Genomic DNA, 72,089 nt, shown 5'->3' on the forward strand with positions numbered 1-72,089 from the left:
ACTCTTAACCCTTATTTATTAACATGTACACATACTAAGGTTAAAAAGGGGTCAGTCCATCTGGCCTTCATGGACCTTAGCTCTGCTTTTGACAGAGTGAATTGCTCCAAGCTTTGGTCCATGATGAAACAGATGGATGTGGACCCAGCTTTAACCCTTTCCGTGCGTGAGCCGGCCAACGGCCATCCAGAGCACTACCTGGCTAGTGCTGCACACGTCCGTTGGCCGACACAGCGCCGCCCACTCATTAGAACTCCCGCACCACTGCGGAATTTGCTCCGTGGTTAAGGAGTTAATAAGAATCTGTCGTGATTTACACACTCACCTTTCAGCCAGGGTCCGGTTTGGCCGGAGTGGAGAGTGCACTGAGCACTTTAAACTTCAGCGCGGTTTGCAACAGGGTTGTATTTTAGCCCCTTTCCTATTTATTCTTTATATCAATCACATTGAGAAAACCTTATCTGCACCAGGTGTTGACGTTCCTAAAGCAAGAGGCTTTCACATACCTGCCTTGCTCTATGCAGATGATACAGTTTTAATCCCCAGTACAGCTAAAAGCTTACAAAAACTTCTTATCCTTTTTATCAATTTCATGAGTAGCCTCGACCTGTCAACGAATTTCTCCAAGTCACACCTTATGAAACTGGACCACCCTAATGCTTAAACAATGAAACATGTTGTTGAAGACCAACACATTAGCCAGGTAGAAAACTAAAAATATTTGGGGGTTTAATTAGATTCAGAGCTGAAGTGGCACTCACTCATATCCCAGAATGTTTAGTCCTTTAACAGAGTGACATTCAGTATTAAAGATTTTTCCCGTCGACTTGGACGCACTCACCCTCAATTTGTCCTGTGAATTTACAGGGCCAAATGCATCCCTTTAATAAGCTACGGTAGTGAAATATGGGAAAATGGATAGGCTGCTCCTCTCCAAGTAGTACATTTTTAAGCGGTCTATTAGAGGTTCCCCAATGTGTTCCCTCTGAAATTATCCATGAGGAGCTAGGCTTAGACTTTCTCATTGACCAACGACTCCTTAGTCCCTTAAAGCTCTGGAATTTGTTCTGGTTAAAGGAGGAACGTGGTTTTAACAGATTAATTCTGCATGATTGTTTAATACTGGAAAAATCCTCTCTGCTACCTTGGCTGGCATATGTGACACATAACCTGGGGGCCCTAAGGTTGTCCGATCTGTATGACAATCCCTCTGTCTTAACTCGCTCTGTGGGCAAAAAGGTCGAAACAGCTTTTAGGGAAAGTTGGCAGCAGAGCGTGAGGACCTTGCACTAACAAAACACTCTATGCAACATGCAATTTTAGTGCAAACTGTCAGCCATATTGAACCATATTTAACATGGAATATGACACGTCATCAATGTCGTTTGTTGACCCAACTCAGGCTGAATCTATTTCCCCACCTTGTCCCCTCCAATCATGGTTGTTTTTCGTACTCGGACCTGCCCCTTTTCGATTGTGCCAGCACATCGATTAGCGATATCTTGCATGTCACTATTCTTAGCCCAAAATATAATAATCAGCGGCACAAGTTTCTGTTTCCGATTTTAAGGCCAATGAATTTTACCCAAGTTAGGCCTGCTCTATTGTTTTGACTGTTTGCTTTTTCTTTGTTCTCTTTTTGATGGGGGTTTAAAATATGAATGAGTTTGACTATGATAACCTGTATGTTAATTTCATTGATATCTTATGTCTTTTATGGTTTTATCTGTAAAATCTAATAAAGAATTTTTGTTTTGTTTGACTTGTAACCACCCGCAATTTTCTGGTTATGCTGACTCTGCCCTTTGGAAGATCCTGTCTCCAAAATGAGACGTGATGCGCCTTAGCACCTGGAGTGTCAATTTTGAAAATCTAGGTTGCTCAGCCAAAACCACGTACACAGTTACTTATTATGAAGTCCATGTAGAAACTCCATCATGAGCTCATTTATGTAGCTGCTTCATTTCAATCTTTATTCGATGATTTAAAAAATAATTATAAAAGAACATTGATAAACTGAATAAAAAAAATTACAGAAAATTTTAAATAAATAAAAATTGTTTATGAATGAGCTAAAAATTAATTGTATAATGCCAGGGCAGTGCATCCTTTAAAAAGGTCTCCTTGAGTAGCATACAGCAGGGTCGTACAATATACGCAGAAAATTAAACTCTGGTCTATATTGTCGAAATGAAACTCACAACATGTATGCCTGGTCATAAAGTGAACACAATGTGGCAAAAATAATTTATCTAAATAGTGTCCTGTTACTAATTCGTTTATGTGTGATAGAGCTGCCATAAAAGAAATCCTTTTAGGACAAGAACTCTCACCCGCAGGTGACATGCTTCATCATGGGGAGTTGAAGCCCACACCATGGACCTTGCAGTCCGGGTGTGAGGAGGGAACCCCATGATGAAGCATTAGTAACAGGACACTATTTGGATACATGATTTTTGCCACATTGTGCTCACTTTATGACCAGGTGTACATGTTGTGAGTTTCATGATGACTATCAATCAATCAATCAATCAATCAATCAATCAATCAATCAATCATATCATTTGTAAAGTGCACTACTTACCCGTGAGGGTCTCAAGGCGCTGGAGTGGGGAATGTTGCTACTGCTTGAAAAGCCTGGTCTTGAGGAGTTTTCTGAAGGTCAGCAGGTCCTGGGTCTGCCGTAGGTGGATGGGGAGGGTGTTCCAGGTCTTGACGGCGAGGTGGGAGAACGATCTGCCGCCGGAGGTTGCTCTTCAGAAGCAGGGGACTGTGGCGAGGGCGAGGTCGGCGGAGAGGAGTTGGGGGTGGGGCTGTAGAAGCTGAGTCGTCTGTTGAGGTACGTTGGTCCGGTGTTGTGGAGTGCCTTGTGTACGTGGGTGAAGAGCTTGAAGGTTATCCTCTTGTTGACTGGGAGCCAGTGCAGGTCTCTCAGGTTGGGTGTGATGTGGCTGCAGCAAGGGATGTCGAGGATCAGGCATAAAGAGGTGTTCTGGATGCGTTGGAGCCATCTCAGGAGTTTGACCGACGCTCCTGCGTAGAGGGCGTTTCCGTTGTCCAACCTGCTGCTGACGAGGGCCGGGTTGACCTTTCTTCTCGTTTCAGTGGGGATCCACTTGTAGATCCTGCGGAGCATGCGGAGGGTGTTGAAGCAGGAGGAGGGGAGGAGATGGCATTGACCTGTTTAGTCATGGAGAGGGTGGAGTCGAGGATGACCCCTAGGTTGGGTGCATGATCGCTGGGTGTTGGGGTGGTTCCCAGTGCGGTCGGCCACCAGGAGTTGTCCCAGACTGAAGGGGTGGATCCAAGGACGAGGACCTCCGTCTTGTCCGAGTTCAGCTTGAGTCAGCTGTTCCTCATCCATTCAGCGACGGCCTTCATTCCTTCATGAAGGTTGGTTTTGGCGATGTGGGGGTCCTTGGTGAGGGAGAGGATCAGCTGGGTGTTAATGGCATAGGAGATGATGTTGAGGTCGTGCCGACGGGTGACATGGGCGAGCAGTGCTATATAGATGTTGAACAGTTGGGCTGAGGAATGAGCCCTGGGGTACGCCACAGATGATCTCGGTGGCTTCGGAGCCGAAGGGGGGAAGGCAGACGCACTGTGTTCTGCCAGAGAGGATGGAGGTGGTCCAGTCCAGGACCTTCTCTTTAATCCCAGCGTTGTGGAGGCGTATTGGTAGTGTGTGGTGGCAGACCATGTCGAAGGCAGCTGACAGGTCCAGGAGGATGAGGGCCGCGTTTCTCTGTTGTCCAGCAGGGACTTGATGTCATCGGTGGCGGCGATGAGGGCAGTCTCGGTGCCGTGGTTTCTGCGAAACCCGGACTGGGAAGGGTCCAAGATGTTGTTCTCCTCGAGGTAGCGGGTCAGTTGTTTGTTGACGGTCTTCTTGATGCCCTTTGCCAGGAACGAGAACAGGGAGATGGGCCAGATGTTCTTGAGGTCCTTGGGGTCCGCCTTGGGTTTCTTAAGGAAGGCGTTGATCTCGGCGTGCTTCCAGCTGTCCGGGAAGGTTGCTGTCTCGAAGGAGGTGTTGATGACTTTCCGGAGACGGGGTGCTTTGGCTGTGCTGGCTTTGTTGAAGGTGTGGTGTGGGCTTGGGTCTGACAGAGTTTCGGAGTGGATGGTGTTCATGATCTTGATGGTGTTGTTGTCGTTGATGTTGGTCCAGGAGATCAGGCGGTTGGTGCCGATGGTGGTCGTGGGGTCGGAGGTCTCAGTGGTTGTCGGGCGGTCGTGGTGTTGAAGCTGTCGTGGATGTCTGCGATCTTGCGATGGAAGAAGGTGGCCAGCAAGTCGCACAAGTCTTGCGAGGGTGGGACGTCGTTGGTGTTGGAGCTGGGGTTGGAGAGTTCCTTCACAATGTTGAAGACCTCTTTGCTGTTGTGCGCGTTGTTGTCTAGACTAGGGATTAGTGCGCCTCTGGTCGGGTCCCTCCCTACTAGATCCCTTGTGTGGATATACGATATTGTCGGAAGCCATGACTTTTTAAAATGGGTAATAGATATCTTTGTCTGAAAGGCTCAAAATATTTGCAAAAGAGAGTAAAGTGCAACGACCTCTTTAGAGAATTATCATGGCAGGAGAAGACCAAAATAAAGTTCGGGACATAATGTGCCGGTGGAAAACAGAGGTTACTTCTAATTGAACACATGCAAAATTAGGTTAAAAGTGACCAGTCCCAAACATTTCTCACATTGGTAAAGATAACGTTCAGTCCCCATATATGTTATACGCAATATATCCTTTCAAGGACAGTTTTTCAATTTCTCTGCCCTTTCTAGCGGCAGATGCAAACCATGAATAGCTCTATGACCCTTCTACTCTCCCCTTTCTCCAACAAATGTGGACAGGTATACAAATGAGGCCTTCCCAGCACATCTGCAGTGTTCCTGATATAGAGCAGCCACAGAATCTTATAACCCGAATCACAGGCTAAGCAATCAGTAACGGCATCACAATTGAATGCAATATGTTGATTCCCCCACAGCATAATCCAAAGGGTATCTGAACAAAACATCCAGTTTTAAATATTGGGAGACAGAAATATAGCTGTCAAGAATATCGTTTTTCAGGTGATTAATAACGGTATTAGAAATACCATTGTTGTTAATATCATTTTCAATACTATTGTTGACAAGAACATTGTTTTTTTGATTCTTTAATGTTTTTTAGTTCATATATTAATGGTGTGTTATTGTTTGTATGTGTTTTAATTTTTTTAAATATAGTTAGAATTTTGAGTGATTTTGAAATTTGAATTCAATTGCTAATAGTAATTTATATTGCCGTTGTGGGTGTTTGGGTTTGTAGGGATAAGGTGAAGAGTTAATTAAGTAATAGCTCATTATTAATTAAATAATCGTTTTTAAGTAAGTATGTGAAGTATATTATGTAATACTAATATAATTTACTTATAATTTAGGTCTAGGTTGCTATGTTTGTAGCGGTTTAGGATGGGAAGTTAATTAGGTGATATTGAATTAACAATTACTTTTTAATTTATTATTAATTATTTAATTGATTAATATTTATGTACATTGTCTAAATATTATATATTTTAGTTATATTGTAGGCGTGGGCTGCTGAGTTTGTGGGGTTGTTGGGTAGGAAGTTAATTAAGTAATTATTAATTAACCAAAAATGATAAATAGTAAATTCGTTATTTAATTGATTATCAGTTATGTAAATTGTGGTATACTTATTAATTTTAGTTATATTTTAGATGTGAGTTGTGTTAGGAACTTGCCTTGGCCCTTCACAGTCCTCTTTCTCTTGCCATGTATAACGAAGCCCATGTGACGCTAGGTGGGGTTAAAAGGCTGATTCCCCCTGTCTCTGGTGCTCGTTATCTAGCATTGTGGTTCCTGTTCCTAGCTGAGAGTTGTAGTTTGTTTGGGAATACTGATCTAAATCACGGGCTCGTGATATTCCCTGTATTGTGTTTTTGACTCTACGTTTTCCCTTTGGATTTCCCTGGTCCTGCCCTTGTGTGTGTGGGGTTTTTTGGTAGCCTGTGTTTGTCTGTTTTGTCTTGTTCCGTTTTGTTTATATGTTTTAGGTGCAGTTCCAAATCCTTGGGCAGTATTGAGTCATTTTATCCCGGCTGGGATTTAGGAGTGACTGGGGCTCCGGCGCTTCTGTCTTGGAGATCGGTGGTCCGGCGGGATCACTCGGTGTCAATTGGTGTGTTTGAGTGCTCTGACGCTGCCCCGCACTTCCGCGTCTTCTGCAGGCCCTCCGCATCGTTGTGAGGAGGCGGAGTGCCGGTTTGGGCGCTTCCGCGTTTGAAGCGACGCGCAACGAAGATTGAGTTGCTCTGCCCTTCAGCCCCTGTGTTTGTATGTTTTGGACCCTCGTTTGGCCATAAGAAAGGAAGACTCTCGTTGCTTTGGCTATTGGAGGTTTTTTTAGTCGTTTTCACGACTTTTTCCTCCTCTTCTCCCCTTTGGCCTCCGTTGGTTCCAGTTCCCTGAAGCAATCCCCTGCTGCTTCGCCCTATCTTCCCCTGGTCCCCCTGGTCCCCCCCCCCCCCCATTATCTGCCTGCCGGACTCAGCATCTACTCCTGGACGGAGCACTCCACCAGGCGATTATTACAGCTTCTGTGGGTAAGGAGGAGTGTTACAGGGAGGTGTGTGTGGGGGGCATGAGAAGAGAAAGAGGGCTTGTATATTGGGGATATTGACATTGTGTTGTTTTTCTTGTGTGGCAGACGGCGATTTGGCCAATCCCCTGTAATACAGTACGTGGAGTTACATGGTCCTGGCAGAAGGACTCTTTCCCTTGGAGAAGAAGACCTGGGATCCCTTGTTCGTCCTTCCCTTATTCCCGCCCCCTGTCCCTAACCAGTTCGTTGGTTCATGGTATTGTTTACGGTGTGAGTCACGGATTGGTGGGTTCAGGGGAACGGGGTTGTCTTCGCTCCTGCAGTGTATGGGCATAGGTGGGCAGGAGCCAACAGAATAACGAGCCCACGTAATAATTGCACTGCCTGAGCGACGATGGATGAGGATGTGGGTGCTACGGCGGGTACATCTCCCACTTTACAGGATGTCATGGGCGCATTGACTGCACTTCAAAGCCAGATCCATGATTTACGACAGGAAAATGTGGCCATGAAGCAGGAGGTTGGGGCACTGCTTAGTAGAGAAAGGGTGCAGCTTAGGACACCTCAGACCCCGGTAATACAACCAGCCACATTTCAATACACAGGTGGGCCAGGGCAGGGAGCTAGTGGGGGGGTACCAGTATCAGTTACTGTGAACACTCCTGTACCTGTACCATTGGCGCCACCAGAGAGGTTTGCAGGGGATAGCGCCAAGTTTGGCACTTTTATGAACCAATGCCAACTGCACTTCATGTGCAAACCAACTGCTTTTCCCAATGATTCGGCCAAAGTGGCGTTTACGATATCATACTTGGCTGGCACAGCGGCACAGTGGGCTATACCCCTAGTGGATAGGGATGATCCGGTGTTGACTAACTATCCGGCATTTAAAGAACTGATGCGCGGGTTGTTCGCGAAACATGCCTTTATGCAGGCAAGTGACACAGAACTTCTGAAGTTAAGACAAGGACGCCAGGACCTCCTGACGTATATTTCCACCTTTAATCGGTTGGTGTCGGAGACACACTGGCCCGAGGATAAGAGAACATCTTTGTTCTATCAGGGATTATCCGAAGATCTTAAGGACATAGTCTCACAGGTAGTGGACCCCCCACTTGATTGCGCGGCTTTTATCGATCTGGTGGTTAAGCTGAACCATCGCTTGGCGGAGAGACGGGGGGAGAAGAGTCGTTACCAGGTGTCTCGGGGAGGGTTTGTGAAGCCTGATCATAAGCCCCTGGGAGCTGGTGAGACAAAAGGTCTCTCTGAACCAATGGAGATAGGTGGAGTAAGGGGGCCTTTGTCCGATGAAGAAAAGAAAAGAAGGCGTGAGATGGGTCTGTGTCTGTATTGTGGCCAGGGTGGGCACTTTGCGAGGGAATGTCCCGTGAAACCCTCTGGATCCTCCTATGGGAAGAGGGTGGCCTGTTTGTACCATGAACGGAAGGAGCGACAGTACGAGGTGCTTGGGGTAGTTGACAGGGCTCCTAGACATTTCATCATTAATGCGCATTTGGTACTTGGAGGAGAGAGTAGAGTACCAGTGTCGGTATTGTTGGATTCGGGGGCTACGGGGAATTTCCTTGATATCACTTTGGCTGATAAATTGAAGGTTCCCTGTTGCATAAAAGATCAACCCGAACCCGTGCGGGCGATTGATGGCACAGAATTAACATCTGGTTCAATTACAAAGAGGACTATGCCTCTGTGCCTGGTATGTGAGAACGGACACTCCGAGATGGTGTGTTTTGATCTCATTGATGCTCCCTCATTTGGGATGGTTTTAGGTGTGCCGTGGTTGCAAGAGCACAACCCCAGGATAGATTGGGCACAAAGGCTGGTGTCTCTTGATTCCTCGTATTGTATAAAACATTGCTACAGAGATGCAGGGGAAAAGGAGTTGTCATTATCTTGTGCTACTACTGACATGGATGCAATACCTTTGCAATACCAGGAGTATAGGGAGGTGTTCGATGTAGAAAAGGCGCAGGGTTTACCTCCACATAGGTCATTCGATTGTAAGATCGATCTTATTCCTGGGGCGCCCCTTCCTTGTAGTAGAGTGTATGCTCTCTCCGAACCGGAGGAGTTGCACCTGAAGGTGTATCTCGACGAGATGTTGCGTCTGGGGTTTATCCGTCCATCATGTTCGCCTGTTTCTTCGGCTATCTTCTTTATTCCGAAGAAGGAAGGTACTCTGCGGGCATGTGTGGACTATCGCACGTTAAACAAAGCCACCATCAAGAACAAGTACCCTCTTCCACTCATCCCCGTGTTGTTAGATCAGCTTCGCAGCGCAAAGGTGTTCACCAAGTTGGACTTGCGGGGCGCCTATCACTTGGTGCGTGTGAGAAATGGGGATGAGTGGAAGACGGCTTTTAAAACGAAGCATGGACTTTATGAGTACTGTGTAATGCCCTTCGGGCTGTGTAATGCACCGGCGGCATTCCAGTACTTCATAAACGAGGTGCTTCGGGAGTTCTTGGATCGGAGTGTGATAGTATACCTGGATGATATCTTGATTTTCTCTGAGACAGGGGCTGAGCACCAGCAGCATGTGATCCAGGTCCTACGCAAGTTGCGGGAGCATAACCTATATGCAAAACTGGCGAAATGCCAATTTAGCACTACGCAGGTGGAGTTCCTTGGGTTTGTGGTGTCTGCCGGAGGGGTTCGGATGGATCCAAGAAAGATTGAGGCCATACTCACCTGGCCAGTTCCAACGTCTGTAAAACATATACAGGTGTTGTTGGGATTCGCCAATTTTTATAGGCGTTTTATCTCCCATTTTTCGGACATCGTGGCTCCCCTGACTCAGCTTTTGCGAAAGGGTGTACCCTTTGAGTGGTCCACAGAGGCGCAGGGGGCTTTCCAGCGGCTGTTGGGTGCGTTTACATCGGCACCTGTGTTGATCCATCCTGACCCAGCTCTGCCATTTTTTGTGGAGACGGACGCATCGTTGTGTGCAGTTGGTGGAGTACTGTCCCAGAGAGAGGTTGAGACTGGGTGTATGCATCCTATTGCTTTTTTCTCCAAGACCCTGCTGCCTGCGGAGCGTAATTACACAGTGGCAGAAAGGGAGCTGTTGGCGGTTAAGTTGTCCTTTGAGGAATGGAGGCATTATCTGTGGGGGGCGAGGCACACCGTTACCATTTATACGGACCATAAAAATCTGGAGTTTTTCCGTTCAGCGCGAGCCTTGACACCACGCCAAATGCGGTGGGTTCTCTTTTTTAATGAGTTCGATTTCATTATTACATATCGGCCGGCAGCGCAGCAGGTTAAGTCTGATGCCTTATCCCGTATCCATGTAGACTCCCGTGAACAGGGTAAGGAGAAGGAGACTAGGCCTATGATATCTGAAGACAGGATTGTCGGGGTGGTGGATGGGGAAGCGTTCACTGCGTCGGTAAAGAACCAGTTGCGCAGGATGGATCTTACGCCTTGGGTGTCTTTGCCCCAGGCATCGTTCCGGGATGACTTATTGTATTATGAGGATCGGTTGTTTGTACCCCCTTCATTGAGAGATCAGGTCATGGAATGGTGCCATTCATCGGCCCTGGTGGCGCATCCTGGGATCCCAAAGACGAAGGAGATGTGTGCTAGGTGGTTTTGGTGGGAATCGTTGGCTAGGGATGTTCAGGGGTATGTTACGGCTTGTCCGGTATGTGCTATCAGTAAGCCCTTACATAGTAAACCATCGGGTCTGCTGAAACCTCTGGAAGTCCCTCCTTCACCTTGGCACACCATCAGCATGGATTTTGTGACTGAGCTACCTTCTGTTTCTGGGTTCACTGCTATTTTGGTTGTGGTTGACTTGTTTACCAAGATGGCCCATTTTATTCCTCTTCCGAAGATTCCTACCGCCAGAGAGATGGCTTTGGTTTTTATGTCTTCAATAGTGCGAATACATGGGTTGCCTTCTGCAGTGGTGACAGATAGGGGGGCTCAGTTCGTTTCCCATTTTTGGAGGGAATTGTGTGCAGTGTTGCGGGTGGACGTCAGATTGTCAACTGCATATCATCCACAGTCTGACGGCCAGACCGAGCGCACAAACCAGACTATGGAACAGTATCTTAGGTGTCTGACGTCATCACTGGCATGTGATTGGGTTACGGCTCTTCCCATCGCCGAGTTTGCATATAACAACAGTCAGCACTCGGCCCTGGGCATGACACCCTTTTTCTGTTCATTAGGTTACCACCCCAGGGCATTGGCTATTCAACCCACTGGCCATGTGCCAGCCATAGATGATGTGTGTGGTCGTTTGGGCAAGATATGGGATATTGCCCGGGAGCAGTTGTTGGCAGCTAAGGCTGCTATGAAGTTGCATGCGGACAAACATCGTGTCCCTGCGCCTGTGTATCAGGTTGGAGACCAGGTATGGTTGGCTACGAAAAATCTGAGGCTTGAGGGCTCTCGTAAATTACAACCCAGATATGCGGGACCGTTCCCAATAGTACAGATCATAAACCCTGTGGCCATGAAATTAGAACTGCCCAGTGACTATAGGGTTCATCCCGTATTTCATACGTCCCTACTAAAGCCTTATGTACCTTCCTCACAGGTTCTGCCACCTCCTCCCCCTCTTCTTGTGGATGGACAGAAGGAGTATGAGGTCCGGGCTATCCTGGATTCAGAAAGACGCAAGGGACGTCTGTTCTATTTGATAGATTGGAAAGGGTATGCCCCTGAGGACCGGACTTGGGAGCCGGCTGGGGGAGTACACTCCCCTCGTCTTGTTCGTATGTTCCATCGTCAACATCCATCTAAACCCTGCCCTGTGGGGAGGATCGTTGGGAGGGGGTACTGTTAGGAACTTGCCTTGGCCCTTCACAGTCCTCTTTCTCTTGCCATGTATAACGAAGCCCATGTGACGCTAGGTGGGGTTAAAAGGCTGATTCCCCCTGTCTCTGGTGCTCGTTATCTAGCATTGTGGTTCCTGTTCCTAGCTGAGAGTTGTAGTTTGTTTGGGAATACTGATCTAAATCACGGGCTCGTGATATTCCCTGTATTGTGTTTTTGACTCTACGTTTTCCCTTTGGATTTCCCTGGTCCTGCCCTTGTGTGTGTGGGGTTTTTTGGTAGCCTGTGTTTGTCTGTTTTGTCTTGTTCCGTTTTGTTTATATGTTTTAGGTGCAGTTCCAAATCCTTGGGCAGTATTGAGTCATTTTATCCCGGCTGGGATTTAGGAGTGACTGGGGCTCCGGCGCTTCTGTCTTGGAGATCGGTGGTCCGGCGGGATCACTCGGTGTCAATTGGTGTGTTTGAGTGCTCTGACGCTGCCCCGCACTTCCGCGTCTTCTGCAGGCCCTCCGCATCGTTGTGAGGAGGCGGAGTGCCGGTTTGGGCGCTTCCGCGTTTGAAGCGACGCGCAACGAAGATTGAGTTGCTCTGCCCTTCAGCCCCTGTGTTTGTATGTTTTGGACCCTCGTTTGGCCATAAGAAAGGAAGACTCTCGTTGCTTTGGCTATTGGAGGTTTTTTTAGTCGTTTTCACGACTTTTTCCTCCTCTTCTCCCCTTTGGCCTCCGTTGGTTCCAGTTCCCTGAAGCAATCCCCTGCTGCTTCGCCCTATCTTCCCCTGGTCCCCCTGGTCCCCCCCCCCCCCCATTATCTGCCTGCCGGACTCAGCATCTACTCCTGGACGGAGCACTCCACCAGGCGATTATTACAGCTTCTGTGGGTAAGGAGGAGTGTTACAGGGAGGTGTGTGTGGGGGGCATGAGAAGAGAAAGAGGGCTTGTATATTGGGGATATTGACATTGTGTTGTTTTTCTTGTGTGGCAGACGGCGATTTGGCCAATCCCCTGTAATACAGTACGTGGAGTTACATGGTCCTGGCAGAAGGACTCTTTCCCTTGGAGAAGAAGACCTGGGATCCCTTGTTCGTCCTTCCCTTATTCCCGCCCCCTGTCCCTAACCAGTTCGTTGGTTCATGGTATTGTTTACGGTGTGAGTCACGGATTGGTGGGTTCAGGGGAACGGGGTTGTCTTCGCTCCTGCAGTGTATGGGCATAGGTGGGCAGGTTTGTAGGTGTTTAGGGTGGCAAGTTAACTATGTAATACTTAAATAACCATTATTTTTAACTTGAAAATTAATTATTACATTGCATATTTTTTTTTAATTCTTTTTCCAACACTGCCAAAATGTCGTACTCCTGCCTTCCTATGTCAGTGACAGCAGTGGTGGCAGAAGCCACAAAATATCAGTGAAATCCAGTCTCAAGCGAAAGGAATTGGCACACCAACTCTATCCACAAGTATGTTTATTAGTGCAAAATAACGCGTTTCAGCCGAGGCGGCCTTTGTCAAGTTTGTGCAACAGAACTAACAGAGCCATTAAGTACACATGACGTCATGACAGACATAGAAGAAATCTTTCGGAACCAACTTTTTCCCAATTGAATTTGCAACACTTTTCAAATAATGAATTAAAAAATTCTCTGGTGAAAAAATGTAAATTATTGAAATTTGTCAACAATATCTTTATACGATATATCACTAGGAAGGTAATAGAAATAGGAAACCAATAATACTATCTTCTATTGTTCATAACAAAAAATATATTATATCATAGCTTAAGGATTGGTTAGGAAAAAATTGCTTATTTAGATTTCTTGAGTGCAAAAATACATGTGAAACCACGAAAAAGTAGGATCATGTTGCAATATGGAATGTCCTATATCAAAAGACATGTCAAGTACATGCTCTATTTTATAAAAGTACATAAAAGTACAAATTGCAGAAATATTTATTAGATAGTGCAGATTGCCAGGATCCTCTATCGGACATGTCAATTTGAACTAAACTCGGGCAAGCGCCCCAATCAGACATATGTTTCATAGCAAATGCTAAATAAATCATACCAATTCTTCAGATTTTGGATCATAGCTAGTCGTGGTATGGTCTAACTGCACCCAAAAGAATAAAATATATGAGTAGAGGTTCCCTTTGAAGAAAAAAGTTACAGAGGAAAATCATTTTAAAAGAGATATATTGCTGTAAGGAATTTATGGGCATGGTAGAAACTGTATGGAAGACTAGATTCCTAAGTGTGTCGACAATTCCTCTTCCTTATTCAAACCAAATGGCATGCTGGTTTTTAAGTCAATTATGTAACATGATTCCAGAATGCGTAACTGTTTCTCCCTGTCCCCTCCTCGTATGTGTTTCATTGTTCTATCAATTCCATAGAATTTGAGTTGTTTGTTGTCACTGTTGTGGGTGTCATAAAAGTGTCTAGCTACGAGATCATTGAAATTGGTTATCGCTCTTTGGTATTCTAAGATGGGTTTTTTAAGCTGTAGTTTCATTCTCCCTACATATCTGAGACCACATGGGCACTCTAGAATGTAAATTACGAATTTGGTGGTACAGGTAATGAATTTGCAGATACGTCTATCCTTGCCTTCATAGGTTTTAAAGCTCCTGCGACTATAACTATATTTACATGCTTTGCATGAGTTGCATTTGTGAAAGCCTTTTCTTTGCAACCAATTGGTAGATGACTCAGATTGTTGAAAATTTTGAACTAACTTGTCTTTCAGGGATCTTGGTCTGCTATAGATTACTACAGGGGAAGCCCCAACACTTTTACCAATTACGGGGTCAGCTTGAATGAGACCCCAATGTCTCTTTATAATCATTTTGAAATTATTTGATCTTACGTGAAAATTGGTAATCATTCTGGTAAAATTGTCCAATTGGTTTTCTGTGGGTTTCTTACTCCTCTTGAATAGAGCCTCTGTCTGTTTGACACCTTGAAGTTTATTACTTGCATGAGACAAAACCTTATCAGAATATCCTCTCCTTTTGAATCTTTGTATCATTGTGTTGTGTTCTTTTTTATAACCATCATCGGTGTTGCAATTTCTGGGAACACGTAACAGTTCTCCATATGGAATACTATTCAAAAGAGAGACAGGATGATGACTGTGTGCATGCAGAGTACTGTTGCCTGCCACTTCCTTCCTAAATAGGCTGGTTATCAACTTGTTGTTCTGTACCGTGATTGCAATATCCAAAAATGCACATGATGTATCACTTATTTTATGTTTGAAACTCAAATTTATGGTTGTTTCAAGATAAAGACTCAATGAATTTTAAAGCGTAGTCTTTCCCTCCATCCCAAATGATAAAAAGGTCATCAATATACCTTAACCACAGGGGCACATGTTCAGTGTATTTCTTATTGGTATCAGCCCACACCACCTGTTCCTCCTACCAGCCTAGGAACAAGTTTACTAGGCTGGGGGCAAAACAGGTGCCCATGGCGCTACCTGATTTCTGTTGATACAATATTTTGTCAAACAAAAAAATATTTTCTTGTAGACAATAAAGCATTGTTTGCTCCAACATTTGTGAATGATCAAACATATCAAATGGTCACCTCTGAAAATAATTCATACAAGCTTTGACACCCTTTTCCTGATCAATGCATGTATAGAGAGAACAAACGTCCAAAGACATCATCAGAAAGCCTTTCTCCCTTTTGATGTCATGCACTCTTTTTAGAAAATCACTGCTATCTTTACTGTAGGATCTCAAATCAGTTACAAATGGTGCCAAGAAATGATCTAAGAAAATATATGTATTTTCAAGAAGACCCCCATTTGAGGAGACAATCGGTCTCCCCGGTGGTTTGGTAGGATGCTTATGAACCTTCAGTAGAAGATAAAGGCTATTATATTTCAAAAACTGATATTCATCATAATCTATGAGACCTGCTTTGGTGGAAGGCAGGCCTCATGGATGAGGTTTCATAAGCATCCTACCAAACCCCCAGGGAGACCGATTTTCTCCTCGAATGAGGGTCTTCTTGAAAATTCTTCTATTTGATTAGATCATGCACAAAACGCATCAGGCATGAAACGACGGGCATGCTGTAAAGTGGATCCGCCCGCCGATCCAGCTTTTACCTCATGAAGGTTGCTGCAGTGGATGTCATAGTGCGTCTCCACAGGTGGGAACCTTGGAGCTTTGATTTTTACGCAGCCTCCAAGCCGCGGGAGATGCACTACCCTGTAATTTGGGGCCACGGAGCTCCGAATCAGGGAGTCTCAATGTGGAGGCATCCATGGAGGATTGACTAACCGGACGTGCGAGTAGAGGCCCATTGGTGGTCTTGAAAAGTGTAAGATAGTGGCACATAACTGAGGCACACACTACAAGACCCAAAAACCAAAGTGGACTCATTCGAGTCGCCCGTTGGAGGGCTCATATTTTTAAGTGGGAGGTGTGGCCTCTATGCCAAAATGACTGTTGCGCCTCTGAGGAGTGCAATGAGCATGAAACGCATCAGGCGTGATTCAACAGGCATGCTGTAAACTGGATCCGCCCGCCGATCCGGCTTTTACCTCATGAAGGTTGCCGCACTGGATGTCAGAGTGCGTCTCCACAGGTGGTAACCTTGGAGCTTTGATTGTTACGCTGCCTCCCAGCCGCGGGTGATGCACCACCCGGTAATTTGGGGCCACGGAGCTCCAAATCAAGGAGTCTCAATGTGGAGGCAACCATGGAGGATTGACAAGTCGGATGTGCGAATGGAGGCCCACTGGTGGGCTTGAAACGTCTCAGACAGCGGCACATAACTGAGGCACACACTACAAGACCCACAAACCAAAGTGGACTCATTGGAGTTCCCCATTGGAGGCTTATATTTTTAAGTGGGAAGTGTGGCCTCTATGTCAAAATGACTGTCTCGCCTCTGGAGAGTGCAATGAGCACAAAACGCGTCAGGCGTCAATCGACAGGCATGCTGTAAACTGGATCCGCCCACCGATCCAGCTTTTACCTCATGAAGGTTGCTGCAGTGGATGTCAGAGTGCGTCTCCACAGGTGGGAACCTTGGAGCTTTGATATACACATATATATGTTATTTTAAGTAATACTTTTTATATTAAGAGTTTCATGTTTTCTAAAGTAATAGTTTTTCAAATCTGTAATGTGTTTGAAGTGAACTAGTTTACCTACTGTTGCACAGACTGGAGAGGGAATAGTACAGGTAACCCCTTGGAAGTCCAACACTTTCCCTACTGTTGACTGTTTGGAGTGGGAATGATATATTTAACCCCTCTGAAGCCCTACATTTTCTCTACTGTTACATAGACCGGAGTGGGAATAGTGTATGTATTATTACCAGTCTCAAATACCTTCCCTAATATTGGTTAAGCATATGTATTATTAATATGGTTTATAATTTACATTTTATAGTAATTGTTTATATTTTTAGAAATTTTGATAATATTTTGGAAAATATGTCTTTTTGTTTTTCATTTTTTTTATTTTACTTGTGTATTCATTTATTTAATGTTTTCCAATTAAATTGTTAAGTTTTTTAATGTTCCATGTATCTATCTATCTATCTATCTATCTATCTATCTATCTATCTATCTATCTATCTATCTATCTATCTATCTATCTATCTATCTATCTATCTATCTATCTATCTATCTATCTATCTATCTATCTATCTACCTATAGATAGATATATAGATATAGATATATACATATATTCACTGAAAAAACCAAAGGTTCCAGGGCGTTATAGGTAGGCACAGATTTCACTCGTACAAAACCATTGTAATTTACCAGTTATAATTACCTATGTGAACTATAACTTACATCACTGCAATGCACTGCTTATGATGTAACATATTACATCACTCATGACATGGTCAGTGTATCACTGAAGACATCACAGATTACGATCTTGGCAGGAGGGCTCTGACTGTTGGTTGGAGCTATTCCTTCCCACATCATAATCAGGCCCTAAGTATGCTACAATTTACCTTGATTTTTAATTTTTTTTTTTTAAACTACAGACGTTCTTTTTTTTTATAAATATACTGTATGCACTTTTTAAAAGGAAAAAATCAAATATGTACTTAATGTGAAGTATATTTTAAAAAATTGTAATAAACAAATTGTATTTTTTTTCAAAATATTTTTTCGTTCCGCGCTACCTCAGCCGGTCTAAAAACATAGACGGGACCAGTACTCTAAGGTTTTTAATCCCAAACAGATGATCGGAATGAATCCGCAAATGTGAATACGTGGATTTGCCGAAAATTCCATAAATTACTTTAAATATGTACCCCCCCTCCATTTTCACTGATGACATCAGTGTGAATATATTTCAGAGTATATATAAGGCACCGTACATCTCTGTTTCAAGAAAGTTACCCATTTAACGAGTTTCGCGAATCTAGGGACCGGATTCGCGAATTCGGAAAATGACACACCCAAAGCTTTCCTTTTGACTGGATTTATTTAAACAAACTTTATTAGCATTTCACTGATTAATCCAATAGTATGTTTAACATAGTATACATAATATTAGTGTTCTTTTATCTTGGCAGTGTAACACAATTATAATAACTTCTGTGCCAATAAATCAAAACATAACTCCTGCCACTTCCACACCCCCTTTCGTGTCTGAGTCTTTTTATCTGCGTTTGCTTCTTGATTTCAGTAACCATCCTCCTGAATGCAGTGCTTGTTATCTTGCTTCAGAATTTCCTACCCCCGTCCCTCCAGTACCCATGTTTGGTTGTGCATTATTCCCCTCTTCCACCTCTTCTTCTTGGGGTCTGAACATCATCCTTAAGTTTTTCATCGGTCCTGATTTTTTTCATCCATATTAACCCTGCTGTCGCACATTCATTTTAATCCCTTAACCAATTAATTATAAGTGGAGGGGACGGTCTTAACCATGATATTGCCACTCTTCATTTTGCCATAACTAACCCAAGGAATACAAATTTTCTGCTTAGCTTTTTCTGTTTTGGACTGGGTATTAGGTCCAGTAGGACTCAGCGTATTGTCGCAGGAATGGACCATCCTGTGGCCTTGTGTATTTTGTCCAGCACGCCTTCCCAAAAGAGACTCAAACTCCAGCATGCCCATATCATATGAACAAAGCGAGCTACTGCTTCACCACATCTAGGGCAAGCATCCGACTGTTCCGGATACATTTTACTTACTCTGTACGGGGTTAAATATACTTGGAGTATTATGTTATATTGAATTAATTTAAATCATGCATTGAAACTTATTTCCCTTGCCCCCTCATGCACCCTTGCCTAGTTCCGCTCTGATATGGGTTCCTACGCTTCTTCCTCCCTCCTTGTCTGTATCGGAAAGGCTGTGGTTGGCTTATCATCTCAAAGAGCTTTGTATATATGGGAAATTAAGCAACTTCCTCCCACCATAGGTACAAGCATCGTGAGCACCACTGTACTAGGGGGCTTCTCCAGGAAGGCGGTCCACAACTCATGGGCGACTGCTGCTATCTTCCCATACTGCAAACATTGTCCCACTCCTAGTTAAAAATTAACCATAGCCTCCTCCCGTGTCAGAAACCTGCCGTTATTATACTAATCCCCCATAGTTTGGCATCCTCCCCTTTTCCAGCGATGGACTGAAATAGAGTCTGCAATTTTTTTAAAGGGTCTTATAACCCACAAAGGCATGTCTGGGGAATAAGGTGTTCTCCAGATTAATCTTCTAACTGTATCCTTCCACACTTTCACAACGTGTCTAATTATATATGGGCATTCTTTTGGGATCGCATTACCCATCATAAGTAACTAGGGAAGGGGGCTTCTCCCATAGGTGCCCCTCCGTAATATTTGTTCTCAGTTACTATCTTCCTTCAGCCAATGAGCCGTGTGTTGCAATGGAGCCGCTATGTAGTAAAGGTACATACAGAGCATCTCCAGACCTCCATCCACCCTCTTCCGTTGGAGAGTTTCTAATTTTACCCACTTAAGTTTGTTGCCCAACAGTAATTCCACTATTAAACTGTCTAACAACGTAAAATATGTCTTTTGAGATTTCATGAAAGGAATGCTGTAGGGCATGAAGGCATCAAGGTAGTATTATCATTTTTATGATCGCCACTCTTCCCAGCAAGCAAAGAGTCAGGGACTTCCAGAATCCCACTGAAGCCCCGATACCTTCAATTATTCTCCCTATATTATGCTCCAGGAATAGAGTGGGTGATTGCCACAATTGAAATCCCAAATATCTCCTACCTTCTGTCCATGGCACACCCATCTCAGGGTGGGTCCCAGGTGGCTCCTGCGTCAATCTCGCAATTGGGATTATTTTTGACTTTCCAAGGTTTATAAAGAGACCGGAGAACACTCCAAATTTCTCCAATTCATTCAGGAGGACAGGCAGTGCATGGGTTGGGCTTCTTAGGTAGATCAACATGTTGTCCGTCTATAGGGAGACAACATGCATAGTGTCTCCCAAAGGGATTCCCCAACCCTCGCCAGTCTCCATCCCTGCCGCAAACAGCAGAGGTGACAGGGGGCATCCCTGCCTTATTCCCCTGGTCAAGCTAAATTTGTCTGATACTGCTCCCCTGAGGCACACTCAGGCTTTCGGGTTCGTATATAACAATTGAAACCACTGGAGAAACCCATTTTGCAGGGGACTGCCCAGATGTATTCCCACTCCACAGAGTCGAATGGCTGCTCTATATCCAATATTGCTAGAACGCAGTCCTCCTACAGTGTTATCGGGACATGCCAAATATATGCCTGTTCCTCCTAGGTATAAACTCAACTTGATCCGGATGTATTAAATGTGGCATGTGAGTTAGTAGGGTAGCAACTAGAATCCCGCTCAATAATTTATTGTTCAAGTTCAAAAGGGAAATCGTCCTATAAGAGCAAGGTAACACTGGATTTTTATCTGGTTTTAGAATCATAGAGATCAACACTTCCCGCATAGATGAAGGCATTGTTTTTCTCTCTCTTGCCTCATTATATACCTCTAATAGTTTATCCACCAGAAGCGGCGCGAATCTCTGACAAAATTAGTCCGGGAGGCCATTACTGCCAGGGCACTTGGCCGTTTTGAGGTGACTAATAGCAGATAGTAATTCTTCTTTAGTTATAGGGGCTGCCAGGGCCTCTGCCACTGCAGGGTCCAGCTGAGGTGTGAGAAGTTGGCCTTGTATATGATGTCCACTAAATGGGCAACCTTGCACCAGTCCAGACAACCCTTATGGTGATTTAAGAGGTCTCAGACAACCTTAGAAAGCTATCCAAGTGGTAGCTGTGGAGAGCAGCCTTCAGGTTTAGTCTTGAAGGAGTGTAAAGCAGCTTGTGTTACTAGGATATAATCTTATTGTACAGATTAAATGAAAAAGAACCACACAAAGTACTTATAAAAATATGTATTTATTATATAACAGTATCTCCTACACGGAGATAGACCCAAAACACACAATACTGTAGCAAACAAATGACAGTAAATAGCACTAATACACAGTGGGCCCCCTGGGGGGACCAAACCATATACTAAGTAAGTGGTATAAAAACCACGACTCAAATCCGGACAATATCGAGAGGACGTATAATTGCTGGGACCCCAAGGACCCAACCAAGGTGAATAGATAGGTTTCCCATGGAGAGTGTGTGTGCAGTGTGTGAACACGAACGCGTGCTCCGTACAAGTATATAAGCAAGTCACGGTTGGAATTTTAAGAATTAGGGACCTTTTCCAGTGGACCCTGAAGAAACCCCGTGGAAGACAGAAGGTTGGAGAAACTCCCCACCGTGGATACCATAGTACCTAAGTTACCTATCCCAGGGAAGCGGATACATAGGGGTGAAGTGGTGCCGGAAACCGCTGTCAAATCCAATGGAGAGCTTCAGGAAAGTGCCGCTGCTGAAAGAGGAGAAAGTTTCCCTAGGAATACAAACATGGATTCTTGAAGAGGAGTACCTGAAAGCAGATGGGACAATGTCTGTGTCACTCGGGAGTGACCAGGAGACTTGGAAGACGAATGCCCTCGATGTCAGGTGCTTCAGATAAGATCACGGTGACCCTGACTCTGAAGCTGTGAGGACCAGGCGATACTGAGGATGATCAGGAGCTGGATACAAGCTGTCCCACGAAGTATGTCGAGTGCTGAGGGGTCGGTATCTGGCGGGAGCATCAACAAGCCTTGGCTAAAGCAACCCACGCAGGAAGTCAAGAAGGAGCACGGTGGGGACCAGCAAGGTCCAGGAGGCTCACCACAAGCAGGGGTGTCAGGCCAGGCCCCAAGCACTCAGGGGAGTCCAATGAAAATAAAGATGACCCTCAATTGGACCCATAAGCCGGAGGCACAGGGATCGCAAGAGGACCTCGAGCAGCTCACCAAAAGGAGCAGGCCATTGTGCCCACGAGGTGATGTGGCTGAAGATCTTGTTGGAAGAAGTTGCCGGAGGTTGGGGCTACTTGGAGCCCAATGCACTTGTCGCAGAGTTGCCAGCAAGCATATGCACTTGAAAAAGTATGCAATGCACAGGGGTTCGGTTACTGTAGCCCCCTAAGGGATTCCGACCTCAGACTTGGTGAGAAGGCAGCTCAGGCCTCGGGAGACGTAGATAATCACCACATGTGTTTTGAACCCTTTGGAGTCCGCAGGAGCTCGGGATCAGCAGACCTGTCAGCCATGTTGAGGTGCCTGCGAATGCAGGGAAGTGACTCCTTCACTTCAAGGGAGATTATCTTCAAGTGTCTTTGCTGCTTCATAGGTCCTGCATGGATCCTGTATGGTGCCCAGGCACAGACGAGGCAGCAGACTGAAAGGGAGATGAAGTAAAGCCTAATGGAAGTCCAGTGAAGTCCAGAGTGCCCATACGGTAGAAGTGTAGTAGTTTCAGTTCTGAATCTTGTCCACGACGAATCTAGGGACATACACCCAGGTAAGTCCTTAAGTACCCTAGGAAAAGGGTTGGGAAGATTCAGGGGCCCTCCCAGGGGAGAGTCTGGACAGGGGGGAGGTTACTCCCAGGTACTTTGCACAGTTTCGCGCCAGAGCGGGAGCCAATTGCTTCTAGGGCTGGTTTGAACTGGACTATGCACAGGGACACCAAATGTGCCCCACATTCAGACTTCAGGTGCTGGCAAGTGCACCCACCCAGCCCTAATACACTAAATCCTGTCTGGGAGGTGGTTACACCTCCCTGTGACAGGATGCCCATTGTTCTGCCTTCCCCTGGTCTAGCTTGGCTCAGCAGCAGGAGGGCTGAAATGTGTGTCTGGTTGGCAACAACCATTTTGTGCTGTCTGGGGCTAGATGTCTGGTACCGGGAACACCGAGAGCCTAACGAAGGGCTCTCCCGGTGGGTGGAATCATAACTTCCACACGAGTAACGGTATGATTCCAACACAATAGTGTTTGTTGTAGCTGATTACAAGGTGGTCATCGCACGGTCAGGCAATGCCCCTCATATTAGTTTATGGCTGCTTCACTGGCAACCCTGGAGAATGGACTCTGTGGGCTGCAGTGGTGTCCTGCTCATGCAGGGGCACCCTCTCACTTAGAACAGCGCACCCTGCCTTTAGGATTATAAAGGCCTGCTATAGGGGTGACTTATAGGTTTTAAGTACAGTGACACTCAGATATAGTAAACCTCTATCTTTAGTAAGTGGTGCATGCACCAACTTACACAGACTGCAAAGGCAGGTCTGTAGTTCCATTTTGCATGGCCTCTCATGGGTGGCATAATACATGCTTCAGCCCATGGGAGACCCCTGGGGTACCTGGGTACCATATACTAGGGACGGACAAGGGTACCCCAGTATCCAATCTGGAGTGTACCTGAGTACATACCATGACAGTTTAGGGAGAAAGGAGAGAGACTGGGGTACTGATTAGCAGGATCCCAGTCAGACTAGACAAAAAACAGCTTAGTACCAGGCAAAAAGTGGGGGTACGGATGCAGAAGGGTCCTACCTTCCTACTTGAGGTATTTCAATATGGTCTAGATAGGCCTGTAATATGTCTGATGATGTATTATACTTAGTTTGGGATGCCTTAGCTATTTCCTTTTGATTTGATATATTAGGACTCCACCCATGTATATGGAAAATCACACCCAAAAATAGTTAGTTCTCCAGTGAAGACTCTAGAAAGAGGATTGAGAACCAGTTGTGCTCTGCTTTCAGAGAATGGCTGAAGCTACATCTTCTGTTCAGGATGAACATCCACAACCTGTTCAGGATGAGGAGGAATACATCACCTTGAAAATAAGAAAGCGGTGTCTGGAAGAACTTTACAATATCTTCTGGAGAAAAGAAGATAACAGCAAAATATGTACGAACAGCGGAATATTTGCGGCTAGCAGTTATCCAGAGGCACCGCAAAGAAGTATTCACATGATACAAGTTGCATGTGAAAGCACTTAAATATAATTAATGAACAGGTCTGCAACTGGATGATGAGGGAGAAAGCAGGTGCAGGAGGACAGTCCACTTCTACAGCACTCTTGGGGGAACCACCATTAGCTGCAGTAATTACAATACCAGCTCCTTTGAAAAATTGATTGAGTGAGATGGTAACTCACTGTGTGATGTGCCACATGCTTGTTGCTATGACAATATCCTCTGTGGGTGCATACTTGAATACAGTGAAGGATCATCAATGTTAGTTTTTTTTTTGCTTATAGTTACCACGTAATGTTTTTTGAAGACTGAAGGGAGTTGTTTCTTTTAAATATCCACAACCTTACCCTACTACTCTGTTCACTTTTTGTTTGAGAAATAAAAAAGAAGAAAAAATATAGAAAACTGTTAGAAAACCCTTCTAGAAAATAAATGTTTCTTTTTAGAACCACCATCCGGTCAAACAAAGAGTAAGCTCTGTATTTTTAATGTGTGATTGTATTAGTGTGAGACTGGGTGTGTCAGTGTGTGCATCTATATGTGCCTCGGTGTCTTATTGGATGCATTCGTGTTTGGCTGGGTGTGTCAGTGTCTGCATTGATGTTTGCCTCAGTGAGTCAGGGCATGCATTGGTATGTCCCTCGGTGTGTCAGTATATGCATGCGTTTGTGTGTCAGTTTCTTCATTGATAAGGCCCTGGGTGTGTCAGTGTGTGTGTTATTGTGTGCCTGGGTGTGTTATTGGATACATTAATGTTTGGCTGGGTGTGTCAGTGTCTGCATTACTGTGTGCCTGAACGTGCCAGTGAATGCATTGGTATGTCCCTGGGTGTGCCAGTGTATGCATCACTGTGTGAATGTGTGTGTTATTGTATGCATTGTTGTTTGGCTGGGTGTATCAGTGTCTGCATTGCTCTATGCCTATGTGTGTCAGTGTCTGCATTGGTAAGCCCCTAGATGTGTAATTGTGTGCCTGGATATGTTATTGGGTGCATTAGTGTTTTGCTGGGTGTGTCAGTGTCTGTATTACTGTATGCCTAGGTGTGTCAGTGTATGCATCAGTGTGTGCCTGGGTCTGCTATTGGATGCATTAGTGTTTGGCTGGATGTGTCATTGTCTGCTCTGGCGTATGCCTGGGTGTGTCGGTGTCTTCATTGGTGTATGTAGGCATGTGTCTGTCCAGGTGTGGTGTCCTATTGCATGTGTTAGTGTTGGGCTGGGTGTTAATGTCTGCATTAGTGTGTGGTTGGGTGTGTAACTGGCTGTATCAGTATGTATATGTTTTTTGAGAGGCTGTATCAGTGTTTGGCTGAATGTCTAAGTAGCTGTATCGAAATGTGAGTGGGTGTGTTATTGGCTATATACGTATGTGCCTGAATGTGTCAGTTTCTGTATCAGAGTATGGCTGGGTGTGTCAGTCGTTGTATTAGTGTGTCTGGGTATGTCAGTAGTTGTATTGGTGTGTCCTTGAGTATGTGAGGGATTGTATTAGTGTGATCCTGGGTCTGTCAGTAGCTGTACTGGTAAGTGCCTGGGTGTGTCAGTGACTGTATTGGTCTGTGCATGGATGTGTCAGTCTCTGTGTGGTTTTATCAGTGTATGTCTGGGTGCATGAGTAGCTGAATTGGTGTATATGTGTGTATGGGTGTGTGAGTGGGTGTATCAGTGTATAGCTTGGTATATGTGTGAATTGGTGTGTGAATGACTGTATGGGTTTAGGACTTTCTAAGTATCTGTTTGCACGTGTAAATGGATGTGTAGCGGACTGTATAGGGTATTGACTAGGTGTATGAGTGTATGTGTGTGTATGTCAGTACCTGTGTGAATGCCTCTATAGGTGTGTGAGTTCATGTATGAATACCTGTATGGGTTAGTTTGTAACCCATAAGTTAAATTAGTAATATAGATGTTTATAACTTTACAAATACATTGTATGAACACATTACAAAACAATTTACACCAAATGATTAACAAATAAAAACAACATAACTTATTTAACTATTTACAAACACACGTTTCTGCACAAGAACTCCAGGAAGCACAAACAAAGCGATGTTTGGAAGCATCTTACAATACTATCAAGGGAAAAGAAGGTTACAGATATATATCTGTAGTGTAATGTTTGTGACAAGTACTTAAAAACAATTCATGGAAGGGTTTACAACTGGATGATGCAGTGCAAACTAGGTGCAGCAGGGCAGTCCACCTGTACAGCACCCTTGGAAGAACCACTATCTGCTGCAGTCATTATAATACCACTTTTTTCAACTTTATTGAACCGAACAACCACACACCCGCGGAGGGAGATACTTAGCCTACTTTATCACATCGGGAGAGCCTAGTACAGCGTGTCCTGTGGACACCTGGCTACTCTTGCGTATTAATACGTGAAACCAAACGAAAACAGTCCATAAACTTTGGGTGCTCTGAACGTCATACACGAGTTGTAAAATACAGAAAATATGGAAAAATCTTTTGAGACCTGAAGAATTCCCAAGAGGCACGAAACGCGTTGACAGTCTTGTCCAGTGTGCATCTGTATTTTAAAGAATTAAATTTATGGATTATAAGAATAAAGACAATGTGTTTCTATAATCAAATTTCGACTGTTTTTCTTTAAAATTGAGAAGCAATCTTTTATACTCTGTTCTGTTTCTATACTATGGTGTATAATTGCCGTCATAAACAGTTCACCTGTATGTTTTGAGTGCAGGGTCATTTGTGGTGGTTTTTATACCGCTCCTATGGGATGCATGTAGGTCACATCCCAGACCCAGTGCACCGATTTGGCATTAGGATTTTAAGGCCACAACACGTTGTTCGCCTGGTGCTGGACCTTTATGGTCTGACCTTCTTTTTGTGCCTATATTATAAACCACCTGCCTTGAATAATTTAAGTGAGATGCTTACTCACTGTGGGAAATGTTGCATGCTTGTCACCGTATAAATGTCTTCTGTGGGTGCATTTTCCCTTTTTCACTGTTCTCAGGTTCTATACTCATACACCAAAAGTGACGTACTGTTGAAAGAATCATCAATGAACAGTGGGGGAAAACCTATCATAAAGATTGTAGAAAAAAACTCTGCATACTATGACATCAAGTTCAAGACACAAGGAGAACTTTACTCTTTGGATCTGGCAGATGTTTACAGGTACTTTAAGCACAGATTTAAAACTATGCTGTCCTTCTTTTGCAACAAAAAAATCCTCCTTTTGGAGAAATTACTGGTTTCTTTTTGCAAACAGAGTACCAACCAAGAGATGCTCCACATATTCATATACAGTTCTAGGTAAAAGATGCACTTACATTTGGAAAAGACACAGAGGAGTCTGTACTTTCTTTCATGGAACAGTATATTACATTTAGCATTACGAAGGACACTGAGGAAAAACACCTAAAGCAGCAAGTATTACGTTTCAAATTACATGGAAGTGGAAAGTACTGTCAGCAGACATACTTAATTATTTTCTTATTTCCCTGTTGAATCATCATTTTTTCACAGTCTGAAGCCAGTTGCTTCTTCCCAGTTCTCTTTGAAAAAAGAGAAAAAGTATAAAGCTGTTAGCAAAACCTTCTTAAAAAACAACAATCCGTTTTACAAATATTTAAAAAGTACCCTACAAAATCCTCCCTGGGTTAATGACACAATGTCTGACTACCCCTGAATCTCAATCTGCACTCCTCTGGTGTGAATTCGTACTTACTGACAAGGCCTCCTTTATGGTGGGACACCTCAACCTCTTCCCCTTCTCTAGGACCAGTAGGTTGTCCCTACGATCACCAGGGATAAGACTCCAAAGGCCAGCTCCCCAATACTCCTCAGAGATCCTCTGTACCACTAGAGCTAATTCCTATGCCTGAAACCATATGTCTATATCAACCCCTCCTTAACGTTAGGCACCAAGTCTCTGTGTATATGGACTCCTTCTTCAGCATTGGACACAGTAGTGGTGCTCCCACCATTTTGCTAGACATCTATTTGTCCTTCAAGTCCAGCTCCTTGACATTCAATTCATGAGCCAGCAAGACCCTTTTCTCCTCCAAGGCTATCTTAGCCTCATAATTCTTTCCTCTGCAGTGAGCTGGGCAGCTGCAGCCTCAGGTTCCACTCAGCCTGTCTGTCCTTGGGGTCCATAGGGGAGTGTGTTTGAGAGGAGACAGTCATTCCTGCATCAAATCCGATAGGAATTCTCACTTTAGGGTATTTCCTCTCTACACTGGAGCCTTTTCCTAGTCATTTCTCTGCTCCTCTCCCTCTTTTTCAGAGCCACTACCCTTTGGGGGTCCTGATTCTGAGGTCAACGACAGTCAGAGTTCTTTCTTCCCAAGAGTGCTGAAGACGTCCTCTTCAAACTCTTCTTGTAGTACAGATTGCCTTCTGCGGATGTCCCCCCAGGCTCTAAGGGTGAATTAGTACTTAAAATTGGCCCTATCAGTGAGTAAATGGGTGTGTGAATGGTTTTATGGGTGTGTGACTGGGTGATGCATTCACTGTCTGGCTATATGAGTGGTGGGTACATAAGTGCTTTTGTGGGAGTGTAACTGGGTATGTAAGTACCTGCCTGACTGTGTGAGTGTGTGAATTACATACTATTAAATGACATACTGTAAGCAAACATCCACATCTAATTTCGAACACATTCATTCATACTGGCTTAGTAAAATTACTTTACTTTCAGTATATCAATTTCTCTTTCTCCTTTCCTGCTCGCTGTATTTTAAGTTAATGTTCTCCTCTAAGCTCCCTTCTAGTATAGTGTCTAGAAGCTACACATTTTTTCAGCTTATATTCATTCACAATTTTTTATCTAAATATACTTTTATATATGACAACCTAATTACCATACCTGCAAAAACAATTTGCTGTTCTCTCAGTTTTATTTCTATGTCTGTTAACATCTATTCTCATTCCAAATCTCCAATGACAACTCTAGCCACCCATCTCCACTCTCATATATATATATATATATATAATATAATATATATATTATAATATATTATAATATAATATATATAAATATGTATATATATATATATATATATATATATATATATATATATATATATATATAGTGCAAATCCTCGAACCTCCACGCAAGCAGCGCGGCGAAAGAAGAAGGCAGACCCCACGTTTAACAGGCAGGATGTTATGTTTATTTAAGACCCTTCAAATGACGCATTTCGAGTACGTTGTACTCTTGTTCATATATATATATATATATATTCACAGAAAAAACCATAGGTTATAGTGGATATATAGTTAGGAATTTGCATTTACAAAACCTTGAGATGTCATCAGTGATGTCATCAGTGATGTCACTAACCATGTCATGAATGATGTAATATGTGACATCATCAGCAGTGGATTGCGGGTGCGCGATATATAGTTAGCGCTTATAACTATATATGGAATTTCAATGGTTTTATGCGAGTAAAATAAGGTTTTGTAAATGCAAATCCCTAACTATATATGGCCTAAAACCAATGGTTTTTTCATTGAATTTTCAAGGTTTTGTAAATGCAAATTCCTAACTATATATCCACTATAACCTATGGTTTTTTCTGTGAATTTCATTGGTTTTTTAATAGCAAATATGAAAAGCTTTAAAATGTCAAGTACGTGATAGATAAAAACATTTTCGTATTTATGCACGCTGATGTGCTTTGAACGCTGCCCCCCCCCCTCCCCTCTTTTCTCTTAGTAGTACTCTCTCTTTGCAGATAGTGAACGGTAGTTAACGCAGGCCTTTGCCCCCGTTGTAATCCGTCGTGCCTGCTTGTCTCTCCATTTGATTGATTGTTATCCAAGCATTTACTGTTTTAGAATTGGTTCTCTTTGGATCATTCTCTATTTACAAACAAGCACAAAGTCGCAATACTCTGTTTAGTCTTTGCAGATAGTGAAAAATCGTGTAAAAAAATAAAAGTAATCGAGCAAAATCAGTAGGCCACTAATTGGATCTCTTTTTGACCTCGCTAAAATAGAAATATTAGGAACAACCCTTCATGAGAAATACGAAAATAGTGAGATGAACTGAGCTCCTGCCCCCTCCCCAAGTAAGTTTTTCATACGTGAAAGTACGTTAATGGTTTTGGTCCCTGAGTTGCTTCAATGTCACTGCCATTCTCAAATGGCATAAGTTCTGGATGTTGGGTGCCATAGTTAAGAGTTCTGAGCAGTGCTTGTAACACTGTCTGAAGCTTATTTCCACCTACTGCAGCTTCACTATTCTCAAAGTAAGTGAGTGTCGTTTGTGGACCTGACTGCATTAGAAAACAATGTGATATGTTACCTTCCTAAACAGCTTGACGGAGGCCCCTGAGGGGCGGTGTGATGGCCATGGACTCGGAGAAGACGCTTGGCTCCGACACCCTCCCCAAGTCTTATAGCACTGGTGTAGCCTGAGATCGCCCCCGACATAAGCGGCCGGCTCCCGGGGTCCGGCGGAACTTTTTGCCTTTTGATGATTCTTCAATTCTGGACCTTGTCCCACAATCCGTTTGACCTGAAGACACGCTGTAGTGGGGCGCCCCTTTACCGTTTCAGTTGCCATTCCGCCCGCTTTTGCTACACTGTGCCTCTTCCGCCATTCTGCTGTTTACCGCCCGCTCTTGCGACTACAGCGTCTCGCTCATCATGTAGTTGAGTTGCTCCCGCTCTTGCGGTGCAGCGATAGGCGGCTGCCACAGGACTCTCAAAATGGCGGCCGGCTCTTCGGTTTTGGGCCTGGTCCACTAAAATGGCCCTGGGACACCTTTGAACTCGGACGCTTCCCTGATAGGGCTTGGGTCCCATTCTCGAAAGCGTCCCCTCAGCCGTGAAGATTCTACAAAAGTCTTGGGGGCCTCCGACTCCAGCAGGCTTCTGGTGGGGAGCGGCTGCCATGATTGCTCGTGGAATGGCCACGACGGAGCTACGAGATGGTAGTGCTCTCATGCTGACGCCAGCTTTAGTCTGAAACATCCAGAAACACTTTAGACTACCAATTCGATCAGTTCCGGTAGCGCCCCAACATGACCCAAAGAGAAGAACTTGCCCTCCCCTCTTTGACTGATGGTTCTTCTTGCCTGTCCCCTCTGTTGTCATTTAACAGAACTTTTTGGACTGCTGAAAGGGGTTGTGTTCCGAACGCTGGTTGGTGGAGACATTTTGACTATATTCTTGACCTACGTTGTCGCGTAATGCGTTATATGACACGCCGCGTTAGCGCACCCGGAAGTGATCCGAGGCGCGGCGCGCAGCGCGTAACGTAAGCATAACAGGTCATGTGACTTGTTAATAAAACTTTTCATTGGTTCATTTTGCTTTTGTTATTTTAATGATGAAAAGCTTGGTCATATGACCTAAAAATTACGCTTTTTATTGTTTTCGAACATTATTTTTTTTAAAACATATATGTTATAATATTCCAGGCTAATGTACTTTCCCGGAAAATTTACAACTGTCCTGCAAGTAAAATATATTCCTTTTTCGAGAAAAAGGGCGTTTCTTCGTTCCATGACGGAGCCGTTGAGTAAAAGAGACTCAGCCTGCTGTCTTAGTCGCCGATACGCCTGATTATCAGATTCTTATCGATCACTTTATGTTGCAGAAATGAAAAACACAACTGCCCTTGACCATTTATCTTTACTGCGTTCCTACATATTATACCTTTTATCCGTCATGTAATTGGACTGCTTTATTTCACTTGCCTTTTACTGATTCGAAAACAGTGACTAAAAGTAAAAACTTTACCAATGTAAATACTACTACCGTGTTTTGTTTTAAAAACCTTTATTGTGAAAATGTCAGTATACAAATACGGGCCTATAACCACGTGGGCCGGCCACGGAGCAAACTGAAATCGTATATGATGAGGAGACATTTACACTGTAGAGGAACGTAACGAGCGGGCCATTAGGTTGCAAGAACAAAGGTGTCTAACAGTTGCGGAATCGGTGGACGTACATTTTGTAATTAAAATACGACAGGGCCACTTACAATAACATTTTCTAGATATACATTTGCGGGCAAGGAGTTACGAGTCCCATTTATACCGGCGCCATTTTGTGCGAGGCCGGGCAGGTCCAAGATATAGTCAAAATGTCTCCACCAACCATCGGCCAGACCAGAACCCCTTTCGGCCCTTTATGCTACAAGATGGTGTCTTCCATTCAGAAAATATTGTTGGCAGCATTTTGAAAGGAAACAGAAACAGCCGTTCTCCTAGTGAGTTTCACATTGTTACATTTAGGAAGAATGTTGAAGAGTAGTATGTGGAAAATCTGAAGCCATTTTTCTACAAACTCTCAATCAGACTTGGATAGAAAAAAAAATCCTGAAGAATGTACAAACTGAAAACCAATTTTTGTCTGTATAGCATCAACAGCAACGCTTGAGTCAGCTTTGTGTCAAGCCGCCATTTTCATTCAATCAATAGCGTCCCCCTGCACACATTGAGGGACCTGGTCGTGTCTTCAGATGAAACGGATTGTAGGAAAAGAAGCAGAAAGGAAAAGGAAAAAAGTTCCGCCGGACCTCGGGAGCCGGCTGCCTATGTCATGTGCGACCTTTGGCCACACCAGGGCAATAGTGAAGCTGCAGCAGGTGCACATAAGCTTCAGACAGTCTTACAAGCACTGCTCAGAAATCTCAACTGAGGCACTCAACATCCAGGACTTGCCATTCGGATCTTGGCGCCTTGTGCTGGTTCCGACCTATTCACACATCGGTCCACTACTGACATCACCTCATAAGCCAACGGGGCACCCCACGCCGACTTTCGGCGCAGCATTGTAGGATGGCCACACCAGTGCGGCAACTTGCTGGACACCACCTCGGTGCCATCCGGATCTCGGCGCGTTCGAGTCACTGTGCCGGAAGAGTGACCGGAACTCAGCTGAACACGCCGTCTTTCGGCGCAGCATTGTAGGATAGCCACACCAGTGCGGCAATTTGCTGGACACCACCTCGGTGCCATCCGGATCGCGGCGCGTTCGAGTCACTGTACCGCAAGAGTGACCGCAACTCAGCTGGACACGCCGTCTTTCGGCGCAGCATTGTAGGATGGCCACACCAGTGCGGCAATTTGCTGGACACCACCTCGGTGCCATCCGGATCTCGGCGCGTTCGAGTCACTGTACCGCAAGAGTGACCGCAACTCAGCTGGACACGCCGTCTTTCGGCGCAGCATTGTAGGATAGCCACACCAGTGCAGCAACTTGCTGGACACTAACTCGGTGCCATCCGGATCTCGGCGCGTTGTGCTGCCTTCGGCCTATTCGCACATCGGTCCGCTACTGACGCCGCCTCACGTGCCAACGGATTTTCTACGCTTTTTGTAGCCCTATGCCGCATAACAGGTCATGTGACTTGTTTATAAAACTTTTCATTGGATCATTTTACTTTTGGTTTCCTAAAGATGGAAGGCTTGGTCATATGACCTAAAAATAACACTTTTCATTGGTTTAGAACATTTTTTTTCCCAAACGATGAAAGCCCCACCTTGTTTCTGGATCATTCAGACTGAAGCTGGCGTCAGCATGAGAGCACCACCATCTCGTGGCTCCGTGGTGGTCATTCCGCGAGCAATCATGGCAGCCGCTCCCCACCGGAAGCCTGCGGGAGTCGGGGGCCCCCAAGACTTTTGTAGAATCTTCACGGCTGAGGGGACGCTTTTCGAGAATGGAGCCCAAGCCCTAGCAGGCAAGCGTCCGAGTTCCAAGGTGTCCCAGGGCCATTTCAGTGGACCAGGCCCAAAACCGAAGAGCCGTCCGCCATTTTAAGAGTCATGTGGCAGGCGCCTATCGCTGCACTGCAAGAGTGGGAGCAACTCAACAACATGGTGAGCGAGACGCTGTAGCCGCAAGAGCGGGCGCAACTCAGCTGGATGGCCGCCACCTGGGGAGGCCTGTTCACGCCGCCTCCCCCACGCCCCCCCCCCCCGGGCCGCCGCACGCAAATTTTCGGAGCAGCATTGTAGGATACCAAAACCAGTGCGGCAGTTTACTGGACATCACCTGGGTGCCATCAACATCTCAGCGCGTTCTGCTGCCTTGGGACTATTCGCACAACAGACCGCTACTGACGAGGCCTCCCCCCGCCCCACCCGGGACGCCCCACGCCAATTTTCGGAGCAGCATTGTAGGATCCCAAAACCAGTGCGGCACCCAGGCGACATCACCTGGGTGCCGTCCAGAACTCTGCACGTTGTGCTGCCTTGGGACTATTCGCACAAAAGACAGCTTCTGACCATTGTTGCTTTTTTGGGTGAAAAATGTTTAAATGTTTTTACAGTTTTTGTTCCGTTCATTATAGTTAAATGTTAATAAAGTTTTAAAATCTAACTTTGTTGGAGTGCTATATATCTTTAAAAAATCGAGTGAATGGGGCCTTGAATCGGGTTATTGTCATGTGTGGGCTTTGCAAGTGTACTGCTACAAGATCGGACATTTCAAACTCAAATGCACGTTCTTTTTCTTACCTTTCCGAAGCATGAAGCGCAATAGCAGGCAGAGAAAGGGTGATGCACGTGTTGAACACTGCCTGGCCTGGCAAGTTGCTGGCAGTGCCCCCCCCGCCCGCTCCTGAAAGAGGGCACACACACACCGCCGCCCCGAGTACTTCACAAATCTTTAAAAGACCATGCGCTTGTTCATGAGGCTTAAATGGTTTATCACCCCTTCTAGAACCCCTGCATCGACCCTCTGACGTTTCCTGGAAGAATTAGCACGTAACACAATACCAAGCCCTGTCAGCTGAAACCCCCGAGAAATCATGGGGCATATTATCAAGGGGGGTTATTTCCGCTTTTTGGGCTTTAAAAGCCAAAAAAAAAGAGATAAAATTATCTCCCTATTACCAAGCTGTCGCTAACACCAGTTAGTGACAGCTAAAAGGTGATAGCGACCATCTTGGGCCCCGCTTTGCATATCAGTGGTATTTATCACTAATGACATGCAAAGTGGGCGTGCCAAGATTTTAGCGACTGGAAACAGTCCCTAACCATCGCTATCTCCTATTACCAACTTTTGGAGATATTCGCGCTAAGCGCGAATATCTCCAAAACCTAACACCTGCCCTGAGCAGTTTTAGCCATGTTATCCAATGGGAAGTGGATAACATGGCTAAGAGCATTTGCTGGATAATGCATGAATATCGCTGACTTTTCAACGATATTCATGCATTGTGGCCGTTTTTTATCGCATTTGCGATAAACCTTGCTAATAGCAAGGTTTATATGCGATAAAATTCGCCGATGTGCGGCGATAATTTTTGTCTCTAAACAAGTTAGAGACAAAAATTATCGCTAGTTGTTGGTAATATGCCCCCGGGTTTTGGCTTGCAGGAATCGGGAGGCGGGAGACTAGCACTGAAATCAGTAGTCTCACGCCTGAATCGGGAGGGTTGGCATGTCTGGATACTCTACAGCTGGGGCCATAAACTACATCCGCAGGGCTAGGTGATAGCCTAGGTCCGGCCTGGACAATCGGACACAGAGGAAGAGGAGTGTCAGAGGGTGCGGTAGTGAATAGGGTGAAAGGGAGGTGTCGGGCGGGCACAGGGTGTGATTCTCAGAGAAGAGCAGCGCAGATGGGGGGAAGTATATGGCCCATGCATGAGAGAAACAGCGGGGGTGACCAGTGCGTGGGGGAGATGCTTGCGAGGGTGGGGAGCCATGCTGAGGATCGGCGGCGTGCAGAGAGTGGCCCTGGTCAAGGCATCTAAAATGGCTGCCGTGCACGACAAAATTGTGGCATTGGACAAAAACGCAAGATGGCGCAGACAATGTTTATCAATAAGGATTCATTTATAACAAAATATTTACTCGCAGTGACAAAATGGTGGTCAACACTTCCTGATTTCCATCGAATCGAACGTTAACAAACGTCATGCAGCAAAAAAAAAAAAAAAGCTCACGCACAGAGCAGTTTTTAGCCATGTTATCCAATGGAAGGTGGATAACATGGCTAAGAGCATTTGCTGGATAATGCATGAATATCGCTGACTTTTCAGCGATATTCATGCATTGTGGCCGATGTGCGGCGATAATTTTTGTCTCTAAACAATTAAAACGAAGCACAAAATGGCGAATTCCCGTTTCGCCACCAGTTTGCGGCCCAGTTCGCGGCCCGTGAAGCGCTTCTACCGTGAAAAATCATTTTTTTTTTATTTTCCCCACGGGACCCTTTAATAACCCCAACAACATTCCTAGGGGGTCAAGAGGGGTATACCTTGCCCCCTTTCAATAAATTCCCCCTTCGTTTTTCACCTCTTCTTCTCTCTCGATCCTACCGAGAGATAAGATGGCGGCCGCTCCGGACTGTTTAGAATGTTGACAGACACCGGAGAGCCAATCAGCTTTCTGTTATCCAATGGAAGGTGGATAACATGGCTAAGAGCATTTGCTGGATAATGCATGAATATCGCTGACTTTTCAGCGATATTCATGCATTGTGGCCAATGTGCGGCGATAATTTTTGTCTCTAAACAATTAAAACGAAGCACAAAATGGCGAATTCCCGTTTCGCTACCAGTTTGTGGCCCAGTTCGCGGCCCGTGAAGCGCTTCTACCGTGAAAAATCATTTTTTTTTTATTTTCCCCACGGGACCCTTTAATAACCCCAACAACAATCCTAGGGGGTCAAGAGGGGTATACCTTGCCCCCTTTCATTAAATTCCCCCTTCGTTTTTCACCTCTTCTTCTCTCTCGATCCTACCGAGAGATAAGATGGCGGCCGCTCCAGACTGTTTAGAATGTTGACAGACACCGGAGAGCCAATCAGCTTTCTGCGCGCAAAGTTCCGTTTCGCGAAAAGTAAGCGGACCGGATCGCTGCCCGGAGCGCTGTTACAGATATATCTCTTGTTTTGAACGTTAATTTCTCAAAAACTTCTGGAGCACATATATTGAGACCTAGCAAAGGCACATCGGGCTAACAGTCCCTACAATTTTGCCAAGTTTCGTGCAAATCCATTCAGCCGTTCGAGCTAAAAGTGAGTCCAACCGCCCTATGGAAAAATGAATGGGAAAAACGTGTTTTGGGACCCCCCTTTTTTCTCGGCCCCCCCTTGACGAAACCCCACCAAATTTTCAGGGGCTGCTCAGAAACAAAATGTGCCATTTTCCTGATAATTTCAGCCGATTCCGTCCACAAACGCCAAAGTTATTAGACATAGAATTTTCAAAAATCCCATAGGGAAAAAATCCTAACTATATATACCTACTGGCGATAGCCAGTAGGTAATATATATATATATATATATATATATTTCCATCCTGACAGTCACTTCCACAAGCAGGCACCGACTCTGTGAGTAGTTTTGTCATAAACACTGTTTATTTCAACAAAGACAGACGCGTTTCGGCGGCAGGACCGCCTTGATCACTGCATGTACAGTTCTGTAAATGACTCAATTATATACAGACCCACCATTTTCCCTTTGGTTGCCTGGGTTACCAAACACCTCATAGACATAGAAGGTTCCATATACCCATGACAGTGCAAAAAGTAATACATGTAATAAGAAAATACATTCAGTGTTGGAAGAAAAAACAAACAAACAGGCAAAATTACAATCAGCAGTCTGCCTCCCTTTTCTCTACATATGAGTTAAGGAATTCACTCATATTTAGAGAGCGTTAAGTTACTGAGTCTAATTAATGTCCTAATGCCTCTATTAACTGTACCCTCGTGTGCACTACATGTCATAGACATAGAAGTTCCACATAAAGTAAATGTGCATGGTAACTAATTGCATCAATTATTCCTGGGGCGCCATATACAATAAAGATAACCTTATCTATAAGGCTAATTCTGTAAGTACAAAGGGTAAAGAAAGGGAGGCTATCGGACACGACTTGAAAATGATTCATTACCATACCGCAAACGTCAGTTCTGCCCAAGTGGGCATACAGACAATGGATAATATGTGTTGGGAGAAGGGGCGGGCTTTACCCAATTCAGTACAATTGAGAAAGGCCCACATTGTTTGACGAAGGTAGTAGGGAAAAGAAATGTATAAATTATATTTAATTTAAGGGAAAAATAATAAAAATGGGAAATTAAAACTCAAAAGGTTTTCTATGAAAGAGAGAACCGTAATGCTATCGGGGAAAGGAAAAGCAGTGGAGGGGACTGCAGCTAAATAAATAAGTAGAAGGACATTAAGAGTGGACACTCAGCGCTTCATCGGCATTCATCTCCTGTGGGATCTTGGAGTTGAAGAGAATGATATATCTCGATTCAAGCCTCGGTAATTTGTCGATTGCCTCCCCTTGGGTTCCTAGACACATTGTCGATGACAAAGTAGGAGAGGTCTTGGACATTCCCCCCATGGCACAAATTAATGTGACGTGCCACTGGGTAGGTCTGGTCATCGTTCGCTATGGACCTGAAGTGTTGGAGGATGTGAACGTGAACCTGGTGGATGGTGCTGCCGACATAGATTTTAGAGCATGTGCATTGCAAGATTTTAGAGCATGTGCATTGCAAGACTTATACTGCAAAATCAGTCTTGCAGTTGTAACTCCCCCATATAATGTACGGTGTCTGTCTGAAAGGCATGTTGACAGATTTTGTATTTGTACAGTGTTTGCAGGCCTTGCATCTGCTGCACCTGGTGAAGCCTTTGGGGGATTGTAACCAATTCTGGCTGTTCGCTCTCGCTGGCGCATTGCGTACTAGCTCTTGACGCATGGACCTCGCTCTTCTGTAACTTATAGCTGGGACTTTAGGGCATGTGGGGCCTAATACTGGATCACTCCGGACAGCATTCCAATGTCTGTACAGTATTTTTTTGACTGTGTTGTGATAGGCATTGAATCCTGTGATGAGTCTCGGGGTCCCTGCTATACTTTTCTTGCTTTGTTCCCTATCTTTGAACAGTAGGTGTTCCCTGGTTACTGATTCACTTCTAGTTTTGGCTTTTGCAAGAGTCTCTGTTTTGTACCCTCTTATATGCAGTCTACTGAAAAGTTCATTGGTAGATCTACTAAGGCCCCTCCTCTGTGCTGCAATTACTCCTCCTTCTAAGGCATTCAGCGTATGGGATTCCCTCTTTGACACTATTGTGGTGGAAACTGTTAGCGTGCAGGATAGCATTTCCTGCCGTACTTTTTCTGTAAGCTCTAGTTTACAAACAATTGTTTTCTACATACAATTCTATATCCAAAAACTGAATGCAGTTTTTGCTAGTATGACTAGTGAAAGTTAAATTCAAGTTGTTATCATTTAACTCCTGGGCGAATTTTTCTGCACTTTCAGTTGTTCCATGCCATAAAACAAATATGTCGTCTATAAAACGGACATAGATGTGCACATTTTCAGTCATAGCAGTTTTTTGAGTCGTCATGAGTACTTGCTCTTCCCACCAGCCCATATGCAAATTAGCATAGCTGGGGCGAAGCAAGTACCCATAGCTGTGCCCTGAAGTTGTTTATAAAACAATTTGTTAAAGATAAATACATTATTCTCAAGGCACCAATCTGCCATATGCAACAGCATCAAGGAATGTTCATACATGTTAGCTGGCCTCTTGTTCAGGTAAAGTTGCAAAGCATTAAGTCCATCTCTGTGTCGAATGCTTGTATATAGGAAATTCACATTGAGGGTCATTTGTACACAGTCATCAGTCCAGTTGATGTCATATATCCTAGTTAAGAAGTCGCCTGTATCTTTGATGTGTGAAGGGAGTTCACACACTAAGGGTTGCAAGAAAAAGTCGATAAAACATGAAGTACTTTCAAAAAGACCCCCAATTGCCGCAATGATAGGCCTCCCTGGGGGGTTTGTGGCGTTTTTGTGGATCTTTGGGATAAGGTATAGGTGGGGAGTCACAGGATAATCACTTTTAAGATATTCAAATTCTGATTTTGAGATAAAGTTGGCATTTCTCCACTCGTAAAGTGATTTATGATATTTCTCCTGTACACCTACAATGAAAGTTGGAGCTATGCGGCAATATCATTCTCTTTCACCAAGTTGTTTTAGTGCTTCTGCATTATAATCCTCTAGGGGCCACAGCACTACATTGCCCCCCTTATCCGACCATCTTACCACAACATCCTGGCGCTCTTTGATTTTGCCCATGACATTGTTATATATTGTCCTATTGATGTTGTGCACTTCCGAGAATTCTTTGTTACTTTTAAGTGCCAGATTTTTAAGGTCCTTGATCTTATTTTCTGCAAAAATGTCTAACCCATCTTTTGGCATCATAGGGGTGTAGGTCGATTTTGGCTTGAACGGGAAGAGGGGGTGGTTTACCGTTTCCTGCCTACCAATCAATGTCCCTTCATCCGGCGTTTACTGGTTCTCATATCCCATTTTCAACAAATCTGCAACATTCTATTTGGAAAAACTTTGGCGCCGGTTGACCAATCTTCGCGAAATCTTCAAAACTGGTGGGGCGCTGCAGTCCGCTCCTATCCTGAAAGTCTCGGGGTGAATCATGAAGCGTGGGCCGAGAAAAAAGGGGGGTCCCAAAACATGTTTTCCCCATGCAATTTTCCATAGGAACCTTTCATCGCGGCTACAGCCCAAACTGCTGAACGGAATTACACCAAATTTGGCAAAGAGGTAGTCCTTGCTTCAGACTCGTGCCATTTGCTTAAATGATGTTAATCTGTTCAGTAGTTCCTGAGAAAATTAAAATTAAAGGTACATCAAGTTCAAGTTCAAGTTCAAAGTCCACTTTATTCGATTAATTAAAATCATAAAAGTATTCTACGTCATATATCATACAATTCAGACATCTTAAAATAAATTAATACAGTATTAAACATTAAGTAGGTTTTTAAAAGCAGGTTAAAAAGGCATTATTTACACAAAATTCATTACAGTTTGCGCTCAACAGTACAGTAGACATGGATTTAAGTATCTATCCTCAATTGTAATTCCAATCTTGACCTTGATCTCTTACATCTAACAGATGCAGCCAAAAAACTAGCAGTGCAATACATAATTACAGGAGAATTCATCATCTGTAAATATAACAGTGCGGGCTTGTACTGCGTGAAACCCATCTCCTTCAAGATTGGTTTTAAATATCGAATACGAGGTTCACAATAAAAAGAACAAAAGAACAAAAAATGCGCATTATCCTGGGTGGAAAAACCATCACATTTGCATGGGGACGACTCCTCAAGCTTACACCAATCTTTCTCGTCCCACAGAACCGTATAAATTTGATTAAAGCGGAACTTGGACAGTAGCCATCTATGAAAAGAATTAGTGACCACTGCCAGATAAGGAGCCAACTCAAATGATGGGGTTATCATTACATGTGCCCTCACAGAGGGTTTGCATAGCTCATCCGCTTCGCGCTCGGCAGTACGTAACCTGATAAAGTTAGTCTTCACCCACAATAAGTCAGCTTTACACAGGGATTCTGGACTATCAAAGATTTCAGGGCGTCCCAGCTTCGCGGCCAGGGACTCAACATATGACAACCACTGAATATCCCTCCTGTGGTCTAAATTAGGACAGTCTTTAATAATCCTGTGGTTAAGGCTAAGGTTCGGATTTAGCCAGAGCTTGATCCACATCAGGAGCGGAGCTAGATTTATTGTATCTAAAATATAACCCAGGCCTAGCTCAAGGTGTAAGGAATGGGTAGGAGTTGACTGGGGTAGACCCAGCAGAGATCGAAGAAATTTGTTTTCCTCTGTCTGGATACATTTAGAATTAGCATATCCCCAGACTGCAGCCCCGTATCTAGCAATCGCGGCAGTCTTGGCTTTGTAGATGGCCAAGATAGCCTCGATTGGTTTTCCCCCTAATCTCTTTGCAAACCCCAGGATTGCAGAGGATGAACTTCTCACCGCATTTGCTTTGATGTTAACTGCGGTGTCCAAGTTCCCCTTTGATCGAAAATAACCCCCAAATAGGTAAAAACTTTAACACTTGTGATGACCTCACCTTCGCAGAAGAAGGTTTTTTCTTTAAATTTGCCGCATCCTGCTGACATAGTGTGAGATTTACTCTTATTAACCACCAGGTCAAGACTAGACATAAAGTTACCGAATGAGTCAAGTAACTTTTGCAGGGCGATTGGGGTCCTGGCTATTAGCACCGCATCATCGGCATAGAGGAGCACCATTAAGTCATCCTCCAAAGAATTCACGTATAACGTGAATAACATTGGCGCCAGTATACAGCCCTGACGGACCCCTCTGGTTGATCTAAAGCTCTCCGTACATTTTCCGTCAGTTGTCATTCTAATGCGGGCTCTCAGATCTTTATGGAGCTCCGCCAGAAAGTGTACCAAGGAGCTATCGAGGCCCATCTTCAGGAGCATTGCCCACAGTCTAGATCTATTAACAAGATCGAAGGCTGTGGACAAATCCATGAAGCCAAGGAATATACTTCCCCCTTTTGCTCTAGTATATTTGGAAAGGCATTGATCCTCTGTACTCCTCCCTGACCTAAATCCATATTGTGCCTCAGACAGAATATTATTCCCTTGGCCCAATATATGTCTATGGCCTCGGTGGGATCCGCGCATCCTGCGCGCACTCTAGGCCCACCGTCCTGATCACACGCTGAATGCTAATTGGCTGTCAAGTGGTTGTCAACATTCGAAACCAGGAAGTGTTGGCAGCCATTTTGTGCCTCAGTAGAAAAGAGAATCTAGAAATTAGTGGAACAAGTGTTCAAAGCGTATAAAGGGGGCAGGTAAGAAATATTTTGACCCTCTAGACCTGCTTAGGGGGTCCCACAAACAAATTATTTTTTTTGTTGAAAAAATTGAGAAATGTGCGCTGGGTGCATGGATCCGCCGTAAATAAAATAAAAACAAAGTGCGGTCTCCTGTGCTTGTTTAAAAATTAGCTACCTGGCGGGGCCAAATCCCGTGGTCTAAAATATTACATTTGATAGGGGTTCAGGGGTCCCTGTAGCCTGGGGACCGCCATTCCTCGGTGCTACAAAATAAATGGGTGAGGGAGCTCAAAGGACCGTCTAAGCCCCGGGGATTACCACCCTCCGGGTCCTTTTATATTTTGGGAGGGGGGCCGCGTGGTCTCCTTTCTGGAGCAGTCGAAAGCCTTGGGCAACACCACCCCCCCAGGAGTAGTTCCTGCTGTGTCTTGGGGAGCCTACCCCTGGGACACTGCTGTTTGCTATGGCAGGGGGGGAGTCGAGGTTCCCGCTCTGTCATAGCAAACTTGAGGGCATATTAGGAAGTGCCATTTTGCCGCAATTTTTTTTAGGAAGCCAAAAATGCGATGAAAATTATATCGACCTATTTACTAGGCAAACCTAAGATGCAGGAACGCATGTTAGCAGCCGGTTTGCTAATGTCTCGCCTCGTATCTGCAATGAGTTGCAATGTAGGCGTTCCCAGTGGCAAGGTAGGTGTTCCTATGACAATATAACATGGAAGAGGGAGGTATGACAACAGCGTTGTCATAAACAAGGCGGCCCTGAATTTGAGGACCGATAGCAAAACTCTTGGTAATTGCGGTTTATGTCGGATCCTAACATCTGTTCTGAAGTAGACTTAAGCATGTTTAACATGCGAGGTGGATTGATATGTTAAGTCCACAGTCTTATATTAACAAGCTTTTCACTTCTCAACATGAATTATCGCTGTATTTCTTGCGATATTGTCTGCATATTTACAAGGACAGCATTAAAGTTATCGTCACTTTAGCGTTAGGAAAGTGCTGTTAAAGCGGCCATAATGGGCTTAATAATAGGCTTTTGAGAATTTGTGGAAATCCCAATAGAAGCCCAGGGTAACACCAGAACATTTTAACACTGTCCTTGTAAATATGCCAATTACAGACTCCTAATTTTACCGTAAAAAATTAAATATCACCTACTACAAATTTGTATTCTTCCTCGGGATCCCATCCCATGGGCATATATTCAACGTTGAGGACTGTGGGTGGAGGCCCAATGTCCCTACGGTGCCAGTCAGCTCCCTGTGTCCTTCGGAAGCCACCATTACTTTTCCACATGGGGACCTGCTAATATGCAGCTCCCTGTGGGGAAAAGCATTCTGCTTTGCATTTTAAAAGAGAGAGTAGGTTTTCGTGTTCTCTCTTTCAAAATGCAAACCAAGGGGCATATTATCAAGGACCGGGGTTAAAATTATTGCCACTTTAGCTGCAGTAACGGCGATAATGGGCTTGATAATATGCCGTAGAGAATTCCAATAGTAGCCCATGTTAACACCAGAACATGGGCTTCTATTAGGATTCTCTATGGCATATTATCAAGCCCATTATCGCAGCTTTAGCGGCAGTTTCCTGCCGCTAAAGCGGCGATAATTTTAACGCCATTACTTGATGATATGCCTCCAAGTTTGCTATGGCAGGGCGGGAGCCTCGGCTCTCACCTTACCATAGCAAACAGCAGTGTTGAAAAAATCTTCCGATAAGACAACAAAGGATTTTAAAGTCCATTATCGCAGTTTTAGCTGTAGTTTGCTGCCGTTAAAGTGGCGATAATTTTAACGCCGTCCTTGTACATATGCCCCTAAGTTTTGGAATGTCGACAATCCTGTCTCCCATTTATATAGGCACAAAGTATTTAGTGAAGTGAACACTGTGAATTGTGAAGCTACAGTGTCTGATTGTAATCGATAAAGAATTGCCAATTGTTGAGTACAGAGTAGGCAAATTGTACATGAGGTTTTGTAACGTCAGTGGCTATTCCTCGAGCCCTCTCTTGAGGTAAATTCGAAGAGTTGTGTACTTCTTTCGCTCTAAATGTACATAGTGTTCTGTCGTCTCAGTTTGCTTTCCCCTCTGTCATGTAGAGGATCCTGGGTAAATATAACAGCTTCTGTACAGCAAGTACCTTTCAAACCTACCCCCAAACTGCTTACTGCCTGTTACCTTAGTAACAGTTCATGGAACACTTAACTGTGCACACAGGTCACAAGCTCACCACACATTGTTGCTAATCCAAACAGCAAGTGTGCTGGACTCTTTTATTCTAGGGAGTTTACCTTCGGAATAAAATATTGGCTAGGACTAACTGACCTATTTTAGCTCACAATTCTACTCACACCTACACATACTAGGGCCCTCACCCCCACTGCACCCACCGGCAGGGACAGAAGATCCCGATAAAGAACCCCGGTTTCGGGTGCCCGTCAGGAATTGCAGCGCCGACCTGACGAGGGGCAGGCGCAAATGATAAAGCATGACACCTAGATTGCTGGGTGTTTGAGAGCCCTAGTTCCGACAAGGAGAACTCCCTCTCCTGTACACGCACAACAGTGGTCTGCATTGACCCAATTTCAGCTTTGCTCCCCTCCACTACCTGTCCTAGAGGAACTCGGTACTCGTCTTATATACAAAGGTAAGATGGTTGCATACGTTGTTTACAGCACAATATAATGTGGTAGGGTGCAGGAGCAGAATTTTACAAACATAATAAATACACAGACACAGATATATAGTTGAAGTGGGTAGGGGCACGTGTGCTCAACTCTATTTTATTATGTTGCTATTGGTAAAAAGTAGAATAGTAATCATGATATCATACACAGATATTCAATCGTAAATGGTTTATGACTTCTGCTTTACAAAGGTAGGAGCACTATATGTGAAATAATACACAGAAGATTCCATCGTAAAGGGTTCATGAGTTGTGGTGCACTGAGGTATGGGCGGTTTGTGTGGAGCCTGCTATGATGCGTGGTTCAGGCAGACCGCACTGGTAAGAATGTCTTTTGACTACTGAATTTTGCCTTAATAAAGCCATGTGGCGATTATTTATGGTGCACTGAGTTAGTGGTAGGTCTGGTGCTCAGCGTGTGTGCACTCTGCGATGATGTGTGGTTCGAGCGGTCTGCACTGGAAGTATTGTCTGTTGCCTACTGGACTGCATCATCTGTAATCACGATTGAAATAAAAGATGAAACATGTATGGAATACATTGTCGAAATATGTATGTTTCAGGGACATTGTAGTTCAAATTGTGACCTGTGCTGTCCGCAGTGTAGACTGTCATTGAGTGTGCCTTTGCACTTGCAGCATGAATGTTATTATTCAACTAAGTCTATAACTGATATAAAATAAGTTTTTGAAGGAAGCATACTAAAGGGACATTGTATAGGTTTGATAGGTGTTATACTTAGTTTGGTATTGTACTCTGCAAATAATGAATCAATAGTCTATTTAATTGATTATTGCAAATAATCAATTGTCCTGATGATGGTCTTATAGACTCTTGCTGCCAAGACCGAAAAGTCGACTTCTTCATCATCTCCAAAAGAATTTTTTTTTCTTTGAGTAACATTTATACATTGCTGTGTTTAGTTACTCTTACATTCAAAGGAGTTGATGACTGTTATGAACTGTTTTTTGTTGTTTATTAGTCAGACATCGGTTCATGACCTCTTGCAATTGATTGATTCTCTGTATGTATCCCCATGTACTCATGTTTTAAAGATATGAAATTTTGAAATACATATCCGTTCAATACAAACAGGTTTCTCCGTGTGCTTTCTTATTGCTTTTCTCATTGCTTTTCACTAGCATTTTTCCATTATTGCTCTTATCATTAATTGTTGTTGTTCTATGGACACATATGAGTTTGATCATATGACTTACTTATTAATTTAAAACATATAACTATCAAGTGATATTTGGAACAAAATCCCTTGTAGATACCCTTATAAGATACAGTTCATTGCCCATAACTACAAGGGTTTATTGGGTGTCCCATTTGTTATTTGTTTAAATAAATCAAGGCTGAATTTCATGCTGTTCGTAGTGTAGATCCAAAGCTGAATTCAAGTTGTAAGCTCTGCAGTCTGCACTGTAGATCGAAGGCAGTAGTCAGCAGTTATCGACAAAGAATTTTTGTCACTTATTTTAACAAAGTCTGAGGACATAGAGTACAATTGTCTCTGCCTTACATAAATCAACGCTAACTTCAATGCTGTCCATAGTATAGATCCAAAGTTGAATTCAAGTTGTAAACCCTGCTGTCCGCATTGGCGATCGAAGGCAGAAGTCGATACAGACATAAGTCTGCGGTGCTGTGGCGCTGAGTTCACAATGGGCATGTATCGAGGAGGCACGTGGTCATGGCGGCAGCCACGTGGCAGAGTGAGGACCTTCACTGTGGCAGAGTCTTTTGTCTTTGCAGAAGTGAACCACGCCCAAGGCGTAGGCTATTTATTTATACTCTTACGCTGGAGTTGCTCACTCTGCTTCTGCTTCAAGGGGGGGGAGACAACACAGCTACATGACTGAGATATTCCCCAGATCTGAGATAAAATGGTTGCGTCCACTGTGCAGTACACTGCATGTATCAATAGTATATCTACACACGGAAAAGTTTTTGGTTTGTATAGTGAGTTGTGTATAGCATATCACCAGTAGTGTTAGCGTTGTGTGCATTATTATTGATGTGAGAGTTCCTTCGCTTATGCAAAGTTGATTGCCACATCTCTGAACATTGAGCTAGTGTGCTGTTGAGGGAATATATTATTTTGGGAAGGTCTGTTGCCCTGTTTTGCGCTGCCTCTGAGGTAGTAGAGGGGTAGGGGTCAGGAGGGGTGGTTGTAGTGGTGGTGGCGCTAGGTGTTGTGATTTTGTTGGGTGTTGGAACTGCGTAATTAATACCTCTATTACATATTTGTCTTTAGATATGGGTGTGAGTTGGACGTAACATAGTCAACGTCCTTACACTAGTTAAATGTTGATATTAATTTGTTAGTAGTAAATGGAACTATCTCCTTTTTTTAGGTAGAAATGTAGATTTGGTTTGTTGTTGAAAGTATGGGAAGTGGTGTTTTGTTTTTGGTTTTTTCTATGATAACACCTAGTTTGTATATTATTAACGTTAGTTGTGGTTCAGGTTTGTAGCAATTTTCTTGGAGGAAGGAATAAATTGAAGAGTGGCAATATTTGCAGTTTTTACTACATTGAGAACGGGATGATAATGAAAAAAGATAGAAAAATACAGATATGCTTAATGAACATTATGATTAGGAATTATCATTTAAAAAACCTTTGAAATTCACTGAAAAAAGCATACGTTTCAGGCAGGATACAGTTAGGAATTATCATTTAAAAAAACGTTGAAGTTCACTGAAAAAAAACATAGGTTCCAGGCAGGGTATAGTTAGGAATTATCATTTAAAAAACCTTAGAAATTCTCGGAAAAAAACCATAGGTTTCAGGGTTGTTATAGTTAGCTGGACATTTCACTCATACAAAACCATTGAAATTCCTCCGTTATAGTTAGTTGTGCTAACTGTAACTCTCACGCCCACAATCCACTGGTGATGATGTCACATATTACATAATTCATGACATGGTCAGTGACATCACTGATGACATCTCAAATGACATCACTGATGACATCACTGATGACATCGTCCACATGACAATCAGATACACCTCATCATACACTCACTGTAGACTACCATATATGAATCCATTGACACAGCAATACAAGTATCCAAAAACCCACTCAGTGATTCCTAGATGTACACACATCTAATCAATTACCTATAGATTCACTCATACATGTTGTCAATGATCAACAGAACACTATTGAATATACTTATACACCTATATTGGCATTACACACCAGCACACATCCTATTCAGTTATGCAGTCATCCTACTCCTCAGCGCCAGCCAAATTAGGAAGCATTTGTAAACATGCTTTTCCGCAGCGGTTTTTCCGCCGTGGAAAAGCATGTGTACATTTGATTTTGGGGGCCCGTTGCGGGCCCCCAGGGTGTTGGCGGGTGGGGGGTGCACATGGGGGGTACCTATGGTACCCCCCAGCATTTACTTGCACAAAGCGGCAGGCACCGCGCGGTGCCTGCCGCTTTGTGCATGTAAATGTTAAACATGCACTTTTAACATTGCGGCGGGTGCTGCTTGAAGCAGCACCCGTCGCAATGTTAAATATCCAGGATGTGACCGCCAGGGTGGCGGTCACATCCTAATCGCACATGAGGGAACGCCGCAGCCCATGCGGACGTTCCCTCATCCTCTGGGTTCGCGGACGGACGCAAGTCCGTCCACGATCCTAATGAGGCCCTTAGTGTGTTATGAAATCACTATTACAAGTATACAGTTATCTATACAGTCACTCATGCAATCAATGAGTCTTATGTATACTTATTTATATACAACTGTCACATACACTGCCTTTTATTTTCCTACTTTGTTGGATATGTACCATTGAGAAATATATTTGCTCATCACCACACCCATGAAGATATTCACTCACCCAAACAACTATTATAACACGTAGTCTTAACATCATAAACCTGCTGAATTAACTATTCACATATCTTTGGGAAGTCACAGATCCCCCACTGAACCACACACACATTCATTCTCCCATACAAATAGTCACTTAACTAATCAATAACTAATATAGACTTTCACGTAGCTAGTAACCAACTGGTGCAATAGTTTACACAACAACTGACAAAGTAATACAGATATTCACACAGTTTAGTAACTATCCAGTATATGTAGTAAGAGACCATAAATTAGTCAAGTAAATAGTCAATCACACTGCTACTAAATCCTCCGTCAATATGAGTATATATCCTCTGATTCTTAAATGCAGAGTGATATACATATATAATACATATTTAAATAACAAACCAAACCACATTCACTGGATGATGTCACCGGTAAGTCATCAGTGATGTCATTTGAGATGTCATCGGTGATGTCATCAGTGATGTCTATGACCATGTCATGAATGATGTAATATGAGACACCATCACCAGTGGATTGCGTGCGCAAGAGTTACAGTTAGTACAACTAACTATAACGGAGGAATTCAATGGTTTTGTATGAGTGAAATGTCCAGCTTAATATAACACCGCTGAAACCTATGGTTTTTTCAGTGAATTTCTAAGGTTTTTTAAATGATAATTCCTAACTATAACCTGCCTGAAACCTATGGTTGTTTCAGTGAATTTCAAAGGTTTTTCAAATGATAATTCCTAACTATAACCTGCCTGAAACCTATGGTTTTTTCAGTGAATATATATATATATATATATATATATATATATATATATATATATATATATATATATATATATATATATATATATATATATATACATGTATATATACATATATATGTATATATATATATATTCACTGAAAAAACCATAGGTTTGACACATGTTATAGTTAGCTGGAAATTTTACTGACATAAAACCAATGAAATTCCACGTTATAGTTAGTTGGACTCACTATAACTTGCGCGTGCAATGCACTGCTGATGACGTCACATATTACATCACTCATGACATGGTCAGTGACATCACTCATGACATCACTGATGACACCATCCTTGTGACATAGTGACAGACCTCCTTTCACTGTAATGTAATCCTTGAAACACATATTCAAAAATAGAAACTGAAATTAAAAAAAAAATGCAGATACCCATATCAGTTACAACAAGTAATTCCACCATCTATATACACATCCACTCATACATATACTCACTCATCATATGAAATGATACACCTATACATCCTGTTACACACCGACAATCATCGAAAAGTTACTCACAGACATACTCACACGTGCAAATAAACTATTGAACATCCATTTATTTGATTATAGAGTTATACACACACTTCCACCTTACTTCTATTGAAAATTACACATATTTATTCTCTTAAACAATCACTTATAGAAACACATACTTATTTAAACAGGAACTCTTTCAATCTCTTACTATCACATATACTCACTTATATACATCAATATTCACATATACTAGATTAAAACATATGTCGTTACTGATAAAGACACTAGTGAGACAGTCATTCACTCACTAACAAACACATATACACACTCATCCACCCATACAGTCCTGCACATATGCTGTCTTCAAAACACATACAAACAGAGAGTCAGTCACTCATGCATCTATGTGCTAAGTAATACCCCCACCAAACCATATAGACACTCATACTGATACTAAGAGAAACATCTAATAACCCATATACATACGCATGTAGCTACTTACCAACACATGTAGCCACTTATACACAAAGTGAAACACTAATATATATATTTAAATATTTAAACATTACTCACTAATATTTATTTTTCAGAAAGACACATATTCACTGGATGGTGTCATCAGTGATGTCATGAGTGATGTCACTGACCATGTCATGAGTGATGTAATATGTGACGTCATCAGCAGTGCATTGCACGCGCAAGTTATAGTGAGTCCAACTAACTATAACGTGGAATTTCATTGGTTTTATGTCAGTAAAATTTCCAGCTAACTATAACATGTGTCAAACCTATGGTTTTTTCAGTGAATTTCATAGGTTTTTTAAATGCTACTTCCTAACTATAACGTGTGTAAAACCTATGGTTTTTTCTGTGAATTTCATTGGTTTTTAAAATGCTAATTCAGAAAAATGTCGTGTATGCAACCTATACTTTTGGCAATAAAGTTCTGGCAATATTTTTTTCGAAAACAAGCCGTTTTCTTCACTGTTTAAGTTCCATAGAGACTCCTTGTAAAGCAATACAGAATTCGAAAGTCTGTATCTTGCCTTTTTTTAAACACATTAAAATTTGTCTGTAAATAAAAATAGCCTTACTAAACTTTCGTGCGCGACCCGGTGTGCGCACTCTCGGCAACAGTTGTCAATAAAATGGATATCGCATTTCCTGGCTTTCGTGCGCGACCGAGTGCGCGCACAGGCCTATATATTTCGTGAAAACGTTGCGATTTGAACTTATTGAGATTCTTCATACACCCCTCAAAGAACTTATAGTACGTCAAAGAGACTGTACCTAGACTTCTTTTTTATTCTTATGAAACTTTTCAGTAAATGGAGCCGAATGTCTTTTTAAACTTTCGTGCGTTACCGGATGTACACACCTTGGTATTTTTTTTAGAAATATAAAACGTTTCATACTTTAACAATTGTGCGCTTAAATCCAGCTCAGAAGATATACAAAATCATGATGGTAGTTGGTTCAACCCGGACCGTTTATTAGAGGTAGATCGTCCGACTCCACCGGAAGACACCCCTAATAAAAAGGACATATATATAAAATGCGGACTAGCCGCTGTATCGTGCTAGCAAACTATAACATATAAATCGTTAGAAAAAACAAAAGGAATCGAGCAAAATCAGTAGGCCACTGATGAGATCTTTTTTTGACCTCGCTAAAATAGAAAAATTAGGAACAACCCCTCATGAGAAATATGAAACTAGTGAGAGAAACCGAGCTCGACGCCATGATGGCTGCAAGACAGCTCGGCTCCGCCGTCCACCCCACCCAAAATAACGACAAATATTATAAAGATACACAACACACCAGCAAAGTAACAGGGTAAAACGTTTTATTAAATAACTATTTACATGGCAGCCTACTGCAACATGAAAACAACACTTTCAATTGGTTCTTAATAGTTTCAATTCTGGAATTTACACGCAGCACTCCACCCACTTCCCTCACTATCTTTTCTACTCTCAGGAGACAACAACGTCCTACATCTTTTGGAAGACTTTGGTGAAATGGCTACCGTATCTCATTCATCTTCCGAATCTGACCAAAATGATCGACTACCTTTAATAAGAAAAAATAAATCTTTCATCTGGCAATTTTTCACTTATCCTGAAGATCAAAAGAAAGTGAATGCACCAAAAGTAACCTGCATGATATGTGACTTGGTTCTCTTAAGAAGAAATCCAGCAAAAAAATATTTATTTTCCATACATACCATGGTGCGGCATGTCAAACAAGTGCACCCTCTGCAATTTGCAGAGGCAACGACAAGAGCCCTGGCCACGCTATTACCATTAGAGGTGGCCAGCACATCTTCTGATCGACGACCTGTATCTCCATGCAGTGCAGAGATGGACTTCAGATATTTAACTATATATGGTCTATAACCTATGGTTTTTTCAGTGTTTTTCTTTGTTTTTTAATAGCAAATATCAAAAGCTTTTTTGTGGAAAATGACTACAATTAGGTATACATAAGCGGCGTTCATTTATGTTCACCACAGCCATTGTTAAAAGTAAAGTGAAAGTCGCGAAACAGTGGCCACGCCATCTAGTCCCTTTTAGGCCCCATCATGCACGTAAGTAACAGCCATTTTCTGTGTCATGGCCTCTCTGCCCACTGCCAATAGCCTATGATTGTTCAAAATTGGTTCTCTTTGGGTCATTCTCTGTTCACAAATAAGCATAAAGTCGCAATACTCTATTTAGTTTTTGCAGATAGTGAAGAATAGGTAGTGCACACTTTTGTCCCCTTTGTAACCCGTCATGCCTATCTCTGCCCCGTTTGTTGCTAGTTGGTTCAACCCGGACCGTTTATTAGAGGTAGATCGTCCGACTCCACCGGAGGACCCCCCTAATAAAAAGGACATATATATAAAATGCGGACTATCCGCTGTATCGTGCTAGCAAACTATAACATATAAATCGTTAGAAAAAACATGAATATAGAGAGAGGAACCGAGCTCGACGCCATGATGGCTGCAAGACACCTCGGCTCCGCCACCCACCCCGCCCAAAATAACGACAAACACTATGCAAATATTATAAATATATACAACACACCAGCAAAGTAACAGGATAAAACGTTGTATTAAATAACTATTTACATGGAACCTACTGCAACATGAAAACAACACTTCTAATTGCTTCTTAGTAGTTTCAATTCTGAAATTGAACACCCAGTACATCCAGAGGTCATGTCCGACAAGTTGTGTGGGGGGATACCTTGCTAATGCCGCCACCCCCACCACCTTCTGTAGGAAGGACTCTGGATATCCCTGCCTTGCACAAATGTCATAAGTTCTGGATGTTGAGAGCCATACTTCAGGGTCCGACAAGTTGTGTGGGGGATGCCTTGTTAATGCCGCCACCCCCACCACCTTCTGTAGGAAGGACTCTGGATATACTTGGTCCCTGAGAGGCTTCGATGTCCCTGCCTTGCACAAATGTCATAAGTTCTGAATGTTGAGTGCCATACTTCAGGGTCCAAGAAACGCGGACTCGGAGGGGGCGCTTGGCTCCTGCCCCCTCCCCAAGTCTTGTTCCCCTGGTATGGCCTGAGATCGCCCACGACATAGGCGGCCGGCTCCCGGGGTCAGGCGGAACTTCTTGCCTTTTGATGCCTCTTCCATTCTGGACCTTGTCCCACAATCCATTTGACCTGAAGACACGTCCTGCGGTGCCCTGGTCCAACCATCACATTTACACCGTCTCACCCGCCATCCGGCTGAATTGCACCCACTCTTCCGATACAGCGACAGGCGGCTGCCACGGAGCTCAGGAAATGGCGGTCGGCTCCACAGACTTGGGCCTGGCCTGCAAGGATGGCTCTGGGCAACCCTGGAACTCGGACGCTTGACTGCTAGGGCATGAGCCCCATTCCCAAAAGCGTCCCGTCAGCCTTGAAGATTCTACAAGAGTCACTGAGGCCCCCGACTCCTGCAGACTTCCGGTGGGGAGCGACTGCCATGATTGCTCGCGGAATGGCCACGACGTAGCCACGAGGTGCTCTCATGCTGACGCCAGCTTCAGTCTGAAACATCCAGAAACACTGTAGACTACCAATTCGATCAGTTCCAGTGGAGCCCCAACGACGTATCGTGTTCTTGCGTAATCCGTCATATGACGCGCCGCGTTAGCGCACCCGGAAGTGCTCCGGTGCGCGAGGCGCGAAGCGCAGCTTCCCGGAAGCAATGCGGAGCGCGTAACGTAAGCAATTACATTTCAGTTGGTTCTCCCTCACAATATTTTCAATGTCACATAAAACTCACCCATCACCCACTGCCATCTCTGGCTGTTTCCATGGTAACACCTCATTCTGCACCTGGCTGAAGGCACAGGTCAAAAGTTCATATCTCAACGTTCTTCAGCAAAGTAACAACACTGTTTTCCCTCCAGAAACACCTGCCAATCCACAGCTCTGTTACATGTCTTTTTTTTTCACACCCAATAGTACTTTTCGTTTAACATAAACATTAACATGCAACGTACTGTTCAATCTCCACTTCTTACAATCAACCAATCATTTTTATTTTTTAAACCACACCCAGCCTCTTCCTTTTTCTTTATTTAGAATTTCAACTTCTAACTACCATTCCACTTCCAAATCGATCGGAGGACGACTACAAATCCCTTGAAAATGAAGGTCTGGCTAATAGGACACAGTTATATTCACTGGAGTGAAAAATATGCAGTAAGCAGACGAATTTGCAACCTCAGCTTACCAAATGTACACATAACATGGATTTCCAAAAGAGGATTGAAATGTCACCAATTGATTCCATTGGTGAAAACTTTTATGCATCTCCCAGAACCAGACCTTATAATTGTGCACTGTGGTGGGAACGATCTAGGCACAATCACTGGGGTAGGTCTGGAAATGCTTCTAAAAGACACCTTTCGACAATTGATGACACTTTTTCCTCGATCTGCCTTAGTATATTCCAATATATGCCAAAGACAGAAATGGAATTGGTCCAATCACCATTGTGCACAATTTGAGAAAGCAAGGAGACATGTAAATAAATCTGTTTCTGCGTTCCTCAGAGATTATAGCATGGGTTCTATTTACCACAACAACTTGCGATACCACATGCAAGACGTCTATAGGAGAGACGGTGTTCATTTCACGAATGAGGGAAACAGAATCTTCCTCTGCAACATCAGGCTCTGCATCGGTACTTACTTATAAATGCAGAAAACACTCAATTAACACAATGGCTCTTTTCAGAGCCACCTTATATCTAAGCACTCAAACTTCTGATTTATCTCCATTTTCACACTCTTGTAAAAAGGTGTGCGCGACCGAGTGCGCGCACCACGCAACTTTAAAAAAAATATATATATATATATTTTCGCCTTTAAGGGCCTTACTGCACACCCTGAGAAAACCTACGCAGCAAAACAATCTCTACCTTCTCCCCTTTCCATATTCCAACGCTTTGAAATCAACAATATATTTACTCGCAATGACAAAATGGCGGTCAACACTTCCTGATTTCCTTCGAATCGAACGTTAACAGACGTCACGCAACAAAATTCCGCTCGCGCGCGCAGCCGTTTGGGTGCGCGCACGTGTGCGCGCGTATAGATATATAATTGACTTTAACTTTAATTTCCTCAGCAACTACTGAACGGATTTACACCATTCCAAAAAAAGCGTAATCTGCGAGCCGGACTGTACAGTTTTGCCAAATTTCTTATAAATCCATTCACCCGTTCAACCTGTAGCCGAGTCTAAAGGTCCTATGGAAAATAACATGGAGAAAACATGTTTTGGGACCCCCCTTTTATCTCAGCCCCCACTTGACCAATCCCCCCCAAACTTTTAGGGAAGGAGCGCAGCGGACCGAGCCATCTTCTTTGAGAAATTCGCTAAGATTCTTCAACCAGGGCCAAAGTTATTCCAAATAGAATGTTGAGGATTTCCTATGGAAACTAGGTCCTAACTATAACTACCTACTGGCGACCGCCAGTAGGTAATATACACATATATATATGTATATATATATATATACACATGTGGAAACAGAGGCGATTCCAGACCGTGTCTTTGAGGCAGCCCACACTACTTCAGGCAGTGGGAAGGACACAACCTCCTTAAAACGGGACTGCTTAACAACAGTGGCGAATTAATTACCAGGGGGGCATTTTGAAAAAGGAAAGCAAACCCCCGAAATACGTTAATGCCCATGGTGAAAAGAATAAAGGACTGAAGTCATCACGAACCTCGAGTGCCGCCTCAAGTCTTCTTCTTTTGTGGCAGACTTTCGTGGAGAAATATATATATATATATATATATATATATATATATATATATATATATATATATATATATATATATATATATATATATATATATATATATATATATATATATATATATATACATATATACATACAATCAATGTATGGTTTATGGTTTTATTCCGCTTGCACAACAATAGTTGACACAGCGACAGCCAATAAGTGTTATGCAACACCGTTGCTTCTTCAGGGCCGGTAATTCATAAAAGGTAAAAGCAAAAACAATTTTATGTTTATGCTTCAAAACTAAAGTGAATCAATCAAAAACCCAAGTTGTATCACATAATGATTGGATCTTACTAAAGAATATTCTTCAAAAAACATTGCAGAAATGTATACGTAATGAAAAAAAATAACATAATACGATGACCTTGTAAGGAGCATGCCTGGACGGGTCCCTGGGAAGAATCTAACGAACCTGTATATTGGGGTCATTACATTAACAATATAATTATGATTGAGACAGTTTTTGTTGCAGAACTGACATTTTTTAATCAACATCTCAACAAGAACAGATTTATTTTTACTTTAAATCTTTAACACAGCAAAACCAATATTTGTCTTTTTAGATTTGGAGCTATATGTTAATGAAGGAAAACTTGTCTCTAGACATTTTAGAAAGCCAACATCCACAAATGCTACCTAACATGCAAAATCTGGTCATTTGAGTTCACAATATCCTTTATGGGGAATTTCTAAGGGCCAAAAGCAATTGTACTTTGCAATGTGAACATTAAACACAATCAATAGCAATCCCAAAGAGATTTTTTCATAAGGTTATGATAAAAAAAATATTGGCTTTGGCTAAAGAATGAACAAATACAATTAGTTGAGATAAACTACTGAAAGAAAAAGTAACAGAACCCAGAATCAATAAAGGATGAAATCAGGTTTATCACAACATATTTTGAGGGTAACAATATAATCTATAAAAGTCTTTTGAATCATTGGAAAGTTCTTTCTCTTGACCTCGAGATTTCTAAAATTATACAGCGGAAACCACTGACTACTTTAAAGAAGGCACATACATTGAAAACTTCATTAAGTCCCAGTAATACTCTGAAGTATCAAGAGAATTTGGAGCCTTCTTCTTATGATCAAAATGGTTACCTCTAGCACCAAAAGATTGCTTTAAATGTGGAAATTGCATTTGTTGCATGTATGTATCTGATAGCAAAAGGGATGTTACTGATGTCACTAAAAACATGTTTTCGAGATTGTGCCATTTATCAACTGTAATATTTTGAATTGTGTTTGGTTGGTGATTTGCATTTGCAATAAACAATTTGTTCACTCCGCAACAAGAACATTAAAAGAGAGATGGAAGAAACACATTAGAGCGATTAAGAGCAATGATTCAAAATATCTCATGGATACACATTTTCAAACGGAACACTCCCTGTGAGAATTGAGTAAGATTAATTTGTTTTGGTATTGAGCACATTGTGTGTGACAGAAGAGGGGGTGATTTAGAGAAAAAAGATGTTTTGAATAAATACATTTACAACAGTATGTTAGAAATTAGGGGCCATATGTAGGTAATCCGATTTTACAGATTCTAAAATACCGAATTTTACCGAATCGGTATTTTAGAATCGGTAAATGGTATGTAGATAAAAAATCGGTAAAAAATACCGATTTGGTAAAATTCGGAATTGGACATTCGGAAATTACCGAATCGGTATTTACCGAATCGGTATTACCCATTCATTCCTATGGGCCTTTTGTAAATACCGATTCAGTAAATACCGATTTGGTAATTTCCGAATCGGAAAGCAAACAAAAGTGAAACATAAGTAGGCAGCCAATCAGGTGCTACCACCCTCCCCCTCCCTACCAGGAAGTGGCTACACAGGCAGCTGCAACCAATTAGAAGCTTCTGGAAAGGCAGTAGGAGCTGAGCTGAGTCCCTGAGCAGCAGAAAATGTTTTTAGCACTTTAAAAACTGCAAAATGCCAAGCAGTAAAGAAAAAGAGCAGACAGAGAGGAGGAGGAAACTCAAATTCAGCAGCATGGAACTGCAGGTCCTTGTTGAGGAGGTGGTGAAGGTGCACCAAAAACTGTTTGGCAGGCAGTCCCTCACTGTGGCAGAATCTGCCAAAAGGAAAAACTGGCTGGACATACTGGACACAGTTAATGCAGTTGGGGGGACTACCAGAGATGCAGAGGACCTGAAAAAGCGATTCTACGACCTCAGGAGCCAAACTAAGAAAAAATTGGCTTAACACCACTAGCAGGCAACAAAAACTGGCGGAGGCAAGAACCCAGCACCCCCCCTTACTGACCTGGAGGAGATTGTGGCTTCAACCATTGAACCAGACAGGGTCTGCGGACTGGGAGAAGTAGACAGCTCTGCCAGAGCTCCAAGCAGAAAATGTAAGACACATGCACAGCATTCCCCCCCTACCATCATCCTTACCTGTACCCTTTTTGGCCAAGTGAACCCCAGTCCAGTACTGCTAGCACTATACAGGAGCAATGCATCATGGTACATGAAGTCAGGAAATGTAAGAACATGTCATACAGCACAGCAACCACCAAGTTAGGGAAATGATTGCCCAGAGAATAAAGCAAAAGTGTGAAATATTTTAATTGTAGTGACTGTGAGACAGTAGCGCTTAGCTAATGTACGCTCATATGTCCACAGGTGAAACGTCTCGCAGGCGTTTGCAGGAGACTGAAGGCACACCACCAGAGAGGGAGGAGAGTCAGGAGCCAGGTCCAACTACCCAGAACGTACCACAGCACACAGGTGCACCAAGTAGCCATCCTCCTGCACAAGACTCAGAAATGGTCCCAGAGTTGCAGGCGTCCCCTCTAAGATCTCAATCCCCTCTGTTGCTGTCATCCCCAGAAATGCCAGCATCACACGATGACATACCTGCATCACAACCAAGCAGGAGGCATGTTGTGGCCCCACTTGTAGAAATGGAGTCAGCAGCAGCTGACATGGCGAGGGAAGAAACGCACAACTTGCCTGTGGATGATAGCCCTGGCACACTGCACCCTAGTGCAGAGGTGGGCCATACTGGTGGAAGACGCCGCAGAGTCCTTGAAAGGTGTGCAGATACACCTGTGGAGGGTCAAAGTGTGTTCAGTGGCCTGGAGGGGTCCATGGTGAGAATACAGAGGATGCAGAGAAGAGCCATCCAGTCATGCCAACGCCAACTGAGGTCCCTGAACATTAACATAGGAGACATAGGAAAGGGCATCAGGGAGCTTGTAGAAGTGAACAAAGAGATGGCAGCAGGGATGCCTGAAATGAGCCAATCGGTGCAGTTTTTTTTTATGCACCAAACTAGACACTGATTTACAGTCAAGGCGCAAGGAAAGGCAGCATGCTCATGGCCAAAATAAAGCAATCAACCGCCTGGCCACTGCCACATCCCTGCTATGCAGGAGAAGCAGTAACATGCAGGAGGCAATGACCCAAAACAGCAATGAGGTCACTAGGGGCATGGGCAGGATGAAAAGTGCTCTTGAGGCGCTGTTAAATGCCCAAACAGCACAAACAGCTGCTCTGGATGTGCCCGTGAGTGAAGAGAGCACAAGCAGGAGCAGCATTGCAAGCTCCCTTGTCCCAGAGACAAGGAGGAGCAGCAGGCGCCACGCTGAGGCCACAGGCCAGCAAGAAAGTGAGCACAGTGAGCACCATACAAGTGGCCCTGGGAAGCGAGGGCGAAAATGACAAAGACAGTTCATGGTGAAGTGAACCAGGAATGACATCATTTAAGTTAAAAAATGTTTGTTGCACATTTGTGCTTTAGTAACCCACATCATGACACAAATAATCTACATTGGTGTAGTGGGGGTCAATAAAGACAACTATAAAGTATTTAATAAGGTTTATTAAACATAAAAGGCCCACGAGGAGCCCGGGGAATTAGCTGGCAGTAAGTAGCAGTGACAGCTGTCAGATGGCAAGTGACAGAAGTGACGTCACATATATAGCCCCAATTGCATTGGCTGGTGACAGTGACGTACCATCATGGAAACAGACAACACATTCCACAACTGAACAAGATAACGTGTTCAACATCTCCCTTTCCCCCAAATGCAACTGCTGAAAGAAAATACAAGTTATTCCATAACATAGTCATCAAGGTATTTTGGCATCCTAACAAGTCTTCCACTCTTAGACTGCACCCCAGTGGTACTAGGGCACGCAATGTCATTTCCATGTTCCTTGGGGGATACAACTCTGACCATGCTCCTAACTGACACGGATGCATCATTTATTGTAGTACCATTATCTGTGTCAGTGGGGCGACTCCTGTTTTCTTCCCCTTCTTCCAAAGAAACATTTGGGCTAGCTACTTTGCTGGAGTTGCTTTGTATTTCAGATACGTTTTCCCACTCCAGTATGCTGTCATCTAGACCTCTTTCCTCACTTTCACCATTTCTCATTATTATTTTTTCTTGACCTTTCTTTAAGATTTCAGTCGTCAAGGAGGATGGAGAGAGATCAGTCGATCAGATGGGCACCAATTACCACCCAAAACAAGGGGGGAAGGTCCAGTGTCAGCTTGTGCCCGTGCGAGTCACACGTTCAACAAAGGAGAGTGCTGAACTGTTCCTAAAGAAGATTAAACAGACTGGCGTGACCGTAGGTGTGTGTCTTACACCTTTGGGCATCCATTATGTTGGACGTGTTTGCCTCACACACCCGAAAGGGTGTCATGCTTCATCATAGGCGTTGCTCCTCGTCGGGGAGGCGGTGTAATCCCCGACGGGCTCACCTCAGAGAGGGGCTCTTTTGGCGGAGATCTTTTTGTCCAACAGCCTATTGGTGAAGTGCGGGTATGTGGGTCAGGGCAGTACATTTCCTGAAGAAAAAGTGATTAAAATGTAGCAGAGGGTGCCGGAAAACACTTTATTCTGGAGGTCGGCGGTGATGGGTAGGTGATTCCGCACGGACACGGGAAGCTTGAGCTAGAACTGTAGGCACAACCCCGTTGTACCGACCCACCGACTGCTCAGGTGGTAATTAGTCCAAGACCATTAGGCATAGGATTAACCCCTGAGGTAAAACTACACGAAACACATGACACCAGCATGTTTTTCTTTCTTTCCTTTTAAACTTCACCTTCACTAGGTCCTGACGAATCGTGGGAAATTTCCCAGGCGAGAAACATTTTGACCAACCCTCACTCTAGTCTCGTCTAGGGTTACGCTACCTAATCTGCCGTCACCCAGCGAGCTAGTTCCACTTTTTTAACTGCAGTAGGGGGACCCCCAGAATAAAGTGTTTTCCGGCACCCCCTGCTGCTTTTTTTAAGATTACCACATTGTCTTTGCTCCGCCAACCACATCCTTCGACTTGAACGGCACCTTTGGATGCTTTGCAAACTTTAACTGGCTTACTGAATTTTGTCTCTCTCTTTGATACCAGCCCAGGTTTTCTCAATAACACCCAATCACCCGGTTGTACATCTTTTACTTTTACTCTGTTAACCATGCCAGAGTATATCTTTGCTTTTTCTTGCTTTTCCACAATTTTCTTCCTTACCATAAGGTTTATGACATCTATTTCTTCTGAAATTACATACTCCTTGTTCCAGTTATTGAATTTGGGCGTAATTTGACTGTTACATTTCCTCCCTCTCATTAGGAAGAACGGTGTTTGCTTAGTAGTTTCATTTGGTGTGTTATTATATGCATTGATTTTCACTCTTATGAACTCTTTTACATCCATCTCAGATGCCACAGCCAGTTGGATGCCTTCCTTTATGTATTTATTTACCCTCTCCACCTGGCCGTTACTCTTAGGACTATACAAGGGTGCTTTCACCTGTTCGATTCCTGCTTTTCCTAGAAAATCAGTCATTTGTTTTGAAACCAACTGTGCGCCGTTGTCAGATACTAACACTTTTGGCTGGCCTTCTTTGTCAAATATTTTCTTCAAAAATGTTATTACTATCTCAGTTGTTACTGCATTTACAAATTTAAAATAGACCCACTTTGAGTAGTAATCAGTGAGAACAATCAGATTTTTACATTCATTTGGTAAAATTTGGAAGGGACTAGCAAAATCAATAGCAACTTTTGCCCACGGTCCGCTTGGGATTTCAACCATTTGTAGTTCGTTTTTTTCTATTCTCCAATGTTTGTCCGATTTCAAACATTGCTCACACTTGTCAATGTACTCTTTTATTTCTTTATCAACTCCGGGCCACCAATAGTTCATCTTGATGATGTTTCTAGTTGCAGTACTTCCTGGATGACCCTTTTGGGCAAGGGAAATTAATTTCTTCCTCAATCCATTTGGTGGCACAAAAAGTTCTCCTCTCTTTAGATAACCATTTTCCAATGACAATTCATTGCTTACTTGCTGGTAGCTCTTTAATTCATTTTGCAAGTTCCTTATATGAGGCCACTTGGTTCTTACTAAGTACATCCCTCTTTCCAGGGTAGCGTCCTTCTCCATGTTTTCTTGCCATTCCTCCTCTGTTATAGATCCTTCATACATGACAGTGGCGTCAATTAATGCCACCACACATTCAATGTCATCAAGTGCCTCTTCTACTTCTATGTCTACAGGTAAGCGAGACAAACAATCTGCTCTGTAGTTCTTGCCTCCTTTAATATGTTGTATCTCGAAATTATATTCTTGGAGCTTAGATAACAGCCTAATTAGTCTTGAGCTCGCCTTGCCGTTGCCACGACCCTCACCATCCATCATGTATACTAATGGTTTATGGTCCGTGACAATGGTGAATCTTTTGCCCCATAAATAGTCTTTCAATTTTTGTACAGCCCATACACATGCCAATGCCTCCCTTTCAATTGTACTGTAGTTTACTTCAGTTTCGTTCAACTTCCTCGAAATAAATGCGATGGTGTTTTCTTTTCTTCCTTCTAGCTGACAAAACGCCGCACCTATTCCTTCAGCACTGGCATCAACTGTTACAACATTCTCGAGTTCAGAGTTATAGGGTTTTAGAGCAGGAGCTCCTGCTATTTCCTCCTTCACAATTTTGAAAGCTTGCATTTGTTCGTCCAACCACTTGTAGGACACATTTTTCCTTAATAGCCTCCTGAGTGGTTCTACTTTTTTAGCGTACCCTTGTATGAATTTGGCATAATATTCACTGAGGCCCAAAAATGACTTTAGTTTGTCTTTGTCTTTAGGTTCTGGTGCCTCTCTAATTGCATGTACCAGGTCATCTTTAGGAGTGATTCCCTCAGAAGTCAATACATGACCTAAGTATTCCACTTTTTCTGTCATAAATTTGCATTTTTCCTTTGATACAGTCATACCTTTCTTTTCCAGTATGCTCAATACTTTTTCAATCAAATCCAGGTGCTCTTTTTCAGTTTTTGAATGCACCAGGATGTCATCCTGGAATGCCTCCACTCCACTTAAGCCATTAAACAAAACGTCCATTAATTTCTGAAAAACTCCAGATGAGGATGCTAAACCAAATGGTAAACGGACATATCTGTATGCCCCAAATGGTGTTACAAATGTTGTTAGATTTTTCGATTCATCAGTTAGGCATACCTGGTGGTAGGCTGCTTTCAAGTCAATCAAACTGAAAAACTTCGAGCCAGATACCGACTGTAAAATTTCTTGGATTTTGGGGAGAGGGTGACAATTTACAATTATGTTCTTATTCAGGGACCTTAGATCCACACATAGCCTAAGGTCACCTGTCTTTTTCTTCTTGGACACAACGATAGCAGAAACCCATTCTGATTCATTTGCCTCCTCAATGACTCCCTCTCTAGTTAACTTATCCAATACCTCCTTCAACTCCTTCTTTATTGACAAAGGTATGGACCTTACTTTATGCTTACTGGGAATGGCTCCTTTTTTCAATTTTATGTCGTGGACGAACCCCTTTACGCATCCAATCTCATTCTTGAACACTTTCACAAATTTGTCTAATGTACCTTTTAAATCATTTCTGTTGACATCCAAACTCACATTGTTCACCCAATCCTCTCTCAAAATTATAGGATCTTTAGCACCAGGTACTAACATTACTCTTAATTTGGCTAAGTCTCTCCATCCTATTAAAATTCTCCCTTTTTCAGCCACATACACTTTAGTATTAATCTTCCTACCTCTAAAGGTGACAACATCAGGAAAATATCCTAGCATGTTTATGTCTTTTTCGCCAAATGCTTTTGGATTGACATCTGATTCAATCAATTCTATATTTGACCATTTATCTTCAAACATTTTATCAGAAATAGTAGTTATGGGCGACTCAGAGTCGGCAGTAAACTGTAACTCTATTTCACCAATTTTCCCTTCACCGATGGGCCCTTTTATCTTACCTTCTTCCATTTCTACATATAAGATAATGTTTGCGCACATTTCCTCATCAAAATCCCCAACAGTATTTACATTCACATTACTATTGGCTCTTTTAGTTTTGCACAAAGCAGTTAAATGTCCATATCTTTTGCATTTGATACATTTCTTATTGATTGCTGGGCACGTTTTGCTATCAGCAAGATGTTCTTTAGATCGACACCTGAAACAGCTCAATTGCTTACCTCCAGTTCTTTTCTCACCCCAGCTTTTCTCACCTCTCACGCTGTCCCCTTTCTTTTTTTCCTGCATATAAAATACATTTGTATTACCACTAGCATTCGATAACATTTTAGTAGACACTAACGATCTTTCTATCCCTCTAGTGATATCAATAACTTCTTGCAAGGTTGGCTTTTTACATGCAAGTAACCTTTCTTGCACCTTTTTTGAATAGCAATAGAAAACAATTTGGTCTCTAATATAAATGTCAGTCATGTCCTCGAACTCGCATTCCATAGCTAAGATCCTTAAACACGCAATGTACTCATCAATGGTTTCTCCTTCCTGTTGCTTCCTCTTTGCAAATTCATGCCTACCAACCATGACATTGTTTTCCTCATCAAACTGTTTCTCTAGCCTTTTTACAGCTTCCTCGTACTCATTTATTGGAATAAATGTGCCTGGTGGACTTTCATATTCCAGTAGGCTATCGAATACATCCTGTCCGGCTTTCCCTAGTAGTCCAAATAAAATAGAGCATTTCCTTTCTGCATCATAAGCCTTTCCATCAATTGATATAATATAGTTTTCAAATGCTCTTATCCAATTCCTCCACCTCATAGCCGGCTTTCCTGGCTCATCAAGGAAGCGTGGTGGTGCACATATATTATTACTTTGAGCCATGTTTACCCTTTTTTGTAGATACTTTCCTCAGTTACACTTGTAATACTTAATGTAGTTCTTCACACTCATATGTTATTTATATTCTCCACTATGTTTTATTTTATTTCCATGAGTAAGACAACTCTTTGTTCATTTTGACTTTATTTTCTTTCCTCACTTTTTAAAAGTATTTTATATTTCCAAATTCCTTATTAGTTTGCACTTTATTTGCTTCTGATATAGTTCTATTGCCTCTTCACTCAGTTTGTTCCTCGTTTACTCTGTTGTATTCATTAGATCGAATACACAGGATCGGTAAAACTGAGGAGATTTTTTTTTCAAAATGGCCGCAATGATCACAAGTGATGACGTTTAATCCTCTCATCCAATCCTGTATGATCGTGGTTTCCTCCCAGAATGCCTCACGCGACACGTCTGAGAGGATTTTCACATTGCCGGCAATCTCCCTCAGGACTTACTAATCCAGCACAGAGACGGCTTGAAAAAAGTTAAGCTTTCTGATCGGTAACTCGATCTGTATTCTTTTTTGAATAGTAAATTTAGCTTGTCACAGGCTAGAGCGCGTTAAAGGCTGAGCGCTACACCAAAGATTAGCGCGCGATGGCAGAACTCCATTTACTTCACATTATTTGCCGAAAGTGCACTTACTTCCAGTTCGTTATTATCCTCAATATTTTCCCACAACTGCACTAGTACCGATAATTCCGCAACCAGTCTTCATTCAAAGGTGCGGTCCGGTATGCAGATTCGAGCTCGTCATCCGTGAGCCTTTGATCTCCACGCCCTCGTCGCCAATTGTAGTGGGGGTCAATAAAGACAACTATAAAGTATTTAATTAGGTTTATTAAACATAAAAGGCCCACGGGGAGCCCGGGGAATTAGCTGGCAGTAAGTAGCAGTGACAGCTGTCAGATGGCAAGTGACAGCAGTGACGTCACATATATAGCCCCAATTACATTGGCCGGTGACAGTGACGTACCATCATGGAAACAGACAACACATTCCACAACTGAACAAGATAACGTGTTCAACAATTGGGTGCATACTCCACCTGTCTGTGTCTCTTTACTTACTTAAAAGAAGTTGCGTGTGACCTCTTCCCATCTGTGTTTGCCATCAGTTGGTGTACCAACTCCAGATGTGTGTGGTTCAGGCAGTGCTTGCTCGTCATCATGGTCCTCATAATCAGTGATATCCACTTTGGTGCCCTTCTTAACCGCAAGGTTGTGCAGCATTGCACAGGCTGCAATCATCTTGCAGCAGGTGATCGGTGTGTACTGGCCCCTCCACTCTTATGTAGGCAGTGAAATCTGCTCTTCCACATACCAAAGGTGCGCTCCACAATGTTTTGATTTGTTTTGTGTGCCCTGTTGTATCTCCTCTGGCTTGGTGTTGTAGGGTTGAGGTAGGGTGTGAGGATGAAGGACCGGAGGGCATACGCACTGTCCCCTAATTGCAAGAAGAAAAAACATTACTCACAAGCACACACACACATACATCTGGTATACGTATCAGGGGAGTTTCACACAGTGTGTTACCTCGCAAGTATCCTTCGTCAAATTTCCCCGCTGTCAGGCGTGCGTAGATCCCACTGTTCTGGATGATGTAAGAGTCGTGGGTACTCTTTTTGGAAGAAACGGGACAGACAGCTCTGGGACACCCCAACTATCACAGCAACCACACTCTGGTAACTCCCAGATGCAAGCAGGTGTAGGCTGCACAGCACCTGCACATGGGGTGGGATGGCGTGCGCCCTTGGGGTTGGATGGTCCAACAGTGGGTGGAGGTCCCTGATTAGGTCCAGGATAGTTTGGGGGGCCAGTTTGTACCTTTGTAGAATCTCAGGCTCAGTTAGCTGGAATAGAGTGATCCTCTGCCTGTACACCTGCTCCTCCCTCCTCCAGACCCTCTCTCCTTCTGCCTGTAGCGGTAGCTGCCTCGCAATGACATAAAATGCCGCCATTCTGGTGAAACTGGTGCATTTTGGGGCCTTTTTTATAGCCTGCACCTGGTTACCACCTGGTTTCAATCCATGGTAAATACAGACTCTTAAATACTGAATTTCATGCAAATCCGGTATTTAAAAGGGTACCTACATCTTGAAATTCATTTTTTCCATTTCTTAATTTCCGATTCGGTAAATTTACCAATTCGGTAAAGTTTCCGATTCGGAAAAATTACCGATTCGGTACATTTTCCGATTCGGTAAAGTTTCCAATTCGGAAACTTTACCGAATCGGAACAATTACTGATTCAGTATATTTTCCGATTCGGTAAAGTTACCGATTCAGAAACTTTACCGATTCAGTAAATTTACCGATTTGGATGTTTTTGGGTCCCCTACATCCCAAATGCCCAATACCGGTCGGTAACGGCCAAAATTTGGTAATTTCGGCCGTTTCCGACCGGTATTGGGCCACCTACATCTGGCCCTAAGTGTGCTGTCCTTGGGCTATTGGTCATTCTGTTGTGGTCATGTGCACTTCAGCTGTGTGTGCTGGCCAGTGCTCTGGTGGAGGTGGCTGGACTCTTGTATCCCAGAATGGTCCATGTGTTGTTGTGCTGTATGTGTGGATGTTGGCTGTGGTATTGCTTCAGTTCCTGGGTGTACTGTTGTATTTGTGCAGTGCTGTTTTGTGGTGTGTGTGATGAGGTTGTGTCAGTCATGTGTGTGTGTGTGTGTGGCTCTTGTGCTTGTTATGCACACACTGCTTGTTCTGCATGCAGTGCTGTGTGTATGTGGCCTTGGCATTGCCTGATGTGCATCCCCTGATGTCTTGTGGTGTTTGTTGATTGGGGTTTCATGTGCATGTGTGGTGGTTTGATGTGGCAGTGTGTGTTTGTCCAGATGCACTTCTTGTGTGATTAGTGTTATGGTGTGTGTGTTTTGTTCCGGAGTGATGTTGTTGTGTACTCCTGTTGTGTCTGTGCTCCCATTGCTTTTCCCCAGTTTGGCTGACAGGGTATGTCTGTTTCTGTTGGAGTTCAGTATGTGTTCCTGTAGTGTTTGTATGTTGTTCTTGTGCAGGCATCTGTTGAGGCATCCCTGTGTGTGTTGTGTTTGTGGCTACACCCAGGGTGTGTGTTTGTTTGTGTGTGTATGTAATGGGAGGGATTGTGAGCCTTCAGTGTGTGTGGCACTGGTGTTGTGTGTTCTTTGTCAGCCACTCCTGTAGTGACTGTGTCCCTGGTTGTGTGTTTTGTGGTGCAGAGAGTGTGCATTGTGCTTGTTGTTGCAGTGCTTGTTGGTGTGCCTGGGTGGTGCACGGAATGGGCACCTGGCCAGTGACTTGTTGGGGGGTGTTGATGTGTGGTTGGGGGTGGTGTGTCCCTATGGTGTTTGTGCCCTGCCCATGCCTTGGAGTGGCCCTGCCTTCTGCATAGTGCGCATGTGTGGACCGCGGTGGTTACGTGACTGGGACGTTGCTACTGGTTGGCGGACGATGTGTGTTCCGGATGCAGAGGGGTGCCTTGTTGTCAGGTGGGTGATGTGTGGGTGCCCGTGTGGATGTGTTGTTTCCCCCAGCAGGGTGTCTGTGTGGTGCTTGGGCCCTGTGTCAGCATGTGTGTTGCATATGTGTAGTTGCATACCTGCGGCGTCGTCCTCAATGGCCCATCTGGCAGTCGTGTTGTAGCAGGTACATCACCGGATGCATATGGAGGGCTGGATCCATGGCGCTCATGACCGGGTCTCGGATTTTGCGCTCCGCTGTTAACTTTCCGCCTGCTCAGGCTGGGCGGTGTCTCCGCTGCGGTGCGTCAGCTTGTTTGGGCCATCCTAATTTGTCGAGCGGGGCAGACGTCATTTGGCACAGCGGAGAGTCTCGATTGGCTCCCGACGCCACGGTGGCAGGCGCTCTTTGATGGCGGTGCCCGTCGCTCCGGCGCGGACCGGCATTGACCTATGTTTTGTTATCCTAATGTGGCGGACGTGAGTACCGCTGCTCGCGGGCAGAAAAAGCTGTTTATCCGGCCAGCCACCACCGCGAAATCCTAATGGACCCCAAAGGTTGGGGACGACCACCCTAAGGCTGTCAGGTCTAACGCAGTAGACTTGAGATTGAATTTAGATGAAGAACTGTATACACTGTTCTAAGGGAAACTAGTATCTAAAATAACATTATTGATCTGTGAGAGGATAGAACAGATACATTTTTCACTTTATTTTGTAGGTTATGAACAGCATAAGAATAATGGTTGAAAGTGAACAGTCTTTACATTTTTAAAAGTGGTTTTGTGATCATGTGATTGAGATTGTGACATAGAGGAAGAAATAACAGGCCTTTAATATGTGGAAGATGGGAGGCCGAGTGTAGGAGAAGGATTTCAATTCAACTTCATTAGAGGTATATTTAGAATAATAAATATGTTAGTGTAAGAATTAAATGTGTGCGGGTCTGTAGGGACCTTTTATTTAAAACAGTGGCTTTTTGATTACGAGAACTTTGGATTGAGAACGAGATACAGAGGAAATAAGAATTGTCTATTAACGAGTGGAAAGGGGGATTTTAAGTACAGAAAGTAGGAATCTTCTTTAACTGTATTGGAGGTACATTCTAGTATAAGAAGATATGTTTATATGGTAATCAGATTTTTTAATCTGGAAAGTTTGAAATCCAACATGATTTTAAGAAGTTTAGGAGTAGAATGTTCTATTATATTCATGATTGTGATTCTTTGAAAGTGCCATATGCATTCTGGATAGGGTATAGAATCAACAAATATAAGATTACCAATGAATGTGAAGCAGGAGATATGAGCATAAAAGTGTGATTTATATATATTTTATTTATAGTACGACTTTTTTATTTCTCTAATGTATGTTTGACTATATATGGATTTAGCATGGTGATGCAGGTTTATAACTAAAGATATGCTTTGTGTATATCAACAATGAATGTGGAACGTAGCATGAAGGATGAGACATCAGACTATTAAGGAATGTCAAGTGAGGGTTGGAACACAGGAGTGTTCTTTTAAATTTAGTGTGGCTTCAAATAACATCAAATCGTAGATTAAAAGTTGTCAACAACAACATATGAATAAAAAATAAAAAAACTGAAGTACTTTGTTTTATTTCTGGAGACTAACATTTGTGAGTTTTGCTTGGTGGGCTATTTGGAAGTTGCATATAAAGACGATCTGCTAAATGGCTAGGTTTTAACACGTAGCCGTCGATTTTGGATATGATTGTTTGGAACATGAGGAGGTGAGAATATTTTAAAGATGTGGTTAAATATGGTGGAGGTGTAGTTTATAGATATATTTTGTGATCCCGTATTAGTTATCTTGCATTTATATATTATCTTTATATATTATTTCTCATTTTGTATTTTTAGTTTCCCTTATTATGGGGTCAACAGATCAAGTTTGTAAGTATTGAGGACTAATTAGCGTAAATATTGCTCAGTAGGTGAGTTCATGGTATTTATATATTGGCAATAATACATCTTTTTCCTAGAATATATGAATAATTTTGGATCATCAATAACATTATTTTATTGTATTATTATCTTAGATATTTTTTATTTTGAAATTGGGATTTCAATGGATGACTTGTCTGAAGTGGCCATACTGATTTTTAGTTATTCTGATACTTATTTTGAAATTTGGAATGCAACTTTTATGAGGATGTCTTTTGATTGTATACCTTTGATATTTGAGTCTGAGGAAGATGTTTTGAAATTCTAGGATACAACTCATATTGGGATGTTTGGCGACAATACGAAATAGATATTCAAATCAAGGGTAAATATTTCATGAGACATATTGGATGAAAATTGCCCTTGGTATGATGGGTTTGAACAGCAATTCTTTAATATAAAAAGTGGTTGTTGAGTAGTGAAACAAGTATCTAAAAACAAAATGTGAATACTGAATATAAATTGAAACACACTTCCTTGTATCATCATTACAGATATAGGTATTTACATACCTGGAATTAGAACAGACTCCCACAAAGGGGCCACAGTGATTGGAAGTTATCAGGTAGGTCACCATCAGTAGTTCTGGAAATGAATGATGATTCTTGAATTATGATATCCGTAGATAGCACAATCTCGATAGTTACATTAGAACAATATGTTCTTTGAAAAGACCATTGGTAGGATCAGGTCATAAGATTTAAGCACTACCAAAGCAGGCTAGAGATATTGTATAAGAATAATGATAGAATAATGTAAAAATCATTTATGATGAGGATTTTAAATAATAAGGGTTTTGATGTGTTCTTAACACTATTTCAAGATCGGTTTATCTATTATGTGATTGAGTTCACATATAAAGTTTTTCCACCAGGATACTTTCATTTTATCAGAATATCTCATGTCACTACAAGGTCATTG

The sequence above is a fragment of the Lissotriton vulgaris genome, chromosome 3_1, assembly GCF_964263255.1.
Source record: "Lissotriton vulgaris chromosome 3_1, aLisVul1.2, whole genome shotgun sequence".
NCBI lineage: Eukaryota > Metazoa > Chordata > Amphibia > Caudata > Salamandridae > Lissotriton > Lissotriton vulgaris.